The sequence below is a fragment of the Punica granatum genome, chromosome 7, assembly GCF_007655135.1.
Source record: "Punica granatum isolate Tunisia-2019 chromosome 7, ASM765513v2, whole genome shotgun sequence".
Taxonomy (NCBI): Eukaryota; Viridiplantae; Streptophyta; class Magnoliopsida; order Myrtales; family Lythraceae; genus Punica; species Punica granatum.
Genome location: NC_045133.1, coordinates 12,336,616 through 12,408,704, shown reverse-complemented (window position 1 = coordinate 12,408,704; position 72,089 = coordinate 12,336,616). Strand labels below are relative to the sequence as shown.

General features: G+C 40.0%; 2 protein-coding genes across 3 annotated transcripts; one reads left to right on the top strand and one right to left on the bottom strand.

The window, feature by feature from the left end:
- The first annotated feature begins 21,201 nt into the window (after positions 1–21,201).
- LOC116214655 (probable pectate lyase 1) lies at positions 21,202–26,842 on the top strand. Its single transcript, XM_031550061.1, has 7 exons — positions 21,202–21,422; positions 21,875–21,934; positions 22,739–22,810; positions 24,317–24,959; positions 25,179–25,282; positions 25,592–25,730; positions 25,872–26,842. The coding sequence occupies exons 1-7, from the start codon at positions 21,319–21,321 to the stop codon at positions 26,091–26,093; spliced, it is 1,344 nt and encodes a 447-aa protein (XP_031405921.1). The 5' UTR covers positions 21,202–21,318; the 3' UTR covers positions 26,094–26,842.
- An 8,892-nt stretch (positions 26,843–35,734) lies between these two features.
- On the bottom strand, positions 35,735–50,365 carry LOC116213901 (protein GRIP). 2 transcript variants are annotated; one of them, XM_031549032.1, is made up of 22 exons: positions 50,144–50,365; positions 48,851–49,314; positions 47,434–47,549; positions 47,074–47,243; positions 46,269–46,362; positions 45,271–45,357; positions 45,085–45,165; positions 44,256–44,381; positions 43,778–43,886; positions 43,623–43,702; positions 42,352–42,480; positions 42,107–42,207; positions 40,292–40,425; positions 40,100–40,197; positions 39,896–40,015; positions 39,758–39,782; positions 39,556–39,614; positions 39,114–39,185; positions 38,987–39,034; positions 38,199–38,304; positions 38,035–38,093; positions 35,735–36,106 (listed from the first exon to the last, which is right to left on the bottom strand). In XM_031549032.1, the coding sequence occupies exons 2-22, from the start codon at positions 49,275–49,277 to the stop codon at positions 35,996–35,998; spliced, it is 2,352 nt and encodes a 783-aa protein (XP_031404892.1). In that variant the 5' UTR covers positions 49,278–49,314; positions 50,144–50,365; the 3' UTR covers positions 35,735–35,995. The 2 variants fall into 2 exon arrangements, with proteins under 2 accessions (XP_031404892.1, XP_031404894.1); XM_031549034.1 differs by having other exon boundaries at positions 48,851–49,309.
- Between the last annotated feature and the right edge of the window lie 21,724 nt (positions 50,366–72,089).

Genomic DNA, 72,089 nt, shown 5'->3' with positions numbered 1-72,089 from the left:
TTCTGTATTGCCAAAGAACAATATACTTTTTTTCAACAGAATACATAACCATAACCACTGTTCTGTATTGCCAAAGAACAAAATGCTTTTTTTTTCAACAGAATACATAATTACAACCACTGTTCTGTATTGCCAAAGAACAAAATGCCATTTTTGACAGAATACGGAACAAAATGCATTTTTTCGACATAATACATAACCATAACCATAACCACTGTTCTGTATTGCCAAAGAACAAAATGTATTTTTTCTACAGAATACAGAATAAAATGCATTTTTTCGACAGAATACATAACAAAATGCATTTTTTCAACAGAATACATAACCACAACTACTGTTCTGTATTGCCAAATGTACGGACCCGAATGTGGACTCTTGTCGGGGCCCGGATGCGAGCTTTTGGATCGCGTAGCTTGGGAGTGTCCACCTTCCCGGGGATGCGTAACGGACACGCATGAGAAAGAGTCACCACTTATCATTTTACGATCCGAAAGTCGAGGGCCGATAAGTTACCCGAGTTTAGGAGTATAAAACACTTAGTTTTGCTAAGGCATTGATCTGTGCGGAACCGAAAAGTCCAAGTTCGAGGGTTCATGTTACGTGCGGGCCTATATCCCGCACGCCCTTTCGGTACTCTGTATTGCTAGGGTTGCAAGTTTTAATTATTTATCGCGTGAATTAGGTTGTGCTCGACTCGTACGTTTTGACATCGTAAATTCGGTGAATTAAACGATATCGATTGAGTAGCCGAGAGAGAAGTAAAATCCGCATATCGAAGAATTGGTTCACAATCTCGCGTTACAGTTCATCAAACCATGACGGTTGAGTCCCTGCGTGAACTAGAATCGCGAGATCTTGGGTTTACTTTCCTTTGGGCAAACATTAAACCGATTCGAATGATTCAACTATCGGACCGTTTGCTTGCCAACTGAGATTATTACAAAGTGAATATACAAGATAAAATCCTTACAATGCGCTCTTGAAAATAATATAACAAAACATAATTACAAATGTTTGAATCTCAGTCAATTTGCATTCGGTTATTATTCCGCTCTAATTCACCGTGAGTTTAGGGAAAAAAACCGAAAAAACTGAAATTCGAATACACGCAACATGTGAATAACAGACAAGATGTTTATTATTGTCGAGCATACGTGTTTTAACAAGTTGTTAATTTGAGGTACTTTAGCATGTAAATCCTACCCTAGACAAACAAGCGCGTGCTAACATTTTAGCATTCGGTTTTGGTTTGAGAACCTGACATATCGGGTGTCCGTAGTCAAGTCTCGTGTGCGTGGATTTCTTTTACAGTGATTTGGTATTGTGATACTGAAATTACACTGAGTTCATCCAAACTTGTGTTTTAACTCTAGATTTGGAACCTAGAATTCCACCTAACCATTTTTATCATTTGGTTAGATCAAGTGAATGATTAGTCAGGTAATTATGTTTTGATATAGAATACACGACTAATACCCTAAACTATGCTAGGATGACAGAAATTCATTAGTGGGAATAAGAAATGGTTATGCAGATAAACCTGCACCTGAACAGATAGCTCGTTCCTATTCCGATACCGTCGTGTTTCTATCAAACTAACCCTAGGATGTCGCCAAATTACAAAATGACGCCTCTGCCCTTGACTTGAAAATTTGTTTTCAGAAAAGGGAAACAACGCAATACAGACCAATTCGGCTTGTAACCAGCGCCGACCAATTCCTTGGATTTTTCAAGGTTATGTTAGAACTCCGTAAAAGCCGAAAATTTGATCGATCTATTCGGAAGTGATCTAAAAAGAACTTCGGTATTTCGACCTGAATTACCTAAAATCAGGTAAAACTCAAGTCAAAACACACAAGTCTTTCCTAGACGTCCATGTTACATCGTATCGCGCGTCTCGGATTTTAAAGTATGGGAATTTTGAAAAGAGCATTAATATCGTTTTGTAATTCGTCAACGCGAGTTACAGATTAATTTCCAATTCGTGCAAAGTTGTTAAAGTCGAACGAATTAACCGTGTGAATGTCCCGATTAACCTGTTCGTGAAATTAATGTTTAAGGGTTATTGCCGAATGCATTAATTTGTTGAAAACGATTTGTGACTCGGCGACTAAGACGGTTCCATAAGGATCGAGGGTAATTCGGTCAAATGACAAAAACTACCCTCGGAATCAAATGGACCCGAAAGAATCATCAATACCCGAATCCATGCATATTGTTTAAAAAGACATTTTTACGCGAGGTTTGCGACATAATGAAAATTGCAATTTACATAAACTCCGAGAACGAACTTAAAACGGGAAGAGGAAACCACATTGGGACTCGAATTGCTTCAAGAGGCTCTCGGCCTCTTCCCCTAAAGGATGGCCGAGAGGTCTCTTGAATTAATTCGGGTTCTAATGAGTTTCCTTGTTCCGTTATAAATCTTTTCTCACATGATCAAACAAAAAATATCATAGATAACACGAATTTGACAAAAGTCGGTATTGCCATGATTTGATAACACATTTAAACATGCAAAGACACGCACAAACATGTTATTTAAGGAATCGATAAAACAATACCGACTTCAAGAATGCGGGAAAACACAATGAAACTCGGGAATCGAACTCGGATCGGGTCAAGAAAACCATTCTTTGCCCGAAAAGAGCAAAAGAGCATTCGGTCACCTCCCATGGAAGCAAACTCGTGAGCTCTCTTGCCTTTCCCGGGTCAAAATGTTCTTCTCAACTACGATCCAAGTGTTTCCTGACATGTTGGCACGTTATTTGATGATAAGCATGCGTAACATAATATGAAAATGCATAAAAATTAAATCTTGCAAGTGAACATGCTTGATACATCGTATAACTTCATGAACATGCAAGAAATATAAAAAGACATAACTTCTCTAAGTCGAGAATGTTATACCTAGCCTCGGGATACAAGGAAAGAGTCGGGGAAGGGTTTGAGAGTTGGGTAACTCGGTTGAACTCTTGGAAGGATGTTCGGGTGCAAGGATGTAGCGTTCGGGTAAGCTGGGTGCGTGGCAGTGCGTACGCGGGCGTGCACGGGAACAACATGGGCACAGGCGGGTGAGCGGGAGCAAGGGCAGGCGCGGGCGAGCAGGTGCACGCAAGCGGGCGCATGGATAAGCACGAGCAAGTGCTAGGGAGCGTTAGCGGACATTCGGACGTGGACGTGCATGCATGTGCATGCATGTAGGCAAGAGGGACGTCAGGGCGCATGGGCGCAGCGCGCGGGAGAGGTGACGGACGCAGGAGCAGACAAGCAGAAACAAGCATGCAGACTGGCACGCGCGAGCGTCACCGAGCGTCAGAGCGCAAGAGCTAGTAACGGGTGCACTGTTCACCCGAGAGCACGGGTTGAACCTGAAACGACGAAACCGACCCGAAATGATGAGCAAACCGCTTCAAATTAAAAATCTGAGTTCAGAAATGAACTCTTTGGATCCAAAATATGTGGGTCATGAAGTTTGAAAAATTTTGGATATAAGTCGGAATAGTGAACGTCGTGGATTCCAACTTAAACTCTAAGGGTTTTTGCTTGCTATAGGTTGCGATTTTACTGCTGAAGCTAAGAGAGAGTTGAGAACATTTTCCTAGAGGGAGAAAGCTAGTGAGAGTGTGTAAGAGCAAAAGTAATTAGTTTAATCACTCTTGAGCAATATATAGGCAAAACTAATGAGCAATTAGTGAAAATAAAGTGCAATTAGGGAGCTTCATTAGGGAGGGGCGGTTAGCTAATGAAGATGAGGATGAATGTCATCCATACAATCTTGATGAAGAAAAGCCAAAATACATTAATGCCATGGATGGAAGACTAAGGATATTTTGGTGCAAGTTGAAGCAAGAGTGCAAGAGAAGCTTGAGGTGGGTAGTTTGGGCAAGAAAGGCGGCTACCCAAGGGCAGCCCGTGGGTCCCACGGCCCATGGGAAAAATTCGGAAGAAAGCTTAGATCTCGATTGGTTGCGTATTCAGAGCTCGTGATTCGAATTGAACGCCGAATTGTCGATATACGCGAGAAAATGGATTTAATGAGCCCAAGATTGGCACTCGTGGAAAAATGCCTCGAGTTCGTACGAGGCTCGGAAGCCGATTTTGCTCGTTTCGGGTGACCAGAGCAAAGTTAACCGCTTCTGACAGCATATCTTGTATCTGCATATCACGTTGGTCATTTTGATATAAATTGTCAAACAACGTGAACAGTTGACCCTTAAGTCGGTAATGCAAATGTGGAACCGGAGACGTCCTAGGAGGCCGAAACTGGATTTCTCAGATTGTTTCCCGAGTTGCTTAGGCGCTCCGGAGACCACTATTATCTCTGTTTGTCAAGATTGGACCTCTAAGGACTTAAAAAATGCATCTGAGACTTTTAAAGCACTACTCGAGAGGCCTAGATGAGTTGTGCAATTCAGTTTGACGATTCCACATTGAGCCTGGAATGGCTAGCACTGTGTATGGTAGGCATCCGGCGTCAAGTTTCCCCAAAAAGGACATCCGGATATGGATTTCCACTAAAAATAGCCTTTTATGCTCCACTAAAAATGGTCTTTTATGCTCCTTGAAGGTTACTCGGGAAACTAAAAAGGTTTTTCCTGCCTGTTTTGCCTAATTGCGTCTGTCCGTTGGAGTTTTTAGGGCAATGCAGGGTCAACTTCGTTTGCCGTTATTTTATCAGACCAATCTCCGATTATGCATTTCCGAATAAGGGTATGCTTGTTATGTCGCTCGGAAGTCATTTGAAGCGTCAATGTGGCTTCCAAGAGACAATCTGAAGCACTGCTCATGCTCTGTATGCTTGTAGGACATGGCCGCGTCTGACATTTGAAATTAACTTTTCTCTGAGAAACAGACATTTTTGGACTTCTATTGAAAAATTGTATGTATACAGAATGTTGTTCTGTATAGAGCAGATGATCTGCGACATGCATTTGAAGACACTTTTCATCTGTTTAGCACTGATGTGGAATTTTTGGAGTCCAATATTGGCTATCTTCCAATGGTCGAGCGAACTATCAGAAAATAGGATTGTCCGTAATGTACTCTAAAAATGTCGATTTTCAATGTTGCTGAACTCTCTAATCACTCTGTTGGCTTTTAATGATCTAAGAAGTTCTTCTATTGTTCGCCCATATCATCTACTTGTTTTTGCTTACTTAAGGATGAATAGTGATTTCTCGTTCTGTCGAGTCGTTTTCTATGATAATACTCAAGTCGTGGCTTGGATCACTGCTGATATGCATTACTTGAATTCATGAGCTAAAATGGGGTGCTGACATCAAAAAACAAAATGCATTTTTTCAACAGAATACATAACTACAAACATACAACTATTGCAGGTCTCGTTGACATCTAATTAGGTGAAACTACAATTAAAACTATACAAATTGCCTATCAGGTCTACTAACTCCTCAAGATCTTCGACTAATGGTGTTTGATCCTTGTGATGAACTTGAATGAGAAGTTGACGCTAAAGCTGTTCAAGCTGGTGCAAGTACACTTAGCCTTATAGGAGAGGGTCTATAAGCATGAGTACTCAAATTGCCTCTACCCATCACTGTTGCAGGGAATCTGAATGGAAATGTGCTTGGAGTTGGAGATGGATTAAATGGTGTTGAAGGCCTCCAATTAGGACCTTGGTTTTTGGTATCCCCATTCCTGAGCTAAAAGGCCTTCGTTGAACCTATAAAAACAAGATTTTATATGTTGGCATCCCTTAATAAAAAAAATTGCAATACTCAATGTAAGTTCAATCAACCTGAGCAGAAGAATGTGAAGCTAATCGAATGGATCCCAATGAAATAGGTATGCTAGGCCCGAGGATGATAGAGTCTTGAGACCCTACAATGGGACTAAGGGACCTAAGGGGGCTTCAACCTATCAAAAGAGCAAAATAGCATTTATAAGACAAAACCAATTGAATTTATCATAGTTAACATAATAAACAATTGTCAAACCTGTGAATCAGATGCATTAAGACCCTCGATTGTTCTTCTATTTCCCCCCGCATTTGGAGCATCATTAGTGACTTCATTCGTATATCTTCTAATGTTGTGCCCAACCTCTCCACATCTAGAGCAGTGAATCTCACCATACGTTCTTGTTGCCTTGGAGGAGTTGCCAGAGTTGCTTGCCTCACCCTCAAATTGCCTTCTCCTTTGCTTAGGCCTTCCAGCTGGTCTTTTAAATGCAGGTAGTTCAATTGGTGGCAGTTCAATATGGTACCAGTCATTTTCACCAGTAATTGGTTCAATGTACGGAACATAAGTGGCTCTTCATCGTTCAGTAGAATACCATGAGTGAACATACTTCTTGGGTTCCAAATTATTGTAAGCCATGCAAGTAATAGCATGTGCACATGGTATCCCAATTAATTGCCACATTCTACAACTGCAAGTTCCAGCACCTAAATCTACTACCTTGCATTAGGGTCTTTTCCACACTTGAAATTTGTAACCCTCTACATCACCAACTCATTCAGGAGTCCAATATAAATTATCTTTTCTATACTTGTCTAGCCTACTCTGTGCTACTGGACAAATTGAACCCACAAAGCTATTTGCCCTCAATCTGTGCTTATTCATCTTCCCCATCAAATAACATCTAATCTATTCAAGCATCGTAATGATTGGTTTACCTTTGAACTTCACAATCTTCGAGTTAAACTGCTCACAAGTATTATTTAGTAGATTATCATTCTTAGGATAATCACTAAACCCAGCTTTGCTCCAAGCATCAGGATTGAATCTCTTCAGTCATGCCCATGCATCCTCATTCATTCTCTTCATTATCATCATATTATGTTCAAACTCCACCATTGTGGTACTTCTTGCACATTTCCATAGTTGCTTGGTTAGGTCCATGTTCTTGAATTTACTGTAGAAGTTCCTCCATATGTGCAATACACAATTTCTATGTGGAGCACCAGGACATAATTCCTCCAAAGCCAATTTCAAACCCTGCAAGAATCGTTATTGTCAAATAATATTCTAGTTAATTGATAGGTACCTTCTATTGATCTGATATAAAATTCCAACCATTGTCACTGGACTGTCCAATATCCCCAAGCAAATTTGTCAAAAACCAACTCCATGTATCCCTACTTTCTTGCTCAACAATAGCTACTGCAATCACATAGAAATGTTGATTGCCATCTTGAGCAACAGCAAACAGTAACTGTCCTCTATAATACCCCTTTAGAAAACATTCATCCAGCCCAATAAGGGGCTTGCATCCTTCTTTAAACCCCTGAACATTTGCATTAAAACAAATGTATATAGCCTATCAAATGTTGGTGGCAACTCTAGAGTAGGTCTATGTACTTTCAAACCAAATGTAGAATTAGGATTCCGCCTCCTAAGTTCCTCACAGTAGTCCCACAATTTTTGATATTGTAACCTCTCAGATCCCTCTACAATTTTTCTTGCCAACTTCATTGCTTTATATATCTGATAGTCATCTACATTAATACCTCTATATGTGCTGACATTGTCGGGTAAGATCTTAATTCATCAACAGGCTGAGTAGCCAACCACTTCTTATTAGCTTGTTTGTTTTTGAGCCCCTTAGCACAAGTATGTGGCTCCACGAACTTCTTTATTTTGAAAGTTTTCACCTCATTATTCCAAGAACAGAAGATCTCCCATTTGCACCCTTCCGATTTACACTTAGCCCTAACCATTTCGTTGTCATTCTTCACAAACTTGAACACCCTTCATATTGCTATATTATAATATGTCACAGCTTTCTTGAACATAGTTAAGTTTGGGAATAACATGTGTAACTGTAATTGAACCTCCCTAAACGTGGCATTCTCATCAAACTCGAGGTACTTTCTCAACTCCTCTTCACCCTTGTCATCATCAGAGATACACTTGTCCACTAACTCTTCTGAAATATAGCATTCCTCTTCATCACTAGATATAACCATATCCGTTGTTGTTGGTGATAATCTAACAATTATCTCCTCCCGATTTTCAGAATTTGTTCGATCACCAAGATGATCTTCTTCACCACCCAAATGACCTTCAGCATCGTCATTAAATATACATTCTTCATCCCAATAAACCCCTAAATCAACATGTTCAGTACCTTCATACTCAAAATGATCTTCCTGCCTATCTACATTATATCCTTCAAGATTATCCTCCTCACCAACCTCATAATCATTCTTTCATAAAACCAAACAATATAGTAAATATAAATCTAATACCAAACATAAAGCATAAATAGATATATCGAGAGAGAGAAAGAAAGAGAGAGAGAGGCAAATGAGAATCAGATTAAGTTCCATAGAAGTGGAACACACAGACAATCAATAGACTTTCGATAGCCAAGGCATCAGAACATTGCTACGGTCAGTTCCATAGAAACTAGAGATACGGCATTGTATTGAACTATATCAGGCGATTAATGGATGCTCTTATCTGGTTCTAGGGTTCTCTGGTATCTCAAAAACAGGTTAGGCGATATTTGTGTTGGGATATTTCTTTCTACATTCCCATCTCTCCATCATCTCATGTGTTGAACTGTACCTGATTCCCAGTTTTAATTTTTATGCTTTGGCTACTTCATATGCGATACAATACAGAATGCAAGCTCAAATTTTTATTCCCAGTTTTATTTTCAGTTAGAATTTTTATGCATTGGCTACAAAACGTTACATTTGTCCTAGAACAACCCAAAAACAAACCAAAATCGCCCAAACAAAAAACCATTAATCATGTTTGAACTGACCTGCTCCCCATGTGCAACAATCGGGCTTCTCACAGGAAAACAACACAGCAGAACACTCGCAAGTTCAACCACGATTTCAACTTTGGATCACAGGCGACACAATAGAACACAGCGGCCAACAGTCGGGCTTCTCAGCGAAAAACAACCACTAGAAATCTTGCAGCAGCTGGAGGAAGTTCACAATTGAATCAGAAGAAGGCAGGGTTTGCTCGATTTGGGGCAATTTGGAGCGGGAAACCGAGAAGAGGAGCAGGGCCGACCAACTGTGCGAGGCATTTTCGTCAGGGACCTGTAATCTTTCAAACGGAAGGACCAATTGGTTCAAACGTTTCAAACGATCAGACCAATTAGTACACAAAAAATCTTTCAGGAACGAACTTGCTGTGAGATGTATGTTTCAGGGATCAAATTATCAATTTTGTCCTTATTATTGTAAATAATATATTTTTTAAAGAAAATAGAATATTTTTGAACCCTGATCAACACCAGCAGCCTCTTCCCCTTCGATCCCCTTTCCCACTCACTGTTCGTCTCCGTTTCCCTCTCCATTCCCCGACCCTCCTCCTGCCGCCCGTCGATCTCCATCTCCCTATCCGTTCCTCGATTCTCCTGTCGCTCGGCGTTGCTCCCTCTCCAATCCCCTGCTTCTACGCTCTGCCGCCGCTGCTGTTGCTGCTAGTAGGTGGTCGCTGCTCGCCGCCGCCAATACAGCTGCTGCTCCCCTGCTGTACTGCCGCTTGCTGCTCCCTGGTGTACACCCCAGCCTTAGCTCTGTAAAGCAGCAAAGAGCATCTTCAACTTCAAGAGCTCACCTTCGGTCTCTCCCAATTCCCCTTTCCCCCAGATCTACGCAGAGCCCGCTGGAGTTCGAGATGGCCCCCAAAGGATCCATCATTCATGTCATCTTCGATATGGACACTCTTGCTCAATCGATACTTTCCCTCAAGCACTACACTTGTAAAGCTTCAATTTATATGTCCCTCCTTATGATAGCATATGGTTCTGTTCCTGCGCAACATTTGATACTTGGGCAAACCTTGATTTTTCCTTGCTTTACTGAGGTTGTCAGCTGGTTGTATTAGATTCACGCCGAAATGGATGAATAAATCGGGACATTAAGTAGTTCCATAGCTTGTTAACGAGGCTCACACTAATCATACATACATGAGAATAAATAAAGTCCCGTTTAGGTTTATAAGGAACAACTAATTGGCTAATGAATCAACTAAAGCTATATAAGCATAAGATGGGCTTAACATGCAGTATGGGTTACCAATCTGCTTGGCTACTACAGAGAAAAAGAACAAGGCAGGATTTGTCCTCTCTTATTTATCATTTTGTTTTTTTGTTTTTTTTTTAAATTTCAGATATACAAGGTTGTCCAATTAACCCACATGATATTCTTTTATTTGAAGTCGCACCTTCTGGACTTAATACCACTGAAAATGTTGGGATGTAAGTACAAATGTGCTTTCTATATTATTTTTCAGCTCCAATCAGTCTCATTTTCATGATAAATCATGGATATATCTTACATCAAGGTGAAATGAAAAATGCACAGATGGCGTAATTTATTTGTTGAGATTTGCATTTGGGAGATTGTCCTAAGATGGAGAGATATTCTGTCCTTGTGTAAAGTGTGGCAGCTAGAAGCTTGAGAAGCACGAAACAAGCTTTTGACTTAACTTTTTATTTATGTATGGATTTATTATCTCGAGTTTTATCGGCGAAGGCCCAATGTGGTGGCCACGTGAACAAATGAATGCTGTCATTTTCATTTGCTTTCTGAACCCTCTGGGAGCTTCAATTGGCATGGAAGAGGTCGTTTTTGAATTATGCGACTTTCATGTATGTATATAGTTTAGGCTTGATATCTTGCACATCATACATATTACTCGAACTTGAAGTACTAGTGAAGCTCTTTCTTTCTTTTTATTAGTGGTGGTAGTTTTGATGTCAGATCCCTTTTGTATTATGACTGATTATGCTTTATATGGGTTGTTTGTAATTATTTTGGATGTTATATAGAAATTAATATCTTTAGGTTTAGAAAAAATACATTACTTGTACAGTTTTGGTTGAATTATATTGTTGAACATTATTGATCCGTCCAATGTTCACTAATGAATCCATCATTAGTATACCTGGAGTTAAAATGATGAGGAACTGTTAGTGTAAGTTCCAGAAACAAGTGGATTTGGCTTGAAAAATGGCTTATACTGATGGAAAAACCGTCAGCATAACTGTAATGTACTCACTTATTACAGTTTCCAGTGACAGATACTTCCGTCGATAAAGAACCTGGATATACTGATGGTAATGACGTCAGGATAGATCCATAGCTATGAGACCTATACTGACAGTTATCTAAACTGTAGGTAAAATTCATTTTTTCATCAGTATAGGCCCAAACGTGTTTTATTGGTGGATTTTTCGGTGCGTTTAGTTTCAGAATTAAATGCATTTTTTGGATTCCGGGTTAAAAAATTTTAACTTTAACTTTAACTCAACACACTACACAACAAAAATACACATTTTCCAAGTCAAAAATTTTAACTTTAATTTAACACATTACACAATAAAAACACACATTCCCAAGTCAAATTTATAATCACATTTCATCTGTCATTTTCCACAATCAAAATCAAAATCAAAGTTACTTTAATTCTGAAACCAAAGGCATCGAAAATAACTTTGATTTTGATTTTGATTTTGATTGTGGAAAAGGACAGATGAGATGAAATTATAAATTTGACTTGGGAAACGTGTATTTTTGTCGTGTAATGTGTTGAGTTAAAAATAAAGTTAGAATTTTTTACTTAAAAAATGTGTATTTTTATTGTGTAGTGTGTTGAGTTAAAGTTAAAATTAAAGTTAAAAGTTTTTAATCCGAAATCCAAACAAGGTCTTTGGGTTTTTTACTCAGTAAATGGCAATTTGGTTGTAGTTTCGCCCTCTTCTTTTTTTGCCTTTTCTTTTCACCCTAAAAGATGAACAAATTTGCCTTAATGCACATCAGATAATCTTAGCGGGTCGAAGAAAGACTTTGATCGTGGCGACAAAATTTAACCAATAACATAAGAAAAAGGTTCATTGAGATTGATGGAATTATGTATTTTAAGGGTTAGCATGAGACAATTGGTGACAAATTCATATATTATGAAAGAAAAAAGAGATATACAATTACACGTTGTGACCTGTAGGTAAAGAGAATAAAAGATATTCACTAGGTTGAATGATTCAAGAAATTATATATTTATAAGATTGATAGTGGGAACATAAAATGCCTAATTGATATAAAATAAAATATATACTTCTAAAATCTAAAGTATTTTGTTAGTTCAATGTATAAATATTATATTTTAGGCGAAAAGTCACTTTTATCCCTCAATCTTTTCTTCTTTTTTTCTCATCGTTGTTCTAAAGCTTCTTTTTTTTACTATATATTAACACATAGCACTATCTTATTAATTCTAAAGTTGACACATGGCAAGACTTCGTTGAACATGCTTTTAGTTTCACTATTATATATTATATATTTTTTATAAAAATAATTAAAAACCATTTTTCAAAAGAAAATCTATTGATTTTGATTGAAAACTAACAGTAGGAGGAAAATCGGCACTTTCAAGAAAAGTTGAGGACTAGATGTATTTTGAAAAGAACTTCAGGACAAAGATAAAAAAAGGAAAATGGTAAAAGGATTGAAGACTAACAACGGTTTTTTTCCCCTATTTATAACTAGTCTAGCAATAATAATATCTATAATTTACGCTAAAATAATATTGACTATATTAGATAAGGAAAATTGCCAAAAAGACTGTGTGGTCTCACGTGTTTCCCTAATTATACTTTGAAAATTTGCTATAAAAATACATAGGTTCAATTTTGACCATGATCTATCACGCAATTCACGACTATTACTTTTCACCGTTAAATACTTCCTGTCAGGACAATGCCGCCATGTTATCAACGTGACAAATTGGGAAAAAAATATGAAGCCTTGTATTTTATTCAGCCGTTAATACTAACAAAAATAAAAATTTAAAAGAAAAATCTTAGGCCTAGTATCTACTGTTGATTCTTAGGTAAAATTTCAGACCCAGTTTAAAACTAATTTATAAAAATTGCAAGTTGATCTGGATCTTTCATATTTGATTCAACTCGATTGTGGTTTGAAAATTGATTTTGGGAAACAATGAGACAGTTTTGAAAAATAATTTCTAAATTAAGTATGAAAATCATTAATTTCAAGAAGGATCCTAGCTGAAATCGGAGTTGTCATTGGAAAACTAGGAGTATTTGCCAACTGAAAGTAAAGTGTGAATGTATAGTAGCTTGTCAACCACCATAATCACCCGCCGAGGGGCCTTGGATTTCTTCTGTCTTTTGGTGAAAATATGTTGTGTCCTTAGCCTATTAGTTAATATTAATTCACGATTAATGTTAATTTTGCTTTAATTTTTTTAAACTATTAGTTTCAAAAAAGCATATACTTTCATATTTTCCCTCGATTTATCATGAGCATGATTGGGCAACTCATGTGGCAGTTTGTGGGCAATTAAAGCAATTTTTCTGGGTAGAAACTTAAGGGCAAATTTTAACGAATAGATTAAGAAAAAAATGAAACCATAAAGCATTTTTAAGTATGTGATAGATTAGGAAAAAAAATTGAAATTACGTATCTTTCTTTTAAAAAATGATCATACTAAATACTAGATTAACATTTATAAAATGTAACTTAAAAGAATTTACATAGTACCGGACTTAGCTTGTATATAATTTTGCTAACTAAGATTACGCGTCTAATCTAGTATATTGAACAGATCACTGTTTAGTGTCAGTAAAAAAGTGAGGAGAAAAGAAAAGACGTAGTAGCGTGGGTGTGTGTGTAATAATAATACTGAAAGTAGTTAAAAGAGGTTGGGAGTAAAGGGGGCGTGATTGGCGCCCCCATCGAACAATGTCTACACTAACAGCCGGGGGCCCCACGGGCCCACCCCCCAAAATTGTTTATTGTACCTGAGTTCTTCAAATCACTTTTCAGTTCAACCACATAATCGGAAGTTATATTTGCTAACTCCCGTATAAATTGCCTTAATCTTATTCTCACTTCAATTTCTCCATATACTAGATGCGAATGAATTATTAAATGTACTCGACCGCATCGATATGCGGCCAGTAAAATTACAACCAACGAGGACGTGACTCTTCAATCACAGGGATTGTAAACCTTAATATTATATAACTGTGAAAGCTTAGTAGTTTTGCCTCAATCACCACATAACTATCACGTGCAGAGTACGATGGAATTGGTTTCTAGAAATTACTTTGAATAAGATATGAGCAAGTGAGAAGGATTAGTGTTCTTCTTGTTAAGAGTCATAATAACTTTAAATTTCAATTTGTTATTTTTGGGAAGTGCTACATTTTGTTGCTCATAGTATTAATTGATAAAATCTTTGGTGATGTTATCTTGCAACACAATTGGAGAAAGCACCATCAAATTGTAGAAAATAGAGGAATGAGTGTTAATTGTTAAGGATCCTATATCCTTCATCGGAGCAATAAAATAAATCCAATGAATTTATAAGAAGGTTTGGTTTCTTATACAATCAAATTGAGCTTTTAGAGATGTATCCAGGCCTAACTCTTGTTGGTCCATTAGATTTACTTTAATATTAGTAACTCGAGTAATTGTCATAATTATTTTTAATTTTTATAATCTTATTAGTTTTTTCTCATCATGTCATAGTGAGATAGGAGCATTTAAGTTTTTCTCTTATTATGGGGTTGACATTATGTATAAATTAGTTCATGAACCTTTCCAGGTTGTTAATTTTTTAATTTTATTTTGGGTTAAATTCAAATTCAAATTTTACTTTCTTTACTAAATATAAGGATTGATATAATAATAATAATAATAATTATTATTATTATTTATTACTATTACTATTATTATTTATTATTATCATTATTAATAGTTTGTTTGTTTAAAGTTGTTGCAAAAGTATAATTATTTTCTTAGATTTTACCGAACCGTCCTCGATTTCTTTCTTTTATCGGATGAAGGTAAAAATACAAGACTGAATGAGGTGTAAAATTGCTTAAAATATCAACACAAACTTCTCTTCTCTCCCTTATATTGATTTACACGTGGCACGACCTTCCACTCCCTCTCTCTCCATCACTTCCACTAGCTCATTTATTTTTCTTTTTATTATTTATGAATTATGACACAAATTTTTTTTCATTTTTTAATGAGCTCAAATTTACATGGTTGGGTAACAATAGATAAACACCGAAATAAAAATTCGGAAGTGAATTTGGTAATATCTATCTTTAAACATTGTCAATCTGTAAAACTAAAATAAAAATGAGGGGGAACATTTTAAGGTGTCCCTTTTGGTTTTAATTTCTTTCTTTTGTTTTGTGTTTTCAAATTCAATTGGGCAAGGTAACGACATAACCCGATTGACCCATTAGGTCAAATGATCCGATTATTATGATTAGACCAGTTATTTCTAAAAAATATATATTTTCTTTTTTATCTAGATTTAGCTTTTTTCCTTTTTCAACAATTATTATATATAGAAATAATGTCAATTTTGGAAGCAAATCTCTAGCGCTCACAAGTAAGTATAACATCACGTCTTTCTCCTATATATATGGTGTATGAGCATTTCTCATTTTTTTCTTGATCACTATAGGATTTGACATCATTTGTTTTATTTTATTTTCTCAAACTTTTTTTAATTTTACATTTTTTGCAATTTCTCCATTTTTCAGTGTTTTCGAATTCGACACAAATAAGACATTAGATAATCTTGTCAATCCATTAGGTCGAATAATCCAATTGTTATAGTCGGACAACTTATTTCTAAAAAATATTTTTCCACAAATTTTATTTAGAAAATTCAAAAAAAAAATCATATCATAATTAATAGATATAAAAATTAGAATATATGCAATATACTCTTTTTAAAAATTTTAGGTTGTAAATGGGGAACCTTTTCCCTCTCCCAAATGTGTTTTTTTGCTTTAATCTTTTTTTTTCCATCCATTGTTTTTAAACTCGATTTGACAACGTAGCATTGTAACTCGATTGACATGTCAATTCAATTGACCTAATCATTATGATTGGACTATATTATTTCTAAAAGATTTTTTTTCTTTTTAGCTAGATTTATCCCTATTATATGTAAGTTCTACCCCCTTCCTTTTTTACATGTACTATAAGTACAAATAATGTCATATTGGAAGCAAACATCTTACATTCACAAGTAAATATGACATCACATTTTTGCCATATGTTATGCAAGCTTTTCCCATTTTTTCCACGATAATTATAAGATTTGAGACCATACGGTTTATTATATTTTCTCTATTTATTTTACCATTTTCTAAAGAGTCATATGTATATCCTATAACATTTTTTCTTTTTACAAATTTTCATTTACAAACACGTACTTTATGCCTCTATATTGCGTGAAATATACTAATTATACTCAACTTTTTCTGAATTAAGGTAATATCTTTTTTTCATTTATCCTTGCGAAAAGACCCATGACACTCCAAATTTGATACTATAATTATTTAAAAATAAACGGATATAAGAAATAATAAGTTCTTCATATTACATTTATCTAACAAATCATTTGAGAGAATTTTTGGATACACACGAAGTGTGGCTATGTTCCCTATTATTGTAATATAATACATGGCAAATATAATACTTATCCAAAAAAATTAATGAAATTGATAATAGTCATGGACTCATGGCGCAAAATCAGCAGGAAATCGTGATGTCAGTCTCCGTGAATTCTCCGTACGGACGAAGGAATCCCCCGGTCCGGGAGTTAACGGCGTGTCTAACATGCCCGCCCACCCCCCCCCCCCCCCCCCCCCCCCCCCCCCCCCCCCCCCCCCCCCCCCCCCCCCTCCAACTCATCCGGGCCCCAGCATTAAAGCCAGCGGATTTAGATAAGGTTAAAATAACGGTAACGTCTAGGGGGATGTATAACGGTAAACTATTCTGTTACCCGGAAGGGATAAAAATGAATGGCACGTGAGTAGCCGACGCTTTCGCACGTGCGTGGTCCAATTTTCTGTTTTGCTATAAGTATTATATAAATAAATAAGCTACCCGGTTCCTTATCAAAAAAGAACAAAACTGAGGCTGGAGGACTCCTTATTTTATTTTATTTTTTCCCCTTTGGGGGGTGGGTGTGGCGCAATAAGGAAGATCATTAGACAAAGAAGATTTTCCCAAAAAAAAAAAGGAAGATTCTTAGTTTTCTCTAGAAATAAAAAAGGAAGATTATTTTCTGGTTATTTTTCTATTTGTTTTTTATTTCCTTTTCAATGATTATATGTACTAGATAGCGTGACACTCTTGTAATTATGCATGGATTTTGTAACATTATGTTGTTAAATCGATATTGAAAAAAAAAAGGTTTGCTTCCTTCTTAATCTGTTATCATCCTTTAGAATGGTGGTTATACTTGCCAGAGACAGTTTTAAAGAAAATCATTAAAAAGCTATTAAGAATTAATAGTAAAAATATAACATATAATAAATTATATTGGCGATGTCTTCTTTTCCCCCCTTTTCTGTTGAAGAACGATGTCTAGTACATAGAAAGAGGGTGGCAAAGTTGTTAATGGCAGTTAGAGAGGTTATAGACGTAGTTAAGGCAATGTTCAGAGCAACTTCCCAAGGTTGATTGACAACAATTAATAGATTGACAATTAAGCAATACTTTTAATTAATATGAGAGAATGACCTATGCTACGCACGGTATCAAACGTAATTTCATTTTATGTTTGAATTATTGTCATGTGCTCACTCTATGTCTTATACATGAAATTTGTTATTTTCTTTATAACGATTAAAAAAGTTTTGAACTAAGAGTAATTAAATTTTAGATAATAGTAATAATAAATAGGAAAAAAATTAAAGACAATATTATTTATTTTATTCAAATCCACGGCCAGGAAAGAGAGGGAAAACAGGGATAATTGTGGGAGAAATTATAGGATTTGTCTTAGCGATTAGGTTGAGTATACTTGTGATCTAGTTGGAAGTGTTATAATTGCACTTATTTATTTTTTATCATAAAAATAAATAATATGTAAATGTGAATATAACACTTTCATTTTTTATTTTTTGCAAGATCTTTTTTAAACTCTAAAGCTCGTTGAACTTAGAAAAAAGTCATTCAACATGAAACCAATAGAAGAGACATTTTCTTTGTGTAAGCAAGATAATATGAGCAATGTTTTTTTTCGCTGAACTAAAGGCTAGGTTGGGTTATTAGCCCGCTGTGGCTGCTCCAATTAAGGGAACCTAACCGCTAAGGAATGTTCCTTTCGCCATAGCTCGCTGAGACTTTAGCCCAACTTGGTCACCGCAGCCCCACCAACACACTAGTGAATTAAGTCAAGGCCCACTGGATCAAACATTATGGGTCGGACACCGCCATCCCATAATACACTCACATAGTGGCGAGCTTTACGTTCTAAGTGAGGTTCGAACTCGTGATGTTCAAGTGGAGCGCTTGATGCTTAACCACTAGACCACCGTGCTGGTGGTATAATATGAGCAATGTTATTCATATGACTTTTTTCTTTATTTTGGATCGAGATAAGTGCCACAAGAGCTTAACCCACTTTTCAAGTTGATGTGTTATTTATTTATTTATTTGAATAGAGTACCACTGTCACCCTCTACTTTTCTAATTGCCACCATTTTTGCCATATAAAAGCCCCAAACATTTCCATTATGTTTACCAATTTCCCCCATGATTGTCCTATGAACCCGTCTATCAGAGCTTGCTTTCAGTTGCCCATCCTATGTCCAACCGAACCAGCCTAAAGCGCCACGAACTTTTCAAGTTCGGGTTTGAAATACCTACTAATTTTCCTCGCATGGAATGTCTTTGGTTTTACTGGACAGACTACTAAGTAGAAGCATGGGTTTGCAGCAATAGAGGGGACAAGTAAGGCGACGGTGGTGATAGGCCACTAGGGCGAGGAGTTCGTCGAACCAGAGACGCAGTTAGGTGCTGAGCTCGACGGGGAGATGACCGGGAGGAAGGGACCCGTCAGCTAACTCGTAGTGAAAAGGCGGGTGACCACTGTGGACAAGCTCAAACTTGATCCAGTTGGATAGGAAGGAGATGGAAATCGGGCGGGCCAAGGTCGTTGTGGTGCTGGAAGCGATTGCCAGTCATCGGAAGAGGAGGGAGATCGAAGGCGGGCATGGCTGGCGGGGGAGTCCCTCCTTACCTTTCCCTCGAGCTAATCTCCTGAAAGAGATATTGGAAAAAAAGGAAATAATAATAATTTTGAAAACAATGATACGACGTCATTTCGAATTTATCTGATTAAAATATATTATTTTTAACTCCATTTACTACACATATTTGGCCACATCGGATTTTCATCAAGAGAGTCGATGGAGGGGCGAAATTGATTGACAGAATGGAAACCTTTAGGGCTTTTCGGTGGCAAAAATATTTCGGTGGCAAAAATGGTGGCAATTGAAAAAGTGGAGGGTGATAGCGATACTCTACTCATTTTTTTTTGAGTGTTGGATATGTTATTTCAATTATACTGCGTACATAACATTTTATCCAAAGTTCCAAATTCTCATCATATTTGTACAAAATATCCAAAAAAAAGATGCATCAGAAGAAAACTATCGTGTGAAAAGAAAATTTTAATATGAAATCATAATTGAGTATAATTATTGATGCCAAATGCGTCATTTTATACATTATTAACATGTTGCCTACTATATAGACGGATTCAAGATTTGGATTCAGGGGATCTTTTAACGCAGCTTGGATCACGATTTCTCGTTTCTAAACTTGAATTTAGACTCTAGGGAATATAACACGTTTAAAACCGACAATAGAACACCCATAAGGGTCATAATAGAATAGAAAGCCTCTCCAAGAAATACTATTGATACTGAGATATAAAGTTCTATCTTCCAATGATATGGCCAAACACATATATAGGCCTCAAACAACTAAGAAGACTCTAAAATAGGAAATTAACAACTAGACTCTTACTATATAACTTCCTAAAATAAAAAGTAATTGTTTCAAAATATGAAACTTAAGACTCTTGACTCAAATTAAAATAAGAAATAATATCTAATTATAAATATCTTTTTGTCTAAATAAAATATACTATCTAATGAAGATTATAATATTCCTAAAATCTATAAACTAAACATCTCATCTTTTCTTTCTATATCACGAGAACATTTCCTTGATATGTCGCAGATATGCTTCTTTGGGCTTGGGGCTTGTTGATATAGATTCGGATTGAAAATCCTCCTCGTCATTCTCAACGAGAAGGATAAGAAAAAACTTTTCCCTTAATTAAAGAAGGAGAGGGTACAAAAATAAGAACTTTTATCAAAATTTTCAAAATTTTAAGAGGACTAATTGCTTCTCACCATCCATTCATGTGTGTGTGTGTCTAACACAATCTTGAGCAGGATGGGAGAATTAATAATATAATTAAGAGATTGATGCTGACGAAAGTTATTGTTAATTCATCCAAATTGAGTTATCATAATCTAGGTTTCTTTACTTTTTCCTTTTGTAATAAATAAAGATCAACGAGCTTAGTGGGTAAGTAGAAGAAGATATATAAGAAATCTCATAGATAAAAATGAATTTAATATTTTCTTTTTTGTTGCACATCGAGAGCGAATTACGATGTATTAGACCACTCTTTGCATATTTTTTTTTTAGATTATAAAGGAGGCTTATGACCTAATACAAGAATAGAAATAACAAATCTAAATAAAGGGATACGAAAGTTTTACTGATGATAATCGAATCCAAGACCTTTTTCGCATATTATTTTGTACAATATAGTAGCAAACATTTATTTCCTAATAATTCAATCTAAGTCCACGACTTAATTCACTACTTTATCAATGTTTCTTTCTGGTAACAATTTTTAGCAAGTCGAAATTATCAACTACTTTTTCCTTCCCATTTGGAACGCCATTCCAAGGCCTAAAAATGTCTTTTTCTTGCTAATTTAAAATCAGATTATGGTAATTTGTAAAGTTAAAGAAAGAGTCGCAACATCGTGACGGACACTAATTTTTGATCTGAAATTAAGAGATTCCCAAATTCATCCCATCATCCCGTGCCGTTATCATGGCCATAATTAATGTGGAGAAAGAAAATATGGGAGGATCTCATCTCCACTATGGGTAGTCCGGAACCAAACCAAACAAGGGTTAACGATGTGGTCAAATATTAGTTAACAGTGGGTTAGGGGGCGTTTGGATTAGTTACAAAGACAATATCGGGTAAACTGCGTTAGGAGACAAGGAAAAGGTACCGGTGCACCAACGCCGTTAACTCCCGCCGTTTAAGCGCGTGTGAGCGAACGAGAGCGGACATTTCTATAAGAGGAGCCCATTTAGAGCAAACGTCCTCTGCTCCGACGCTGCATTAGTCAGTCCCATCGCACCGTACTTTTTCCCCTTCTCTTCCTCCCACAAGCGCAAAGGCAACCGGCAGAAGGGAGAGAGCAGGGCATAATGGCGGTGTTTAAGAGACGGGCGTGCGCGGCCGCTGCTGCGACGGTTCTGGTTCTTGTGGTGATCGGGGCGGTGGCCGGAGCTCTGAGCTCGTCTCGGCAGAGGTGCGTGGCTCTCTCTGCCTCATTCTGCTTTCTGCTTTCCTTGTACGCCGGAATTCGTACGGCTCGGCAAAGCATTGTGCTATGTAATTAAGCAGTCGGGGGCAGATCCGGCTCCCTCCCGCAGGAGAAACCGCGTTCTCCGTACACCACCGACCAGTAAAATAATAGCTTGAGCTTCGCTGCAGTAGGGAGAAATTTCCGGAATTCAACAATGAAATTTGATTTTCAGAGTTTCTGCTCGTTAGTCATTCCATCGCATTGTTACAACTGCGACGGCCTCTGTTGGCTCATGAACATGAAGCTCTGTTCCGTTTCTTCTGCATTTTCTTAATCTGTATATTCAACGAGAAAGGGAGGGAGGGAGGGAGGGAAGGAGGGAGGGAGAGATTAGTCATAGTCTGAGGGATTTCAGGTGATTGATCGGCCGTTCTAAACGTATTTCCAAAATGCAGGAGCTCGGGACAAGAGAAAGAGGAGATGCAGAGCTTGAGCTACTCGACAATGGCGGCGAGGTAACTCACTCAACTCGGACCGCTTCAGTCATTATTATTATTATTATTATTTTCTTTTTGTGACATTTCGGTTGGTTATTTAAGACTCGAAGCGGAGAGTCGATTCGCTTTTTAACTAACAAATCTAGACCGTTGATCTCAGCCCCCTTCATGCGAAAGGGAGCTCGTGGCCGTCAGATGAGAGTATTAACAATTTAGAGTGGATCTCGACCGTCGGATCTGGATCTCTATAGATCTGGACCGTTTGTACCGTTTTGTTAGGTTCTTTGGATTCCCGTCAGTGATAATAACTGACCCTCATTGGTCGCCGCTGCGGTTCCTCCACGCATTTTTTTTTTTTCAAATTTTCATTTCCATCATCGCCCTCGTTCGAAAGAAACGCTTTAACGGTTTCCAGCGGCTATAGTTAATTAGTTAGGGGCTGGGGTTGGGGAGGGTCTTCCTCGAGCAGTGTACTGTCCTTTTTGTTTTTATTATTTCATATATTTTTTTATTTTTTTTCCTTTTAATCGTGGATATGGGTATCTTGTCATTTTGTCGCGGGACTAATTCCCTTCGGGTGTCGATGTGATCCTTGGCTCGAATAGGACTAATGTGCGGACAGTATCCTATTTATTGATTCACTAGAATACATTGCATTTTGTGGCTACCATGTAACACACAACAAAGAATTGAAATATAAGGAAGAGGAAATGAGCATTGGATACAGGATTTTCGGCTACTGACTGACTGGTTGTTTCTGCTCAAGCGATTTTATCCGAGAAGGTTGAGCTAACATAATGAGTGTTCAAATGGTTATTGCAGCTGGGAAAGGGCTGGTCACTTGAACGAGCATGTGGTGGATGACCCGGAAGAGGTGGCTTCCATGGTTGAAATGTGAGTCTATAACGCAACCTTTTCATTAGTTAGCTTATATGCTCATTTTTATCTTTATTAGATCGTTCGATTGCGGTTTTCTCTTTGTATTATTTCTAGACGGTGTACATTTAATGGTTGGTTTGCTCCTTGGTCCAATTAAGGAGGATGCTTCAACAAGTGGGTGAGTCTAATAACTAACCCTAACCTCGCTTAATTCAATTCATTCCACACCCCAAGTGGAAGTAGTAGTCTAACTCTAGCCAACCTTTCCAAATTACTAAATATACTGTTCGGTTCCTTCCTTGACGTCCCTTTTGCAACCCCATGATAACCTGCTTCGTCTGTCTCTCCTTTTCCGGGTTGTCACTTTCCATTATTGCCTGTGTCTTTCTTTTGCATGTTTCTGTTAGAGCACATCACATGGGCATCTGAGGCATCATTATCAAACTCTCCACGTTACTCAGTCTGCCACATTCCCCATCCCAAAAACAATTACATTGCATGCTCTCTTCTCCCTTGCTCAGTTTTTTTTTTATAAGTAGTCCCTTGCTAATAAGTTAATTCTCCTGTCCTGTGCCGCCTGCCCTTGCTATGAAGAATTTCATGAACACTACTGTCACGTATCTTTCGGTCATAAATTATCAGTCTCCTTTTATTTATCCCGTAAAATACGGGCCCGGTACTCACAGAATGGATGAAGGAATTGAATTGATGGCTATGTTCGTGGCGGAAAATTTTCTTATAAAGTTCTTGTCCCTTGTCTATTGAGAATTACTATCACCCTTATAATTTCCCGGTGGATTTCCTTTCCCCCAGCTTGCATTGATAGATGGAGACTTTTGTCTCAAAAGAAAGAGTCCACTGTTCAGTCAACCGTCTTCTTCTCTCTTTCATGTGACCTTTTACAGTTCCGTTAAAATAGCATAAAAGTAACCATGTGACTGAACAATATTGATATATTATAGTTTTTTTTTTGTTAAAGGAAAAAGATTTGCCGAAGGAGCTCTCTTCTTTTTGCTCTGCAGATCGAGTTTTATTACCAAAAATGGTGGAATTAACTGTAATGAGTTGAAAGAAAGATGCCACGGGCCGATCTTGGTTGGTTTATTTGACTTTTGCTCTGATCCCGTTTCGTTTGATGATCTTTGTGGTAGAGTTTATCGTCAAAAAACAATGCATTTTCCTGCTAGTCCTATGCCCACAGGGGTGGGTAGATCGATCGATCTAACAACTTGTTTCCGAGATAGTGACAAAGTGCCTACTTTCTCCTTGTGTCCTGATCTGGTACTTGGATGTTATACGGAAACGGGAAATTACCCTCCACCGACACACAGGATGGGGATGGCCTTTCTACAGCTAATTTAATTAATTTATTTCACTATTTATTTATGCAATTTCCCCTGCCATCCCAATCGTAGAACATCTCAAAGCTGTATAGTATGGCGGAGATAGCTTGCATGCACAACATTGTAAAGACAGGTGAAGTAGTTTTTTTAATTCCGGTTTTGCTTTTTTATCTATCAGGAGCACGCGCAACAGCACCGAGAGAAGGAAATTGGGATTTTTCTCCTGTGCAACGGGGAATCCCATCGACGATTGTTGGCGGTGCGACCCCAACTGGCACAAGAACCGGAAGCGCCTTGCGGACTGTGGGATCGGCTTCGGGCGCAATGCCATTGGTGGAAGGGATGGCCGGTTCTATGTAGTGACCGACCCGAGGGATGATGACCCCGTAAACCCGAAGCCTGGGACTCTTCGCCATGCTGTCATCCAGGACCAGCCCCTGTGGATCGTGTTCAAGCGCGACATGGTGATCCAACTGAAGCAGGAGCTGATCATGAACAGCTTCAAGACCATCGATGGGCGGGGGGTCAACGTCCACATCGCCAATGGAGGATGCATCACGATCCAGTTCGTTACCAATGTTATAATCCACGGACTTCATATCCATGACTGCAAGCCCACGGGCAATGCCATGGTTAGGAGCTCCCCGAGCCACTTCGGTTGGAGGACTATGGCTGATGGAGATGCCATATCTATCTTCGGGTCGAGCCACATCTGGGTGGACCACAACTCCCTGTCCCACTGTGCTGATGGGCTGGTCGATGCTGTCATGGGCTCCACTGCCATTACCATCTCCAATAACCACTTCACACACCATAATGAGGTGATCCCCGAAATTTATTATTGCCTTGCCCTGCCTTCTCCCAGAGCCAGAAAGAATATTTTCCTTTTTTTTTTTGGTAGATAAAAAGAATATTTTCTTTTACTATCCTTTTTTTATTTGAAATTGTCTTACTCTTATCAGATTGTGACAGTGACTTCTTGAATTGGAAAAAAATAAATAAATATATATATATATATATATATATATATTGAAAAACAGGTGATGCTATTAGGTCATAGCGATTCTTATACAAGGGACAAGGGAATGCAAGTGACCATTGCTTACAACCATTTCGGAGAAGGATTGATTCAGCGGATGCCGAGGTAAAGAGCTACTAGCATTGCATATCCCCTGTTATTGTTCTGGTTTTTGTCTATGCTGTTCGGTTAATAAAAGAGCTAACATCGCCTGCCACTGAGTTATTCTGCCATCGAGAGAGAATAAAGCTAGCTCGTTCTATCCAGCTACATGACACGGGTTCTACATAGCATTGGGTGACGAAACGACCCTATTTGACCTCGCTTTAGCAGCTGATTGTCCCTCTTGCCCTGGCCCTGATGTCATTAGTCTGTCTGTGATATATATAACCGAATCCCAATATTATTCACAATCGAATAAATGCATAATTTCAGGTGCAGGCATGGTTACTTCCATGTGGTGAACAACGACTACACTCACTGGGAAATGTATGCCATCGGTGGAAGTGCGAATCCCACCATCAACAGCCAGGGCAACCGATATGCTGCTCCGACCAACCCCTTTGCTAAGGAGGTATATACACCAATGCACGAAAAGATCAAGGGGGGGAAAAAAGAAAGAGCAAAGAGTAGCATCGATCTGTATATATATCTATATATATATATATATTCATAATCTTCCAATAACTCAATCCGTATCCCCAATGGCTCGCAGGTGACAAAGCGGGTTGATACAGCGGACAACGAGTGGAAGGGCTGGAACTGGAGGTCAGAGGGTGATCTGCTGCTAAACGGTGCATACTTCACTCCGTCAGGGGCTGGGGCATCAGCAAACTATGCCCGCGCTTCGAGCTTGGGGGCCAAGTCATCCTCTATGGTCGGTGCCATCACTTCTACTGCTGGTGTTCTTCCGTGCCGCCGTGGCCATCAGTGCTAGTCCTCGTCTTCATCCCCTCCAAAACCTTTTCTTTCTTTTTCCCCCTTTTTTTTCGATATAGCACCTCCTTTAAAAAAGCATAGCCCCCCAACTTTCATTCTGCATTTTGCTTGCTTGCGTTTTCCCCCTTTCTTGATTCTTACTAATATATGTTTTACTGGCTATCCTACACCCACCATATTTCTCATATCCACATTCCCAGACCACTTCACACCCACAACATATATCTTGACAACGTGTACAAAAATTCTACACATTGTCATTGTTATCGCCCCGGTCACCCATTCCTCGTCCGTGCCATTGTGTCTTTCCAACCTCGGCCTTCTCCGATTGAAGAAAACAGTTGCCATATCCGGAGCAGGTGCGGAAGCGTTGTTGATTTCTTCCTTTATAATTTTTCACATTTCTTTTTTCCCCCAAATTTTCAGCCCTAAAGATTGTCATCTCCCTTACGGAACATCATCAGTTAAACACAGGCTGTCCATTTTTTTGTGTCTCCATTCGCAAGTGTAAGTCTTGATCGGGGGCGATCTGCATATCCTTTCGCCTTTTTGGTCCTGTCTGGAAGAGGAGGGAGGATTTGAAAGATTTTCTGTTTCTAAAGTATTATCATTATTATCTTTTTATTTTATAGTTTTATTTTAAGTTTTAGCTTTTGCCCAGACATACAAGCAAATTACTATGGGTATGGACGTCATTCACAAGAAACGAAGTTAAATGAATTAACATAAACGAAGTTAAGCTTTCAATCCAAATGAAATATGTTCTTGCATAGCAGCGATTACCAGTAATTAATCATTGAGCCGGGTTTTGTATTTTTATTTTTTGTACAAAAGATGTCTACGTACCCAGTAAAAAATATGAAAAACTGAATAAAAAAAGAAAAATTTCAATGATTGAAAATCGAATCAATAGTCTCTAAATTCTTCCGTCAGTTTTACATAATGGAAATCCCGATTCTTTTGGGTCGAAAAGTGGGGTTTGTCTGTCTGTCTGCTGGGAGTCGTTGATTTATTTATTTGAATTTTTTTTTATATTTAGGATGATGTTGTCCCTCCATTTCCGCCTGGGTTCATGTAGAAAGTGGGGAGACCCCCCCCCTCGGGTCGGGCCAGCAGTTGCGATTCTTCCATGTGCGCACGCTGCATGCCCACATGGCCGTAATCATTCCCCCAATTAACTTGGCACAACTTTAATAATTGCCTTAGATTTAATCCTCTATCTCTTTTTCACGATAGACTGGATGGCACATTCGCTTTTTAACTTTTACTAGTTAACTAGTTATCATTATTTATTTATTAATAATAATTAAAATTTGTCCCTATCTTGAGGGATAGGTCCAGTATTGTGATTTTTTTTTCAGCTACAAAGTACGTTCATGGGTTTAGTATATTAAAATATAAATTTCAATAGCTAATAAAGGCATACGGGTAGTCTCTCTAAATATCAAACCTGAAACCTCTTAATTTATTAAGCGAGATCATGCGCCACTATATTATACTCTCGAAATAAATTCGTCAATAAGCTTCTCTTTGCCCGTGAACTCTTGCATTTCATGCTTTTGATTAGGCCACAAGCCTTTTTTACTCGTACTTGTTTGCTTGCAGAGACCATTAATGACTCTATTGTATAACGACATTGAGCCTGTAGCTAGGGCCAATTCGGTTTTGTCCGTCCTCACTACACCCTTGATTAAAATAACCAAATGTATTATTGACTCAATAGATCATTGGTATAACTAAAGTTTTGAAAATTTGTATTTTTTAATGATGAATTGTTGTATCCATGCAACCTTAGTTATTAGCTGTTGGAGGGAAAGAGATGTTGGAAAAAATCGACATACCTACTTTGAATCTAGGCCATTTTTGCAACCCAAAAACTTAAAGTTAGGTTGCTGGATTTTTATCTCTTATAAACTTATAGATTTGCTCTCAACTTTTCCATGTGGATTATCTCCAATACCGACCCCTCACAATCTCCGTGATATGACGGCAACACTCTGGATACAACTAATCTCGAGCCAGGTTTTCACTTATAGACTCGGATATCACTTGTTAGGACTGTGGGTTCGTTACCTTGGGTTCTGATACCACTTGTTAGGAAAAATCTACTGACCTACTTTGTACTCGAGCCCATTCCCAACCCAAAAACTTAACTCAATAGGTCGCTAAACCACTTTCTTTTATAAACCTATTGATTTCCTCTTAACTTTTCCATACGGAATTACCTCTAACACCCGTCCTCACCATTTTCCATATAGGAGAGAAACCGTCCCAACAATTCTCCCTTTTCTCAACTCTGTGGAGGACTTCGTCGTAATCCCCATGATATAACGGCAAATAACACACTAGACACAACTAACTTTGAGCCGGGCTTCCACTTTCGGACTCAGATACCAAATGTTAGGCCCTTCACTAGCCACGAGTTCCATACACAGGCCTAATGTGGTGTGGGTTTCCACGCATATGCGTGTGTGCTTCCCTAGGATCATTACCTTGGGTTTTGACACCACTTGTCAGGAAAAATTCACATGCCTACTTCGGACTCAGGTCTATTTGCAACTCAAAAGTTTAAGCGAATAAGTTGTTGGACCCTTATCTCTTATATATCCACGGATCTCCTTTCAACTTTTTCATGTGAAATTACTTTTAACACCCGCCCTCACTATTCTCCATGTAGGAGAGAAACTGTCCCAATGATTCCCCCCTTTTCGACTATGTGGAGGACTTCGCCGTAACCCCTTTGATACGATGGACGCAACACTCTTCCATCCTGCACCACAAGCTTTGCATCATCTTCCATGCTTGGGCGAGACGAGACACAACTAACTTCGAGTCGGGCTTCCTTTTTGCTTTCACTGTTCCCATTTTGATCCCTTTTCAGAATTCCACACTCCCTTTTACAGTGTCCTGCTTTGCCACAGTGATAGAAAGTGACTCATTTTCTCATCTTCGACTTCAATCTATCCCTCGATTTGTCAATTGAGTTACTATGCTTAGAAGATGATTTTCTGCTTTGGCTTCTCCCCTGTAGTTCAGTGACTAGAGCTTCAGACTGAGTGGAAATCTCATAGCCTTTCCTCCTAGTCTTTTCATTGAATAAGTTATCTTTCACCATTGCCATCGATACCTTCCCATCAGGTGCGAAATTACTTAATGTTACCACAATCATGTCCCAATTATCTGGCAAAGTTCCCAAATGTAGACAAGCCTGCAACTCATCGGGTAGTATTATCTCCAAGTTCGTCAATTGATTAACGATGTCCTGGAAGTCAGAAGTCACTCGTGTGCTCGGCTATATTACCTCAATCGTTGTAACGAAGATGAACAAACCTCTTCACGAGAAAAGCCTTATTTTACGGTGTCTTCCTCGCATAGAGATTTGCCAACTTATAGCTTTCGCATTTCTCTCCTAAGCAACATGATGATATTGTCTATCCACTGCTGTCAAACCGATAGTCTTCTGATTAGCGCATTCCCAGTACTTGTCATCATTGTATTTCAGTTTTGCCGAATCCCCTTCAATGGAATCGTACAAGTCCTCGCAAAATAAAATATCCTCCATCCGAGACTTCCATATAGTGTAGTTGGTTGTATTCAATTTGAACATAGATTGAATGAGCCCTTGTTTCCCCTATCTCTTTTTTCGTTTGAAAATAATTTAATCAATATCCACTACCATCAAACCGATAGTCTTCCAATTAGCGCATTCCCAATACTTGTCATCATTGTCTTTCAGTTTTGCTGAATCCCCTTCAATGGGATCGTACAAGTCCTCGCAAAATAGAAGATCCTCCATCCGAGACTTCCATATAGTGTAGTTGGTTGCATTCAATTTGAACATAGATCCCGAAGACTACTCCATCTCGAAAACACCGAAAAACCCCAAATTTCCCTAACACGAGACTCTGATACCAATTTTTGGGAAAAATCCACGAGTCTACTACAGATTCGAGCATATCGGCAACCTAAAAGTTTAAGTCAATAGGTCGCTGGACTCTTGTCTCTTATAAACCCATGTATTTCCTGTTAATTTTTCTATGTGGGATTATCTCCAACACCTGCTATTATTAGAGTTGGGGAAAAAAATGGTTTTTGCTAGGCAAGGTTTATAGAAAAATTTGATAAGTTTGAATGAGCCCTTGTTTCCCCTATCTCTTTTTCGTTTGAAAATAATTTAATCAATATCCATTGCCGTCAAACCGATAACCTTCCAATTAGCGCATTCCCTTACTTGTCATCATTGTCTTTCAGTTTTGCCGAATCCCCTTCAATGGGATCGTACAAGTCCTCTTAAAATAGAAGATCCTCCATTTGAGAATTCCATATAGTGTAGTTGGTTGCATTCAATTAGAATATAGATCCCGAAGACTCCATCTCAAAAACACCGAAAAACCCCAGACTTCCCTAACCAGAGACTCTGATACCACTTTTTGGGAAAAATCCACGAGTCTACTACGGATTCGAGCACATCGGCAACCCAAAAGTTTAAGTCAATAGGTTGTTGGACTCTTGTCTCTTATAAACTCATGGATTTCCTCTGAATTTTTCCATGTGGAATTATCTTCAACACTTGCCATTGTTAGAGTTGGGGAAAAAAATGGTTTTTTGCTAGGCAAGGTTTAAAGAAAAAATTGATAAGTTTGAACCCTTGTTTCCCCTATCTCTTTTTCGTTTGAAAATAATTTAATCAATATATATATATATATATATATATATAATAACAAATTCTCGAGTCGGCATATTACGCAGCCACCTCATCAATATTAAAATCGCCTTCTCTTATACTACCACGTCATCATAATTTTAAGCCCTCTCATACCACCATATCACCATCTTATATTTTTTTTTATATAAATTTTTAAGATTTTTTAATGATATATGTAGTCGAGAGATGTTTATGTGAGAATATATCTTCTACTTAACCGCATCAGCAGTTGGAAAATTAATATGCATCAATAAAAAAAATTAATTTTAAGTATCATATACACAGGGTAAGAAAATCGAATTTAAACGAAAATTAGTCTACTTAATTACCTAATTGATATTGAATTCTCTATATACAAAATTTTTTCTTCAATGAAAACATATACAAAATTATATGAGGCAAAGATGAAGTTAAATGACTAGATCAAGTGCACAAAGTTAAAAAAAAAAATCTAAATGAGCCATATTCTCTAAATCCATGGATTTGTAGCATTTTTATTCACCAATATAGAGATTTATTTGTCAATTCCCTTGCAAAGCACAAGTTTTCATCTATTATTTAATGGTTCATGTCCCTATGAGGGACATCTATCTTTTTTATAGCTTATTTGGATTGCGGATTAGGAAAGTCTATGGAGGGGTGGGTTATGAAAGGTTATTATAAAAATTTGTACTATTGTCCTCCATAATCCTCCCTAAGATACAAGTGATTGATGTTCCGTGTACTCCAAATCATCGTTTACTCCGAAGTCCAACCAAACAAATTATCTGAGTCAGAATTTGAATTATAATCTCCCACTAATTCCAATTCCTTCTCAACTCTAATTTCCTTAATTCCTATCCCGCTAACCAGAAGCCTTATAAGGGTAAAATGATCACAAGGCCCACTAGTTATAAGCCCATGGGACTTGCTCAAGTGAAAATGAGCCCAAAAGCCCCACACTAGGGACAAGGCCCGAGAAGATTACTATAAATAGTCACTTCTTCATAATTGATATGGACAATCATCACCCTTTCGTTCAACGGAAAACACAGCCGTTACCACCATTGCCACCCCAAACCACCACCACATCTCATCTCACCACCACGCATTGAGCTTCGTCCTCGCTACCCCTCTAGGCTAGAACAACTTTACATCGGATTAGGAGAATTGAAATAATACTGATATTTTGCATGCGCTACAATTATTTAATATTGTGATACTCATTCATTTAAGTATATGTCAAAAGTATATACCTATTATATAGTGTATTATCTATATGTTTGTGGCATTATTTCTATTAATCACTGAACATCTATGTGTGCATATATATATATATATATATATATATGACTAGTGAGTTGAACGCTTTCAAGTAGCTTTAACTATTGGAAACTTGATTTTATTGAACAAATTTGATGAAATAAACCCATTTTATATAAGTTTTTTTTATGACAGCATAACATAGAACATTGAAAAGGGTTCATTATTATTTTTTTTTAAAAGGACCTATTTCGCTCATTTTATCAAATTTAGCACAGATTTTTCAAAATTGTATGGAAAAAGCACTAACTATTGACTTCTTATTACATATTGAATTGAAGCCGTGTTCAAGATGTAATAAGAACTAACTATTGACGAATCAATTCGACTTTTCTTAATCGTGGCGAGTCATCTTATCGAGTGAATTTTATTGGTTCTACCCTCCACCCTTCTTTCTTACCCAGTTCTAGTTCGTGAGCCCATCATTTGGTATCAAAGCGACTTTTTTTACTCGTGACGAGTTATCTTATCGAGTGAGTTTAATTGGTTCTACCCTCCACCCTTCTTTCTTACCCAGTTTTGGTTCATGAGCCCATCATTTGGTATCAAAGCGACTTTTCTTACTCGTGGCAGTTATCTTATCGAGTGAATGTAGTTGGTTCTACCCTCCAACCTTCTTTCTTATCCCGTTCTGGTTCGTGAGCCAATCATTTTTTTTCCAAATATTTTCTTCAGAAAAAAAGTTAAAATATTTAAAACTCAAACATATAAATAAATATTACAAAATAATATATATATATATATATATTCAGTACGGGACGATTAACCACGGTTTTTGAAATTAGAAACCCTAAACATCTCTAAACTAAATGATATGAGAATCTAGGAACCGAATTTTTTCGGAAACTGAATAATGCAATTATTTTTTGGTTCGGAACAAAACGGTTATCGGAATGGTTCGGTTATTGGTTATTTTTACACAGCCATACCACCCACCCCCACCCCCTCAGTTCAAAATTTATTAAGAAAAAGAAAAAAAAAACATTTTGTTCTACTCGTTTTTTTTTTCTTTTGCCATTTTCACTACGTTTCTCCAGTTCCTCCTCTCCAATCCGTCGGTCCCCCCCCCCATTAAACTATTTTTCTATTCATTTTATTTAATTTCTCAAATCAAAGCTGAAGGTAGATTTTTTTTCTCATGCAGACTTGAAGGTAATCTTTTTTTATTTATTTTTTATGAGGCTCATAACATATTTGTTACTTCATGTGCAATTTCATTGATTGGAGTTAAAATAACTTGTTGATCGTTTCTTTTTTTTTTATTCGTAATGTTTTTCTTTGTTTATATTAAGTTTATTCATAGGGTCATTCCACCACATTAGGATTTTGTGGTTTTCCTATACTATTGCGATCTTTTCAATTGTCATGAGCACTACTTTGAGCATTCAGATAATTGCCTTGTTCCAATGTGTTGGTTTGAAGGATTTTCTATTCGATTGAGGAGTTGCAATTTTCATCCGACATATATTGTTAAAATGGCAATTTTGATTGTGCAAACTGTAAAAATTTGAGCTGAATAGAATATTGATAATAAAAAATAATGATAGTATAATATATAATTGCGGTTATTGCCTTGCATGAATGTTTATATTATATATCATTAGATGTAGTTAATTTGGTTGAACAATTTGTATTTAATATGAATCATTTGTTGTAATATATTGATATCTAAAACATATTTCATTCTATTTCAAATAAGGAATATTTATCATAACGTGTATTGATTTGATAAGATTACTTGCCACTAAAAGTTATTCAATTTTTTGCTTGTGAATTGCACAAATCTTCAACTAGTATAGTATATGTACATATATATATATATATATATATATATATTTTGTATATATGCAAGCGGAGACATGATGTGCCTGCCCTAATGAATTTAAAATGCCCGGATGACTATTTGTTTTCTCCTTTCTTTTAAATTTTAAAATTTTATAACTGTTATAGATAAATATAATTCATAAGATGTGATAATCTTCTAAATATTGTTTGAAATGAAAATTCTTCAAAAAAATATAATTCAGTAGGTTACGATCATCTATAAAGTATGTAAATTTTTCGAATTTTTAAAATTTTATTCTAAAATTTTTCATTTTGTAAATAAATATAATCGATAAGATGTGAAAATCTAGAAAATATGTTCTGAATTGTAACAAATAACGATAATCTAATAAGATGCGCGAGTTTTCTATCTATAATTTTTTCAAACTTCTTAGTTTTTCATCGATAAATTTATATAACTTAATAGTGTTAATTACTAATAGTGTACTTTTAAAATTTTATTTTTGAATAAGTACTTCTCAAGAAAATTTGGTTATGTACACAATAATTTTATAACACTTTTTGTAAATGAAATTTTAAAGATTCTTTTAACGTTCAATTTTCAAATTTTAATTTAAAATTTGAATAATATTGTGATAGATATAATATGTGTGTTGATTTTTTACTCTTTATTGTTATACATAGAAATTTGTTTTAGTTTTTATATATATATTCTTTCAATATTAGTATCTTGTATTGGGAAAATAACAATTTGATCATAATAGGATGTGATTCTTCTTGAAGAAGTTGTTACGAAAAGCTGGAGTGAACACAACACAGACCTGTAAATTATTACAGTGCGTTTGGTTTCAGAGTTAAATTATGATATCGTTTGATTTTAAATTTTTAAAAACTAAAAAATAACCCATAAATTTTTGATTTTTTAGAAAATGCCCCAAGCTCTCTCTCTCTCTCCATACTCAACTCTCTCTCTCCTACCCTTCCCATGTCCTTCCCCCCTCTAGATCTTCCGCTCTGAACGGAGGAGAAGAGACCTCCCATGGCGGCCTTGTTCCAAGATTCCAGCAGTTGAGCCCCGAGGCTGATCATTTGGGGTAGTATTCTTATGTTCTCTGTCTATCTCACTTTCTGGCCGCGGAGGACCAGATCCAACAATTGAGGATCGGTGAAGCTGGTTGAGGACCAGATCGAGAAGCTCCGCGAGATCTTCTACTCCTTCGATAAGAACGGAGACGACAACCTCACCAGCTCTCGACTTGCTCCTCCGGTCGGTCGGGCTCAAGCCCAACCTCGAGCAGCTCGAGGCACTCACCCAGAGGCCCGACACTAACAACGGCCTCGTGGAGTTCTCCGAGTTCGTGGCCCTCGTCGTACCCTCGCTCCTCCCCAGCCCCTACAAGTCTCCCTACTCGGAGGAGTAGCTGAGGCAAATCTTCAAGCTGTTCGATCGAGATCGGGAAGGGACGATGAATAGTGTGGCTTGAGGAGGAACACGATGAATAGTGTTCTGGATGGGAGAGAGGGTGGAGCAAAATTGAAAAATTTTAAAAAGTGAAGGTCGTTTTGAAATTTTAAAAAATTTAGAGTTGAGTTAAAATATGATTTTAAAATCATATCAATGAATTATCAAATTTATGAGATATTAAACATTTCTATAATATTAGTCAATGAATTTCTAATTTTTAATGTTAAGGAAATATGATTATTTACAGGGCATGTTCCGAATATTTCAACCTTTCGTGATCATACACATATTTCGAGTTTGTCAGGTTTCCCATAAATATATATATATATATATATATATGTTAATTTCCAATAAATATCTGCGTAATTCAGCACATCGCCCAGACTCCACATGCAGTTTTCAATATAAGAAACGTAAATTGACAAACAAAGAAAAGGAACAGCATTGTTTCTCTTACATCTAATATACATCTCAACTCCCACTGTTTACTTTACAGCATCAAAAACTTTATTGTAATAAAGAATTAAATGTAGAACAAAGAGATAAACCATGCGAGCCCGTCAGATAAAACTGGGCGCTCACAGCTTAGCATCTCAGGATGCCGTAGTCATTTTTGGACACTAATCATAGATAGTTTATGAAGCTAGGAAAATGAGAATCTTGAAAAGAGTGAGCGCGAAGATGCAGAAGAATCAGTTGTCAGGCTTGCTGGGACATCTGCGTAGGCACGGTATGCTTGCTGACATTTCTGCAACTGCATATAGCATATAAAATTTAAAATTTCCAGGTGTATTAGGCTAACAGTGATCAGCTGCAAAGAAAAGGAATACAGAGATGCTTTTCATGCTTCAAGAAAATTGGTTACCCACGCATGGTATACGCATGTTAACCTAAACTTATGACCATGCGGTGTCTGCTGTTTGAAACTACTGCCATTGTCTGTGTGGACAACAGTATAGTTTTTCATAGGATCCATTCTGATCCCATGCTATCACCGAAACACCCCGCCTCTATTTTTCCCACTTCAAAAGGCCACCACCACATGCTCTGCGAACACAAGGGCATGGGATTGCTCGACTCATCAACCCCAACCACCTGAAGAAGACTGCACTCATTAGCCCTAACAAGCAGCCCCACCCAGCCTGTACCACGGGTCATTAAGGACCCCAAGTTGAAGCTTGGAACCTTATCTTTTTGATGGACAACCCAGGTTCAGCTCTTGGATTATGATATGAATGCTCTCTTTATCATAACACGCAAATTGCTGAGATAAGCATGTCAGCATTTTGAGCCAATAGCTGCCTCATGCAAATTTTCAATACAGACAACCGCTTTTTGCCCAAAACCACCATTCCGGGCCAACCCCAACTCCATTGTTTAAAGCAACCTATAGAGCTTGCAATTTCAACTTCAATAGCAGATCTTTTGTAACGATAATCAAAGGAAAAAAAAAGGCAACTAGGGATTTTCTTAATAAAGCACTTATGAAAGAAGTAAATGGTTCAAGCGATCATTAAGGAAACACTACAATGGATTAGCCAATCCACATATTTGAGGGAACCAAAAAACCTTCAATCTGATGGTGAGAAGGCTAATCGCTCATCAAAGAACGTTCAGCCATTTCAAAAGAATATATAAATGGATAGAACATTTTAGGTTTCCAACATTAGGAATAAGCGATGAAGTCTCTATAATCCTGTTTGGTTAAAGATCATCCTGAATCAGAACTGAGGTACTGGATGGATGTGGGCAAAATTAAAGATAATTAGGTTGGACATGTGCTAGGAATTTAAAGCAGGGAACATATGGCAAAGCTGTGCATTCACAGCAAACCTGGGCACCTCGGCCACGAAAAACTGAAAAAAAAAAATAAAATCCTAGGAGCAATAGATCGGACACAGTAGATCGGAAAAACACAATCAACACAAGCTTCTACTTTCGAATTCTTGCTACAAACTATTGTATTGCCTCCATTCGACGTGGGTCTCACCTATGCTGCATTGGGTACTGAAATAAAGACAAAATAACACACCAAATTGCTCCAATATCACTATTCTCTAAAAAGCAAGCCACTTCAAAGTCCTAATCAGGTTCGCTTTTCGGTTTTCAAAGTACAGACCAACAGGGCTCCAGTCCGACCCAAAAATATAACTATACATAAAAATTCCCCCTCTTAATCCAATGAATTCCCTCCCTCCCTCCCTCCCCCTTCTCCTCTCTCTCCCTCTCTAAACCTTTTCTGTCATTCCATCATTGTAATTCTTTCTTCCTTTTATCTTTCCCTCTCAATTCCTTTCCACTATGCTCCAGGAGAAATGAGAGTGAAGTTCTTGATGAATGTTTTTTGTTCGGTCATAGGTTGGTCAAAAGAAAATCCTGAGACAGATCGGATTTTGTAAACGCTTCTCCGATGGAATGTGAACCTCATCCAGATTAGGCTAGCCCAGGAATGATGTGCTAAACAGGAATTTTATCAGATAATGTTTCTTGTTGATGAATTGTGGATGGAGCTGGGAATTACCAGGACTTTATGGTCCTGGAGACGGGAGCCAAGTGCCACTGGGCACAAGGCATATCACTAGACAGTATTCAGTAAATGATATTTGACTGGCCATAAATTTGTTTACTTTCCATATATGATAAAGTAACAAGGCAAATCCATAGGGGAAATGAGAATTTTACCTCTTCTGGACTGAATTGCAGCAGCATGGCAACCACAGGTAGAAGGGCTTCAACCTCACCTGCTTACAAGAACATCAAGGTAATATATAAAATATCCCAACCATGCAATATCTGAAATCAATGGAGCTATTTCTTTCATAATAAAGCATGCTGCATGTGACTACCTGTTTCGAGAAGCTTCAAAATTACATTTTTTAAATATGTCATATCCACCCCCTCCCTCCTTTGTGTCCTTTCCATGTTCCGAAGCTCAGCCTTCAACATGGCTTCCTGCACGTGTGACATTTGAATATTGCTTTAAAAGAAATTTAATAGCTTCTTCTACTTTTAACAATTTTTGCAGTATTCCTGATGGAAGGTGAGCAAAAGATTTTCAAGCAATCAATTTGCAATTTTTAAGACTTTGAAGCATTCTGAATCCCAAAAATACATCTCCTCCTCAATTTTAACAGTAAGTTTCATTTCTAATTTCATGTTTCCTGTTGCCATAGAGAGAAATATACCTTTCAAGTAAATTAAATTGATGGGATTGATTTAAATTCACCTACCACCCAATCCCTCTTATTTAATTTCCTATGCTTTCTATAGTTACTGATCGACTTTTTTGATCCACTTCTGTTTTTTATTTGGCTGTAATCTTTTAGTTCATGTTAATCCCCCTACCTGACCACAGTTAGCACCCTAATGGAAGGTATATTTATGCTCATAAAATATGGATTTGCTTCGATCATCAATGTGTGACTTGTTCATTCATGATGCAAAAAGCAAACCTACTTCCTATGTGGAATATATTTCCTTATGCACCAGAAAGCCTCTCCAAATGTGCCACTGCTACCTGTCTCAGTAAGATTTTCATGGTAATGGAAACAAGATTTAAAGCAGACAAATAGTCTTATAACTAGAACCTAGACATATTTTCTCGCAAGTACACAGAAAACGCCAGAGTTTTCACCTGCTGTGCGTGCAGACGATTTTCACGTTCAAGCTCCTCGATCTCTTCCTGGAACAGCATGCAAGCTTCAGACAAATATAATTGGCATCAATGAGAAGTATTAAGGTCTAGAAACAACAATGCATACTTGAAGTGCTAAAATATGGCGCTGAGACTGAGCTAGCTCTTCCTCTCTCTGAGCTTGTTGCCTTGCCAAAAGCTGAATATCAATTCACATCAATTAACATGCATCGGAAAGTGACATTCTCTTTAAGGATGGAACACTGACTATCAAGATTTAAATAGGATGCACTCCACAAAGTTTCAAAATCAGGAAATGAACGTTTGCTTATATTCCTTATAACTCACTTTCTTTCAATAAAAGATACATTTAAAAGTTACTAAAATTAATTGCCTGAAGCACCAAAAACACAGAACAAAGTGACTGAAATGAAACTTATCATAGTGAATTCCCTTCTTTTCTTTTCTTTTTTTAAGAAAAATATTTTTGCGATTGAAATGAGCATAATTTAACAGGAGACCATTCTTTTGTATCATGTGGCTAGTCCTTGGTGGAATAATTACTGTACCAGAATTTGCTGTTCAGCGGCAGAGGTGCCTGAAATTGATGGATCCTGCTTCTGCAAAGCTGAGGATAAATTTGGTAAATTTTGGCATAAAATGGTCTCTATACAATCCATAGGAGTAATATTTCACTGCAAACAGAATTAGTTTCTGAATATAAAGCAAATTGGGGGGGGGGGGGGGGGGGGGGGGGGGGACATCACTTACCTGTGCTGACACCATTCTGGTCACCCTGGAAGCATTTGCTGTGTGTCAGTAGCTAAATAAGGAGAACGTGTAGAGAAAAACAGTATTAAAAATGTTGCAGCCCATGGTTCTATCTGAAGACAGCAGGGAAAGACATACTGGTAGTCTCAATTCAAGAGATCGCTGAAGATTGCTGTTATCATCAAAAAGTCGAGAGATTTCTTTGTCCTTCTCCTCAATCATCCTATCAGCAATATCTCGAAATGAATCATGTTCCGCCTAAAAGATTCAACAGCAGTTAAACAAACAAAAAGACAAGGAATGAAACCAAGAAAATTGACAAATGACAAGTGTATGAGTTACCTTCAATCTCTTGTATCGGAGCTTAAGTTCTTCTAATTCCTTCTTTAGATCTTGACCAGAAGCTGTTCCTATTTCAGCCTTGATTGCATTGCATCTGACTGTGATATTGAAAGATGAGCAAAATTAATTTGCCTTAAAAAGTCCAGAAAAATTGCAAGGTCAAATTAAATGTGAACTGATAATTGAAGTTACTGCGCCATGTATCTTCCAGGTTGTGCATATCTGATTCCCATGCTTCCTTCTCCTTCTGCTGGCTGTTTATGACAGCGTCTAGTTTCATTTCAATGCTGTTGATCTGCTGCTTGGCATTGAGAAGGGCTGCATCTCTGAAATTAATAAAGAAGAATTTTGTTTAGACATGAGATATAGCAAGTTCTAACAACGCAAAGATGCATCCCACCAAGGCAAAATACTAGGATTCTCTTCTCTGATAATGTGCCAAAAGCAGAAAAGAAGCAGCATTAACTCATTGAGCAGGTCCCTCACGACTTGGCTTAACAGAAACTCAAAATTTCAGATATATAACGTAGAGGTGCTCGAAGGGATTGAATTCTGTAACTAAGCTTCAGGTTTGGGAATATCCAGACCATCAATAATTTGAGAGAGATCCTTTCACTACAGACAGGTGTTATTATGCAAGCATCCTGAGAGACCAGCATTCAGTATAATGCTTCAATATTTGGGATCATTTTCCATGCTGCAAACATGAGGTAGTTGTGGTTGTTGCTAATGATGGTACTGGACTTATTCAAATGTTGAAGGAGGGCAAGATTTGAGTTGACTGGAGGAGACATTGCAAACTGTCCATCTGCAGTCCTATTTGGTACTCTTAACAAGATGACTTTAGCTTTTGACTTTTCCCTTTGTTTTGAACCTTTTTTTTCCCCTTCTGCTGCACAATAATGTGTACTTTTTCATATTATTAGCAGTAATAAGTTTGAGGAAAAAAGTGTAAGAACCAATTAACTGAATAGAGCACCTATGCAAGTTTGACATCACAAAAAAATGGCCCTCACAGACTTCATCCTTCCTCCTATTAATGGCTCTTCTATCCAAGCCAAACAGTCATCTGATCCGTTCCATATTCTCTGGTAATATATTCAGGTTAGAAGTGGGATAAATGAGATATTCCTGAAGGGCTAAGGGAGCAGGGGCATGTTTCAAGTATTTCCTATCTTATGAGAAAAACTTTATACATACATACATACATATATATATATATATATGTTCTTTTTTCCCATTTTAACTTGATGACTGACTTAGGCATGTCAATATCAGAGCCCAACAGCACCTTGATGGAGGCTAACACCAAACTCCTACCAGACCTAGGTAAACTTACAGAGATGTGGAAAAGTACAGGTTGGTTGAATCAACAGAAAGTTCCATACCTTACATATATTGCATGTAGTGCTCTTTCAATTTTAATTTTGCCATGGACTGCCCATTGTTATATATTTTACTTTATAGTACCTCAAAAGGCCTAATCAAGGTCTATTTTATCAGGATGTTGTGCAGGCAACCATCCAGAGTCATGTGAATGCTGACTTGCTGATTCTCGAGCAAATAAACAAGCAGCTTTCAAATGTTATATTTTTTGTCCAACTACGGTATCTTGTTTAAAGTAGAAAGCAGCAAGGATAGAGTCATTTTTCATAGAACTTGCGAGCCGACGCTGTGGAAGAAGGTGCAAAAGAAGCTATAGAATCTTGTGACTGCACAACTATCTATATGCATCCACTTCTACACACTAACACTTTTACACTCAGTGAGAGAACAAAAAACATAACAGACTCTTGGTCATTTCTTTAGTAAGATTTTCTAGAGAGCATTATTAAGTCTATGCGTGTCACATATACAAATGATCAATCGAATTTGTTCTCTTGGCATACTTTCGTATATTTAATTAAATCAGAGATAACAGAATGCGAAGCTATGATAGAAGCAGCCTTCAATTATAATCACACTACCATGTGGAGGCAGCTGGAAGTTCTATATCATGAATAGTACCTTTCTGCAAGTTCTTTATCATGATTAGATAAAGCAGCTTGAAGATCTTGAAGGGCTTTGTCTCTCGTTAAGCATGCTTCTGATGCTTCTTTTTCCAACTCCTATTTGATTAATAGGAAAACAGCAAGCAGAAATATATTACTGCTCAAAATTAGAACGTCATTTAAAGTGTCAGCCTGCTCAAGTGCTTTAGTTTGTCTCTTCAGAGCCTCTTACTCAGAACAAAAAGCAATAAAAGAGTGTACCTTCAGAGCCTCCTCAAGTGCCTTAATTTGTTCGGAATTGTTTGCGACAGCGAGCTCTGCTTCTTTTTTTTGGAGAAGTGCATGAGCACGACTTTTGTACGATGAGAATTCAGTTTGTAGGTGAACAATCTACAATTAACGTAAAAAGATTGAATCTTAGTATAACAAGCAACTGAAGCAAATATATTACACGAAACATAGCATCATTAAACTAAGCAATACTATTATTGTGAAAAGAAATTGCATAGAAGATTGAAGTAATCCGACAGCCCACAAAAAGCAATTGGATCACTATTAAGAAAAACCAGCTAGCCCATTCAACATTAACAAATGCCTCCAAAGACTAAGTACCAGAAAAAAAGTGTATAATACACCCGAAAGATCATCTGTGACGAGAAAACCAATAATCCTATCCTCCACATTAAGGCATCGAGTGAAGTTTATCATGAAAAACTTCAAGTGACGATTATTAAGCCCATTTCCACAACCCATTATACCTAGGTGGTGCTTGTTTCAACTTAATTTAAATGCTGAAAATTAAAGAGTTTAATAAACTAAGTGCTTGTATATTAATTTAATCTTATTTGTTTGGGGAATAAGTGTAGAAAATTTTACATTATTTGAGATCCTATTCACATAATGCCGCACAACTTTCATTTTTTCAACTTTAGACCCAATCAAATCAAATTTTATATTATTTTAAGTTTTCAGAATACAAATTAAAAATTAATAAAATTAATAAAAATTTTAAAAAAAGAAGAAGAAGGAGAAGGAGAAGGAGATGGAGATGGAGATCGAACGATGTGAGAAGGGGAGGGGGACAGTGGTTATCAGTATCGAGGCCGCTACCACCTAGAATTGTTTCCCTCTCAAGAGAAACGAGGAGATCGATACAGCAAGATTTCATCGCCTGCCATCATCACCCCTAGTGAGGTTATAGGCAACCCTAGAAGCTGCCAACAACCCTAGGAAAGTAGAAGCCGATGGCGAGAACTAAAATATGGTACAGGGGCACCATTGGAAAATTTCAGGATAGCTCATTGGTTGAGTGATTTACCCAAAATAAATAAGCAGATTTCTATTTACTGAATCATTAACAGGTTTTTCCTTATTAAATCGAGTCAATTTACTGAGTTTATCAAATAAGTTACATTTAGTGCTGAAAAATTAATTTAAGCACCTGTTTTAGGTAATCTAGCACACCTTGTCTCAAGTAACAAATTATTATCCAACTCACATAAAATTAATGGACAAAGTGAGACGGCAGTTACCTCCTTCTTGGCAGCTGCTAGTTCAGCATCTTTAGCATTTAACATCTGAGCTTGCGAAGACATCTCTATTTCCAGCTGACCTACCAATTGTCGGACAATTAGAGTTTATTTCCCAGGTTTAAAACTCAAAAGCAATTGAGCCTCAAGAATAGTACTTTTTAGCTTGGCTACTTCAACTTCAGCATGTACGCAGTTACTCTCAGCAATTTCAAGTTTCACCTTAAGTGCTTGATACATAGCTTCCCAGCTTTCCTTCTCTTTTGCCTGAACAGAACAGAAAACCACTGAATGAATAACAGAAATAAAAGGTTTTAGCAAGGTTGATCTTTCTTGTGCTTTGCAAATATAGCTACTTTTTCGGTGAAAAGAAGCATTAGCATGTTGAAATCAACTATATTTATGACAGATAATTCCTTGTGAAAAATCTTAAACAAGAAAGAACGACGAAACAAACAATATTAGAAGTGGATTAAATTACGGACTGACTAATGAAGAAATACAATGATCTAATAGTTCAAGATTGGAAGGATAATGGGAATGGGAAAGAAAATATATCAAGAACAAGAAGTTTTTCTTTTGAAGATCAATGATATAATTGGAGATTTACTTTCACTAATAAAATCTGGCTCGTACATGCTCACTTTTCAAATGGGAAACCTCTCCCTTGACTGTATCCAGAGCAGCTTTTAGTCTCGCTGCTTCTCCGCTAGAAGCTGCATCAATCTCCGCAATTTTAGATTCCTTTTCTGCAACTAGTGCCTGTAAGACATAATACTTGACTTAAATAATTTTCGATTGTAGCTACACTGAACTGTGTAACAGTGGTACAGAGAAGAACATACAGAAAGAGTTACATGTGCTAAGCAAAACTTTAAGTTATGCTGTGTACAAAGAGAAGGTACACCAAGGAAAAACCAATAAGTTGGCTCAGTGGTCAAACGATGCTCCCTTGGTGAACCCGCTATTGGAACGATCACATGGCCTTTGTGACCGGACATACTGTCCCATAGTTGCAGGGAGTTCGTGCGGACCATGGAGATTAGTCCAATTAAGCTTGGATACAGCTAGTTAACGCCAAAAGAAAAAATGAAGGGGTGCACCAAGGAAGTTGTTAATGAATATAATGGCATTGCCCCATAAATCAACTTGAGCAATCAAAAAGGGTTGACTGTAGTTCTTATCACAGTCACAGCCTTGTTAAAGTTTCAACAACCATATTTTGCTTCTCATTACTCGATCCACACATGATTGTCCTAACTTGTGAGTCAGGATGTCAACAATATATATATATATATATATATATATATATTTCAAAAAAACATGTATCCATTTAATCTGCAGATGCGTTGATATGGCTATAAATAAAACCCCTGCAACTTGTGCTCATACTACCTGAAAAGCATGACGATGAAGCACAGCAATAATAGGAAAAGTTGCTTACTGAAAAAGAAAAAAAAAATACCTGCAAGGAAGATATAACAGCTGTGGCTTTGCTTCTGTCAGATGTTGCATCGGCAAGTTGGATTTCTAAACTTTCTATATTCTGATGATGAGAAAGAAATGTAGAAGACCAAGGTGAATATCTTTCGATAAATCAAGAGAATTAAGAAGCATTAAACTAACTTTTAGGAAGCGCTGGATGCATTACCTTTTGATGCTTGGCAGACAACTCAGCTAGTGCAGTTTGCCTCTTCTCATCCGCAGCTCTTAGCAACCCGTGGAGGTCTTCCAGAATCTAAATTTAAGCAACTTATAACACATAAATAAACCTTATGCTGATGTTATTATAAAGAATACAGAAATTCACAATGACATTTGAATTACCAAACTGATACAATGGTGTTTTCATGGTATTATGGCGATTTTAGTCAGTTTTATAGCTAAATGTGGCAACCATCTAATTCCATCCACCAACATTTACTCTAGATCATCACATTTGGCCCCTCTTCAAACCGTTATACATCCAAGACTGAAATAGACTTTTCAATCTTCCATCTGATCATCTTCAGTGAGGAAAGCGTTATCACTAGTGTGACCATAAAAAACTATAATCTTCCAAATAGACTGCTACTTAAGCAGGTACAGATATCAGAAATGATCTGTTTTAGGAGAAGTCAACTAGTTCGTCTTACTGTAGAATATTATTGATTAAGAGTGGCAAACTCACACATCCAATTGCCTCTATGAGAGAAGAATTATAAATATCAGCTGCTTCAGTATATATGGCAATGAAGGTTTTCTCTTTTAGCAATCCATCCTCATTAGTCAATATACCCTATTTGTTTTCTTCTTGGGTCAGGTCCTCTAAAACATGACCGGCAAAAATCACAGGCGAAGATAACCAAACTAAATTCCCTACGCAATATATAATTATCCCAGGCAGTTTTCACCAGGCTGGACCATTGTGTGATTAGTTATGTCTTCCATGTGGGCATCCTAAACAGGAAAGAGCCCCAAAAGCACAAATAAGAAGTATACAACTGAGCTTATGGCAACTTAGTTATCACACATGACAATACAAAATATTAGTAGTATTTGATAGATGACAATGATTGCAAGAACCATGATTTCAATCAGATAGCCAGGCTCAAAAATGGTATCATCAGAAGAATACTGAAAGTCCTGAAAGTAGAAGTATATGAATACCTGCTCCTTCTCCATAAGTGATTGTTGCAATGACTCAAGGGCAAGCTCTTTATGTTGCAAAGAACGGCGTATTTCTTCGCTGTCATCTCGAAGTCTGTATATTAACATTAATACTTTAGAGATGATGAATTAGGAAACCTGATTGACTATTGCAAAGGCAATCACACAAAAAAATATTAGGAGACAAAAACCAACAGACATCGTTTACTTGAAGATCTATGAGTGGTGGCTGCTTCCAGGGGTATGAGATTCATGACAATCTAGTGTCCAATAATACAGAATGACTTTCTTAAAATGTCAATTATGTCAAAAGTCACTTGAATTGTGTCTTCTATCATACCTAATAACTAAACAACCTTAAGAATTAGTCCATTGGGAAACAACATCTATATTTTTGGTATTGCAGGGATACATCAACAAGAATGGTGAGGTTGACAACCACACAGAACATCACGACAAGAATATCTAAAAGGTTTATCAAGAAGTATGATACCAGGAACAGTACGAGATTCTCCAAATAAGGGGAGCCCCAACCCGACATCCTAGTAGTTTTTTTATGTTGAAAATTGCCTTAGACCTAAAAGAATGCAAACTGCATTTAAAGTACGCGTTCAAGCTAAACGCTGAGGGGTGGGGATGGCAGGGTCACACCCTGCCCATGAATTGTTTAGAGCAAATTTTCCTCCTGCAGAAGTTGGTTTTTTCCTCCATTCCCCAAAAAGAAATTTAAAGAGAAACCAATGTATTGCTAAGAATTGGAAACATTTTAACTACATAAGTTCAAATAATTCTACAAGAATCTTACTTATTGCAGGTGCTTCTTAATTGTTGTCTTTCAGCATCCATTGCTTTTAATGCTTCATTTGCTTGGTGACGAGTCCGTTCAACCTCTTGCTGCAAAGCTAAATGTTGCAATGATGCTTGCTCTGCTGTCACATTTACTTCACGAAATCGAGCCTCAAGGTCATCTTTTTCCTGAAATAATAACCTCCAAATGAATTCCAAGGTTAAAAACTGAGAAAAGATGGCCACAGATCAGTTGAACCAGGCATGGTATTACATTTTATGCAGTCAGATTCACATTGTAAAATACTAATTAATCATAAAATGAGAACTAAGGTGACAAAGTAAAGCTAAAGCCAAACAATTCAGCGACAGGATCTACCTTTTGAACCTCTTGAATGCGCTGCTTTGCTCTTTTATGGAGTCTGCTAAATTTGGAATCTAGTTCTGAGTACTTCTCATCACGCTCTTTGATTTCCCGATCCATCTTTTGCTGGGCTACATAAGATAATCAATTTTTTCTTTAATAAAGAGAAACAGCAAAACTATTCATAGTATAATGAAAAAATATCTAAATCTTTACAAGTTTGTCTAGTCGCTGAAGAAGCGAAGGGAAAAGCTGTTCATTGCTTTTCAAGTTTTTTAGCATCACAGTAAAATGAACTGAAAAACAGTTTGTTGCTTTTCTTTATCAACATTAACAAACCCATTACCTAAACCAAAGGTTTATTTTTATAAAAGGCCAAAGGTTTAATGATTTCTTGAAAATGTGATAAAGGCTTTCAAGCCTGAAGAAAAGTCTCATGGATAATGTAATTCTCAAGATACATTAAGGTTTTACTTATTTAGTTTACTCTTCTTTATAAAACCTTTTCACGTTGTCATGAAAAGGCTTAGTTTGCATTAAGGCTTTCTTGATTATGTGTTAAAGGCTTTCAACTCAGGAACCATTCCTATAATGTAATTACTTTCCTGAAAATGTGAAAAGGTTTTATAAAGAAGGATATTTGAGCCTTGGGAAAAGCCTCATAAAATATTGCAACTCTAGAAGATTTATGCAGGTCTTATGCAAGGACTTTACTTGTTTACGTCTGAATATCACTCAATCAACAAAGCAAAATCAATTTGGGAAACCAACAAACACTTGACAATTATTAATGCAATATTTTGTCTATTCCTCAGAAGATATAATTTCTGTATAAATTTTTTCTTAAATTTGCATTATAACCCTCCATAATCCACCCCTGCATAACCCTCCTTAACCCACCATCCAAACAAGTGGTTAGATCCGCGTTCTTTTTCTCAATTAATATATATATCCATCTAATAAATACTATGTAGCATCTGGCTACTACAGTGGAACTCAATAACTCATATGCTTCAATCACTTCGCTATATATGAAGTTACCTTGCTGTTTTCCCATCACATCTCCACTTTCCACTGAAGGCTCTAACAGGAGACTAATATATAGCGCTTCTAGAATTATAGTCACTCAATGTAACAAATCACCATCATATAATTATATATTTAACATAATGTTTGCGGGAATTTCACCGAAAACGAGTACATTTATGTTAAATTTTAAAAAGGAAGAAGAAGCTCTTGCACAGAGTATTGAGATAATCATCTAGTTTGAATAATGGGAGGCAAATGAGATATGAGATATCGCATCTAGGTAATGGTAGAAGGCCAATTCCAACAAGGCAACAACACTAAGCTTAAACTGAAAAAAAAAAAAAAGGTCTTGGATTGTCTTTATTATTTAAACAAGTTAAAAATATCCAGGTTACAGTCTGACCTTCAGCTAGCTTGGTGGAGAGCTCCTGGGATCGTGCATCTGCCTCTGAGTACACAGTCCTCAGATGCTTCAGAGCCTCCTCTGCCGCAGCCCTTGTCTGCTTTTCCTCCAACAGTTCCTTATTCAGTGAGTCTAGCCTTTCAAGGAGCTGTTTCACATCTTCGCCATCCTGCCGGTCGATTTCAGTTTGCTGGCTGCATCCAGCATCCTTCTGTTGGAGATTCTTCAAGCCTTCAAACTGAGATTTCAAGAACTCATTTTCTAGCCTAAGTTGAGTGACCATTTGGAAGAGCTCATCGTGAGAGTCAGCTGAACCGTTCTCCTGTACAACCGGTCCACTGCTTCTAGGTTCAATGTCTTCTGTAGCTGTAGAGCTTTCAGCCTGACTTTTCACCGCAGAAGCTGCCTCTTCTCCTTCTGTTGCCATCCTGACACTCTTGCGATCAGTGTGCTCCTTCTCTTCACTATCATCAACAATTGCAGGCGCATTAGCTTATTGAAAGAGCTCGCTCACCAAAACGAATTTTGCAAGCTCAGGCTAACTTCACCAGAAGGTACAGAATGGAAGATTCACATGAACTCAAAACTGAGAACCGATGAATCAGAAATTGGAAGCGAGTCACCTTATGCAATGCTATTACTCCCTGCAACAGCTCAGCTCATATTTCTTTCTATTTTATTTTGTTCAAGCAATTCAAAAGCTTTTTCACCAATATACATATAGAAAGAACCCTCAAGCCGGGAAACAGGTGAAAAAAATGGATAGACCATCATAAAATAGACCGAATGTTCAAAGGAGGCGGGGCAACAACCCACACACCATGCATCATCTCTCATCTCATTGGTAAAAAGTAAAACAAGCTTGAACAACTGAGACAAGTAAAAAGCTTTGAGGTGAAGCTACGTGAATGGGGGCATATTGCGAGGCAGGACTGGAACCCTGTCCTATGATTAAAAGGCAAGATGAAAGAATTACAGCAAATGCATCCTTGGCCATACAAACAAACCAAGAGAGCGGAGAAAGCGCTCAGCCTCTACCACTGAGCAGCATCTGATCTCAAGTGTTAAAGCGGCAAGAGATATGCATCCAATCGGCAGATCAACAATTTAAGAGGACGCAGCCCCACAGGGGGACTAGATCTCTCCAATCAGCGTCATAATCAGCAGGCTAGCATCAAACCACAGCTTTCCGGTCATAGAAATTATAGTCAATCATTTACATGAAGGAACAATCGAACATCTTCCGAATTCCGTGGCCATGAATGGAGCTCGTCATCGACGATCTTACATTACCTTGGTTCACTGTTACATGGAAATATTCGTCCAGCTCCAAGGCAGAGCAGAGCAGCTTCGTCTCGTGAATCCGATCGTCGCGGGTGCTCTACCTGAGCCGAGCGACGAGCTCCGCTCTCATTCCAAGCAACCCAAGCTGCCGACCGGCTGATCTGTGATCGGCTCGGCTGGAGAAGAGAAGAGAACAGGAGACCAACTGGGCTGGTTGGAGTGGGTCAGGATTTGATCTTTTAAGCCCTTTAACTTTGTTTTTATGGATAAATTACGCTATATATTCCAATATTTACGTGTTGCCTTAATTTTATCCCAATGATACTTTTTCTTTAAAGTATCCTAACATTAATGGTTTAGTATCAAATTTATCCCGTCATAAACATTCACGGAAATCCTGACTTGGTGTCAACTCTATCCAAACCTTTTAATATTTTTTCAATTTTATCCCAACCTTTTTATTTTTCTTAATTTTATCTCAATCTTTTCATAATTTCTCAAATTTATCCCAACCTGTTGGGATAATATTTAGAAAACAGTAAAATATTGGAATAAAATTGAAAAACTACCGAAATATTGGGATAAAATTGAAAAAGCATCAAAAGGTTAGGATAAAATTGAGAAATAACAAAATGATTGTGATATATGGGGGAAAATTACTTGAATGATACAAAACCTTTTAAGTTGTAACGCGGACGGTACAAAATCTTTTTTTTTGTAACAATTTGATACAAAACGTATCAAATTGTTTCAATCAAGTACAATCCATCAATTTCCGTCGACGCCGTTAATAATTTTTGACGTGGCACGTGACGTGACAAGCCTTATGACACGTGATTGGATGCCGTTAAGAATATCTGACGTGGCAAGTCTTATAACACGTGATTGAAAACTTTTAGCACAGAACCTTATTAAGATTTAACAAATTAGTACAAAACTTTATTAAGATGTAACAAATTGGTAAAAAAACTTTATTAAGATATAACGAAATGGTATAAAACGTTTTGTATGATGTAGCAAATTGATACAAATAGCGAAACAAATGGCAACTACACCTAATTAAAATAATAAAAGGGGAGATCCGTATTGAATGATGTTGCGGGATCTATGCATATCCAACGATGGGAATACCCGTATTACGATAATATGGAGTCATATTACCATGAGCAAAAAAAATATTTGATAGTATGAATTTGCATCATAAATTTTGGTCCCTCTGGATTTCGTCGTTACGTGCCACGTCAGAAATTTTTGGAATGAAAGATCTTCCCTTTATTTTCCTTTCCAATATTTCCTTTCGAACTTATGTACTTCTCTAGAAATCTAGAGGGACCAAAATTTATGATGCAAATTCATACTATCAAATATTTTTTTTGCTCATGGTAATATGACTCCATATTATCGTAATACGGGTATTCCCATCGTTGGATATGCATAAATCCCGCAACATCATTCAATACGGATCTCCCTTTTATTATTTTAATTAGGTGTAGTTGCCATTTGTTTCGCTATTTGTATCAATTTGTTACATCATACAAAACGTTTTATACCATTTCGTTATATCTTAATAAATTTTTATACCAATTTGTTACATCTTAATAAAGTTTTGTACTAATTTGTTACATCTTAATAAGGTTTTGTACCCATTTGTTATATTATGCTAAAAATTTTCAGCCACGTGTCATAAAAACTTGCCACGTCACGTGCCACGTCAGAAATTCTTAACGGCGTCAACGGAAATTGACAGATTGTACTTGATTGAAACAATTTGATACGTTTTGTATCAAATTGCCACAAAAAAAAGATTTTATATCGTCTGCATTACAACTTAAAAGGTTTTGTATCATTCAAGTAATTTTCTCGATATATGGTGTAAATTTTTGTCTTACATCGGGAATTCTATCGACAATTTTGTCAAAAAATGGACGAAACTTTTACGTCGAGATAAATTTGAAACAAAATCATTAACGTTAGGATATCTCGTTAAAAAATTGACGTTGGGATAAAACTAAGATAACATGTAAATGTTGGGATACATGACGTTATTTTCACAAGTTTTATTGAACTGATTAAAAGTAGAGTACATAGGATTGGATGTTTGAAGAGACATTCCAAGATAGAGAGATGCATGAAAGGCATTCCGAGATAGAAATGGCTGAAAAGGCATCAATAGTTACCTAAAGAGGACGACCATGGGATCGATGGTAGAGTCGTCCATTATTGAAAGCAAATACACAACAAACTTCACACTAAACAAAACGAAACGAAATTCCAAGCGTCGATCGCAAATAAGCCAAATGCAAGACTAAATATACACAATATATGAAAACCAAGGACCACCAATACTTCCATCAAAGGGAGTAGTAAGTCGAATACAAAAGGTTCTCCAGGCTACGTCGATAATACATTGACAATGACAGTTCGAGCAAGCCAAGGTTTTTGGTGTGGGGAATGGAAATGATGGCAGTGTGAGAGTCAATCCCCAATCTTCAACAGTCCGTGTTGAGAGGTTCTGAGACTGGTTCAAGTCAAGGTCAATTGGCAAGGAGGTCCTACGAACATATCCGATCTAGTCGGATTTGTTCTTATTCGACCAGCCAAAAATGGCCAAATCTGTGTGGATCCGACCTGGGTCTAGACAGTAGAGTCAGAATCTTCCCCGATCAAGGCAGAGCAGGCGGAGGTTCGGTTAAGGGCGGGGAGCAGCGACAGTGGATTGGCAATGATGGAGCGGCGTTGGTGGAGCTGTGTTGGTGGAGTTTCCACTAATTGCACTGAGTTTCCACTAACCAAGCTATTAAGCCTTCCTTTATAAGCCCTAAGCTTCATCAACTTAATCACAACTCCCCTTGCACTCTCTCTCTAGCTTTCTCACTCAAAAACTCTCTCAAATTCCTCTCAAACTCCAACATTTCGTTCAGCACAAACACATCCTGGTTTCAGGCAAAAATTGCTGGAAAACTAAACTGTTTTCCGACGACCGCCACCCAACCTGAACCAAACTTGACCAAACTTAATATTCCACATGTTTTCGACCTCTCGAGTCCATTCACGGTGTTAGTTTTTCCATTTGAAGTCATCTAGGTCCCGTTTGAGCCTAATCCAGATTCGGGTCCCTAGGGAATTTCCCTGTTTCTAGGCGAGTTCTTCCTTCCCGACTTATCCGAGCCTCAAACAAACTACATATCCCACATGTATTTGAGCTCCTGAGTCCATTTCCGGTGTTAGTTTTTCGATTCGAAGCTTCTAGTAGTCCGAACCAACTCTGTTCAGAACCGGATTCCATAGGCATTTTCACGGCTTCCAAGGCTTCCTCGACATTTCCACTACCTCACAACTATAGTGAGTCGTGCCATCACTTCCTAAGGGTTCCTCATGACCCTCACTCTCCCTCGTGACAAGGTGGTCATGTGCCGAGAGCCATTCAACCATGCACCACCGCCATTTCTCTCATTTCTCCCTTTTCGGATTTTTTTTTCTAGTTTTTACCAGTTTTCTTTGCATCTTTCAGAAAATTCTACATGTCCAATCCTCACGAAACCATCGTAGGCATGATCCTCAGTCATTTAGGAGTCCAATGCCACCGACCTTGCAGCAAAATACCATCGGGAGCCTCTGGACAGCCATTTCTTTCCGACTTGCCCAGTCGGGTCAGTTCCGCCCAGTCGATTCTGTTTTCTACTAGCTAACCCGACTTTGTTTTTTATTTTCAGAAAAATATACATGTCCAATCCTCACAAAACCACCGCAGGCATGATCCTCAGTCAGTTAGGAGTCCAATGCCGGCAACCTTGCAACAAAATATCATCGGGAGCCTCCGGGACAACCATTTCTTTCTGACTTGTCCAATCGGGTCAGTTACGCCCAGTCGGTTCTGTTTTCTGCTAGCTAACCCGTTGTTTTTTATTTCCAGAAAATCTACATGTGCTCTCCTCCCGAAACAACCGCAGTCGTGATCCTTAGTCTCTTGGGAGTCCAACGCAACTGACCTTGCGCAAAAAGGCCACCCCGATCAACCGGTACAGCCCCAACAAGCAGGACTGCTAGTCGGGTCTGCCAGTCGACCCGACTGCACCGATTCGGGTCTGTTCGTTTCAGCTGGGTCTCCCGACTCCCTTTGCCACTTCTTCGACTCTTTCCTCGTGTTCTGCGGCTAGGTATAACCTCCCTACAACTTAGAGGGGTTAGGTCTTCGATCCTTGGTTGTTGTAGGGTGATAAGGTGATTAATAATCGTATTGCATGCAAGCTTGGATTTTTATTCGTTTTTATGCATGTTCAGATCGCTCATTACGTTCATACATCATTATATTATGTCCATCATGACAGGAAATGTTTAGAGTCGCGTAGGAAGAGGCCATCATGATTCAGTCATGCCACAAAGTCTCACGGTTAGGTCCTACGGGAAGGGACCATGAGGTTTCACGGCTCACCCGTGAACTAAGTGGTCTCTTCTTCCCCGAATACATTCACTTCCCGTATCCTTATAGTGTTTGCTGTCATGATACGATAACATGGTGGAAACAGACTCGAATCTTAGTCGAAGAGACCATGATGGCGCGGGAGAACCAAGGGCACCCTTTGGTCATACCCTACGGGGTGAACCGAGAGGTCCTCATGATCCTTTCGAGCCACCCCTGGTCTCTTTGTCTCGATTTAGGATGGATTCCACGTTTTATTTTAGCTTATCATTATCACATGAGTTGGTGTCGCTTTATCGATTCCTTTTAAATACGATATTTGCGTTCGCATCACGTGCTTGTTTGCGCACCCAAGATCATGGCGGCATTGGCTTTATAGAATGTGTGTTATTATCATGTTTGACGTTTTATGCATACAAGAAACGATTAGAACCGATATGAGAGACCATATGGAATTCAAATTGAGTCAAGGAAATATTCGGTCATCCCCATTATGGAATGACTGAATTCCTCTTGACCCTCTTTGAGTTTAATTTGGCCTCTTTTGTCGCTTCGAAATCGGCTCTTGGAATTGAGTGTAATTTCTTTTTTCGTTTAATCGTTGATTACGCGTTAGCTCCCATGTTAGGCGCGTTAGTTTTTGACGATCGCCCATTGAATCCATAACATTCGTGACTCGAAGACATAATCACTAAATAATCCCACAAACAGGGAAATGAGACGTGTCATTTGACTAATTAAACCATTCGACTTAAATAATTGGACAAACCGAATATCAATTTGTAAACGAAATGGTGGAAATGCCCTTTTCAAAATCCATAATTTCATAACATCGAGACGCATAACACGAATAAAATCAGTGTCTAGGGAGTACTCGCGTACTACGACTCGAGTCCGGGCCCAATTTGAGGCGGCTCAAGTCGAAATACGTGAGTTCCCTTTGGATCTCTTCGTGTCACGCGATCTCCATTTTACATGTGTGCTTCACACATTTTACCGCCCAAGGGCATAACCGTCATTTTGTGATCCGCCGATGTGCGCACCCGAATTTCATCTCGTCGGGGCACGCATGCGCGAAGCCTATGCAATGCGGCTTGGAAGTATCCACCTTCTCGTGGAGATGCACGGCGGACGCGCGTGAGAAGGAGTCACCACTTACTATTTACGACCCGTAGGTCGAGAGCCATTGAGTCACCCGGGTTTAGGGGTACGGGGTACACCTAAATGCTAAGGCAATGGTCGTGCGGAACCGAAAATTTCGAATTCGGGGGTTCTGTTACGTGCGAGTCTATATCCCGCACGCCCTTTCGATACTCTGGCTTGCTAGGCTTGCCGTTTTATTTATTTACCGCGTAATTTAGGGTTGCGCTTGACTCGCCCGTTTTGACACCGTAAAGGTGATGAATTGATCAAATTGGGCCAAGAATCCGAAAGATGAGTAAACTTGTGCGTAGAGGAATCGGTTCACTATCTTCGCGTTACAGTTCGTCGGACCGTGATGGTCGATTTCCTGCGCGAACCGAGACCACGAGTATTCGGGCTTACTCCTCTCTTGGTAATAATAGACCAATTTGACCGATTCGACACTCGGACCTCTCGCTCACCGATCGGGAATCCTTACAAATGAATGAATGAATGTACAAACAAATCCTCGCAATATTCTCTCGAGTAATTACAAAATACAACTGAATAAGTGAATGGATCCCGATCGGTTTGCATTGGGCCAATATTCCGCTCCGGCTCACCGTGTGTTTTTAATAACCGATAAATAAATTAAGGCAACGCAGGCTCAAGGAGCCGGAGTCGGGTCCGATCGAACCAATGGTCTGCAGAAGAACCGGTTGATTCCCACTGTAACTGTTGGACCAATCGAGCTCCCTGGTGATATCTAAATACGTTTCACACATCCAATCCAAATTGCCTTCCACATAGGCCATACTTGGAGTGTGATGGTGACTCGAGGCTAGATCCCATTCCGCACTCAAGTTGCACGCGCTCAGTGAGTTAGGAGGCGTTGGACCTCGTGTTCGGTGATTTGGGGTGTTATATCCCGTGTATTACGTAACCTATGGGTTTGGACCTGAGTTGCAACAGATCAGTAAAATCAAATGGAAAACAGAAGAAAACTGATAAAACTGATGAAAAACAGACAAAAACTGATAAATGCAAATAAATACAGACAAGTTGTATATTAGGCCGAATGTACGTGATTTAATCAGTTATTAACCGGGGTTGATTAGCAAACAATGTATCTAACCTAGGCAAACAAAGAGGTGGGCTGGGATGTGGTTCTAGGCCAATTACATGTGTGAATTTGTTTTAGAACTCTATTCAGTGAGGTGTCACTGCGGTTTCACCGAATTTACCAAAACTTGTATTTTGACTCTAGATTGGAATCTAGCATTCCGCCTATCCGTTATCTAATGTTTAATTAAGTCAAATGCATGATTAATCCGGTTTTTCGTATTTTGCAACAGAAATGAACAACATTAACTACCGAAGCTACAATAAGAAGATAGAAACACCGAAAAGTGAATGAAATGGGTCATGCGAATGCAACTCACACCCAAACGGGCCACCCTTTTCCATCCATAGATCAAGGTGTTTCGGTCTCCTTAATGCCTAGGGTATCGGCGAATCACGAAATGACGGTTATGCCCTTGGATGGTAAGGTATGTGAGATGCACGAGTAAAATTGAGACTACATGACACGAAGAGCTCTAAAGAGGACTCGCGTGTTTCGACTTGAGCCACCTCAAATTGGGCCCGGACTCGAGTCATAGCACACGAGTACTCCATGGACACTGATTCTATTCGTGTCCCGTATCTCAATGCTTTGAAATTAGGGATTTTAGAAAAGGGCATTTCCACTATTTCGTGATCCGTCGATGCGTTTACAAATTAATATTCAATTTGTCCAATTATTTAAGCCGAATGATTTCATTAACCAAATGACACGTCCCATTTCCCGTTCGTGGAATAGTTTAATGATTGAGACCTCGAACCTCAATTGTTATGGATCAATGAAATGATTGTTCGATATTAACGTACCTAGCATACGAATTAACATGAAACCAACGATTAAATGAAAATTGTGATTACAATCAATTCCAAGAATCGGTTTTGACCGTTTCTTGCATGCATAAAACATCAAACACAATGACAACGTACATTTTTACATAGCCGGTGCCGCCATGATCTGAGGAACGCACTCAAACATACAAACAAGCACAAATACGATATTTAGAGGAATCGATAAAACGACACCGACTCATGGGAAGCAAAAAATGTAAAAACTCAGGAAACGACTTGAGTCGGGGAAAGGAGGCCATCCATGGCCCGAGGAAGCCAAAAGGGGCTCTCAGTCACCTCCCTTGGGGTGAGGCCGAGAGGTTCCTTTGGCTTGCTCGAGCCAACAAGGTCTCCTCGACTCCGATTCAAGCTATTTCCCGACATGCTAGCACTGTATACGATGAAGACATGCATAATACGATGTAAAAACACATAAAAACACAAACTTGCATGCGAATCGGTCATGGACCGCCTTATCGCCCCACAAACGCAAAGAAAACGTAAGAGTCTTAACTTCTCTGAGTCGGGAATGATTATACCTAGCCCTGGGATGCGGGAAAAGTCGAGGAAAGTCAGAAAAACGGCTTCGGGAAGTCGATTCTGCCCCTGGAACGAACAGACCCGAATAAGTGAAGTCGGGTCAGCGGCAGACCCGACTGGCAGTCCGGCTTGTCGGGGCTGTACCGGTTGATCAGGGTGGAATTTTTGCGCGGGGCTAGTTGCGTTGGATTCCCAAGGGACTAAGGATCGCGTCTACGGTGGTTTCGGGAGGAGAGCACGCATAGATTTTCCGGAAATCAAAAACAAAGTAGGGGTCAGTAAAAAGAGACGGGCCCAGTCGGGGCAAAGCAGACCCGACTGACACCCGATGAAGAAACGACTCTACGGGAGGCTCCCGGTGGTCTTTTGGCATAAAGTGGGTGGCATTGAACTCCTAACTGAGTGAGGATCACGGTGATAAGTGGCTCGTAGCGAGATTCAACCCGAGCTGACCAGTATGTTCCTGCAATGTTCGGGTCAGAATAGAAAACCAGAGGAACAGACCCGATTGGCACCCGATGAAGAAACGACTCTACGGGAGGTTTCCGGTGGTCTTTTGATGCAAGGTTGGTGGCATTGAACTCCTAACTGAGTTAGGATCACGGTGATATGTGGCTCGTAGCGAGATTCAACCCGAGCCGACCTGTATGTTCCTGCAAAGTTCGGGTCAGAATAGAAAACCAGAGGCACAGACCCGACTGGCACCCGATGAAGAAACGACTCTACGGGAGGCTTCTGGTGGTCTTTTGATGTAGGATCGGTGGCATTGGACTCCTAACTGACGGAGGATCATGCCTGCAGTGGTTTCGTGAAGATTGGACATGTCAATTTTCCTGAGAGATGAAAAGAAAACCGGTAAAAACTGGAAAAAATCTATGAATGGAGAAAAGAGAGAAATGGTGGTGGTGCACGGTTGAGCGGCTCTCGGCACTCGACCACCTTGTCACGGGGAAGAGTGAGGGTCATGAGGAACCCCTAGGAAGTGATGGCACTACTCGCCATAGTCGTGAGGTAGTGGAAATGTTCAGGAAACCCAGGAAGCCATGAAAACACCTATGAAACACGGTTCTGGACAGAGCTGGTTCGGGCTGCTGGGATCTTCAAATCGCAAAACTAACACCGAAATGGACTCGGGAGGTTGAATACATGTGGGATATGTAGTTTGTTTGAGGCTCGGATAAGTCGGGAAGGAAGAACTCGCCTAGAAACCGGGAAACTCCCTAGGGACCCGGATCTGGATTGGGCTGAAACGGGACCTAGATGACTTCAAATGGCAAAACTAACACCGTAAATGGACTCGGAAGGTCGAATATATGTGGGATAGGAAGTTTGGTCAAGTTTGGATCGGGTTGGATGGCGGTCGTCGGAAAACGGTTGAGTTTTCGGGCAAACCAGGCTTGTATCCGGGCTGTTATGGGGCTGAGCGAAATCTGAAAAATGAGGGGAGTTTGGAGAGTTTTCTTGAGTGAGAAAGCTAGAGAAAGGTTGTAAGAAGAGTTGTGATTAAGTTAATGACCCAATGGACTTATAAATGCAAGCCTAATGACAAGATTGAGTGAAGTTAAGTGTAATTAAATGGTGCTTAAGGCATCCGAATTTTTGGAGGGAAGATTAGGGCGGGGAAGTTGTCTTGAAAGGTGATGGGAGGTGATGGATGGGAGAAGGGAAATGATGGGTGTAAGAAGATATTTTGAAAATGTGTGGTGGAGGCTCATTTGGCTTGCTTCTAGAGAAGAGCCATGGCTTGCGGCTTGGCTTGGCTAGCTCAAGGGTCCTACTTGACTAGGAGAAAAGCCGAAAGAAGCTCGAGGCTCGATTGGTCGCACGTTCGATTTTCATGGTTCACTTGAACGACGAATTATCAATGTGCTCGCGAATATGGTTTTAATGAGCCTAATATTGACATGTTTCTTGAAAGCGATTGCTTGGGTGACTCGGGGACTCAAAAGCCGGTTTTGCTCCGTTTGGATTATCGGAGCGAAGTTGTCCGCTTCTGATGCCTATTTGCACTTCTGCGTGTTGTAAGGCTCACACCGTTGTATTTTTCGCATTGAGCGGAACGGTTTACTCGCCGGCCTCGAGCGAAGATCGGTAACCGGAGACGTCCTAAGAATCCTCGAACGGATCTTTCTCAATGCTTCCCAAATGTTTTAACGTGTTCGGAAACCACTGCGATCTCTGTTTGTCAAAAACGAGTCCCAAAAGCTTGCCGGGAGGCGTTTATGACCATTAAAACGTCACTCGGGAGCTCAGTATGATTTGCTTGGTTCGAGCCGAAATGATTTCCTAGCCCCTGGGGGTTGTTGGGAATGGGTAGTGCAAAGCTCGGACGTCAACATTTTCTCGAATGAGCTCTAAGCGCAAGATTCCGCTTGAAATGGGCCCTTTTGTTGCCGGAATGGTACTCGGGAAACCTAAATGAATTGTGCAATGCGATCAGGATTCGTTTTCCCAGGCCTTGAGGTCCTCGGGATTGGTTGGCGCGGATTTCGTGCACTAACGGTTCATTAAAAGGGTCTCTGGCCACGTTTCTGTGCAAAAAGAGGCCCTTTCTCCAAGTCGAGATCCACTCGAAAGACTAAGACGAACTCCGAAAGGCAGTCTAAAACTTGTTCCTTGGTCCTGGTGGTCCTTGGGTGTGTGCAGGCCTGTTTCCGGGTGCCGTTTATAATCGGGCCTCTCGGGGGCCCCATCAGGAAGGCGTTTGTGAATGTTCGGGAGTGCCCCGGCTTAAGCAGGGTACTTCTGAAGTGTGCCCGGATGTGCCATTGGTCATTTTGGTACCAAGAGGGATTTTTAGAATCTCATATTGGATACCTTCTGACGCTCCGTTAATCCGGTAATGAATAGTGCCATAGTGCTTGGCCTCTGCTGTTTTCGGGGTTTGCTGTTCGTTCATTCTCCCGATTGCCCTTCTGTGCTTCTCTAGCGATTCCTGCTTCTCTTTCGTAGTCCGTGCCCCCATGTCCGTTCGTTCGCCTCCGATTGCCGGGTCACGAATAGTAACCTGAGCTTCGGTCGGGAGTCCTTGTGTCGAGAGTCGATGGGCTAAAATGGGGTGCTGACAGCCGATATCCCAGGCGTTAAGGAGACCGAAACACCAAGATCTATGGATAGAAAGGAGCAGCCCGTTTGGGTGCGAGTTTCATTCGCATGGCCCATTTCATCCACTTTCGGTGTTTCTATCATCTTACCGTAGATTCGGTGGTTAGCATTATTATTTCTGTCACAAAACATATAAAATCGGATTAATCATGCACTTGACTCAATCAAACATTAGATAATGGCTAGGCGGAATACTAGGTTCCAAATCTAGAGTCAAAATACAAGTTTGGCATATTCAGTGAAGCCGCAGTGACATTCACGAAATAAAATCTTAAAACAAACTCTCACATGTAATTGGCCTAAAACCATATCCTAACCCACCTCTTTGGTTGCCTAAGTTAGATACATTGTTTGATAATCAACATCGGTTAACAACTGATTAAATCACGTACATTCAGCCTAATACATAACTCGTCTGTAGTTGTCTGTTTTTATCTGTTTTCATCAGTTTTATCAGTTTTCTTCTATTTTCCATTTGCTTTTGCTGATTTGTCACGGCCCGAGTCCGAACCCATAGGTTACGTAATACACAGGGTCTAACACCCCAAATCACCGAACACGAGGTCCAATGCCTCCTAACTCACTGAGCGCGTGCAACCCGAGTGCGGAATGGGATCTAGCCTCGAGTCACCATCACGCTCCAAGTATGGCCTATGTGGAAGGCAATTTTGATTGGATGTGTGAAACGTGTTTAGATATCACCCGGGAGCTCGATCGATCCAACGGTGACAGTGGGAATCAATCGGTTCTCCTGCCGACCGTTGGTTCGATCGGACCCGACCCCCAGCTCTTTGAGCCTGCGTTGCCTTAATTTATTTATCGGTCATTCAAAACACACAGTGAGCCGGAGCGGAATATTGGCCTAATGCAAACCGATCGGGATCCATTTACTTTTTTCAGTTGTATTTTGTAATTATTCGAGTGTACATTGCGAGGATCTTATTTGTACATCTATTCATTCATTTGTAAGGATCCTCGATCGACAAGCGAGAGGTCTGAGTGTCGAACCGGTCAAGTTGGTCTATTAATACCTAGAGACAAGTAAGCCCGAATACTTGCGGTTTCGGTTCACGCAGGGAGTCGACTGCCGTGGTTTGACGAACTGTAAATGTTAGGATAGTGAACCGATTCCTCGACACACAAGCCTACTCATCTTTCGGGTTCTTGGCCCAACTTGATCAATTCATCGACTTTACGGTATCAAAACGGGCGAGTCAAGTGCAACTCTAAATCACGTGGTAAATAAACAAAATGGCAAGCTTAGCAAACTAGAGTACCGAAAGAGCGTGCGGGATATAGGCCCGCACGTACTAGAACCCCCGAATTCGGAATTTCCGTTTCCGTATGACCATTGTCTTAGCATTTAGATGTACCTCGTACCCCTAGACCCAGGCGACTCAATGGCCCTCGATCTACGGGTCATAAACAGTAAGTGGCGACTCCTTCTCACGCACGTCCGTCGTGCGTCCCCGGGAAGGTGGACACTCCCAAGCCGCGTTGCATAGGCTTTGCACATGCGTGCCCCGACGAGATTAAATTCGGGTGCGCACAGCTTGGCGACTCCACTGGGGACATACTTAGTGGGTTCGGGCTCAAATCCGTTTGCTTGCTTGCATGTTTATTTATCGCTTTCCGTACATTTATGTTAAGCACATTTATTCCACGCACATTTATTTTATGCACTTGCATCGCATCATTCTAGCGGGTTTCTAAATACCTCATCCGAAATCCCACGGGCGCCAAAATAGGAAGCTAGGTTAGTCAGAGGTTCCAAGTAAGGGAACGGATCGAGTCGGCTATGCCACCGAACCGGCCCCCAAAGATCCTCGCTCGATTTCAAGGAATTCACACCCTTGAGTCGGAAGCCCCCATCCATAGATAGCACAATACCTGTAGCACCAAACCATGCATCGTGTTATGTCTCCATGCAAGCCTTCAACCCGACTCCGACAACAGTCCATCTAGTCGGCTTGCTAGCCATTTGAGTCTTTTTCACTTCAAGAGCGATGTACATGTAATTTCTATTAAGCCGTGGGCATTTACTTTCTTCACACACATGCATCATGCAATTTTCAAAAATTAGGATGTCATTCATGTTGGCGAGTCCTAAGCGGATTTTCCTGTCGTCTTGGTAAGGGACGCTTTGCTCGGCCTCCTGCTCGCGCCTCGACAGAGTCCGCCAACACACGAGGACCTCACCGACCCGCCATAGAATGCGAATGGTGTATATTCCGGGACAACATGATCGACCTCATCAACACTAGGTTCGATCGCCGAGAGGTCGCTGAGAGATAAGGGAGCTCTCCAAAACCCGTGCCAAGATGCAGAGATGCAGTCAGGAGCTCGCTTGAGCTAACGCCGCCCTGGAGAGGTCTAGGAAGAGGGCTCGAGGAGGCCCACACATGCACTCTAGGATAAATATCTCGGCAAGGCCCTCGCCTAGAACCAGTGCTTTCCAAGGCTGCGGTCGCTCAAACTCCGAGTGTGATGGAAGATCGGCTTAGGACTTTATTTTACAAAATTTACATTGCACTTTGAACCTTTCGAGTCAATGTAAATGACAACATTAGCTTTTTAAAATACACGCACTTCATGCATCCTATTCATTTACTGTTTTGCATAACGGCTAACACTTCCATTCGCAGTCTTCACATTTTCACGGCAATGCGTGCTGTGATCAAAGGTCGAATCTATCCCATCCACCCACCCCGTACTACAAGTGAGCTAAGACCTCCTTCGCGGGTAGACCACCTGCGATCTTCACCTTCCCTCCACGGCAAGGCGAGTTGTGGCCCGATGATCGACCCACCTCCTCAGGCGAAGCGATCTCCCCACTAATCCCACATAATCGAGCACGTCATCGCATGACCGAGTATACGTCCCTTCATGCTACCAAGTGCTTCCATCAGCACGATTGAGTGGGCCCTTTCTCGTTGTGCGAGCCCGCCCTTACCTTGCCCATGCACACACCCTCGGCGCGCTCACACGACGCCTACCAGGCTAGTTCGATCCCCTGCGCCCTTACGCTGAAATTGCAAACATAGTTTGCTCCTTCATTGTTCCCCTTTTCCCATTGCAGGAAATAACTGACAAGAAAGAAATATATGAATCCCAAACAACCACAATCAGGGCAATGAACACTCCCCGTCCAGTTCCTTGGAACTTCAACACCGAGTCCCAACCCTCCCTTCGCAAAAGATCACAAGCGACAAGCTTCGACGAATAGAGCACGGCCCTGCCCACCCGCCGTGAAAGTCATTAGCATGGTCACACCTCCGACCGAAGGATGGTCCCAACCCGCCCCCCACTATGGCTACTAATCAGTCACCGGGGCAACACATACTCTTCCTTAAACTCCATTTCGCTTTCATTTAAATGCATTCTCAACTGGACTCCCGACTAGAACGAACCACTCAAGTGAGCATTAGAACAATCCCAAAGATGCCCTATTAGTTCTTTCGGGCCTGTTTCGACTCGCCTGTCCTCATGGGACCCGGCTCCCCGAGCTTTCCCTAGAACGGCTGCGCATGCCAACCCGCAATCGAGGAAAGTACGCCTATGCGGCCCCCAATCACAGTCTAACCACTCCAGGGTGGTGATGACTAAATTTCCGGAATTGAGTGTCCCCCACGCGCGACACCCCATGGGTCGCTCGCTGGACGAAAAGGAAAATTCCCATGGGTCCGCCTTACATTTCTTACTACATATTCCACCACATAATCACCTTATGCATCATCCTCTTTGTCATCCTTCACAGGGACACGCCGGTCGCGGGCGAAGAGCGATGCGCGGGTTCACACCTCCCCGAGAACTCCTATCGAGTCTTTCTTCATATACTTTAGCAGGGAAGGGCCCGACAAGGAGGTACCCCCTATGAAGCCGAAAACGGAAGCGTCCGAATGAGCCGCATACCTTCAGCGCAACCGTCTCAATCGACAAATAAGCATGCCTATTGGCTTCGAGAGCACACCTCTCTAATGTACAACTAATGATGGAGCAACAAGCGCGATCGGGGATGATGATTGCATAAGGAGCCCACCACCGATCACATTAACAATGAAGACCGGGGCATTCACGTTCATCTTTCACACTGAGACCACCTCGAGCATCTTCTGGCCACGATGAGCATTTCCAAGCGACGTACACTGGGGCATCCCTGGTTGAAGCTCGCGACAACACGGCCTCGGCAAGCGACGTACACTGGGGCATCCCTGGTTAAAGTTCGCCCTGAGGTCGCCATAGTGGGTCACTCCAACAAACGACACTAGAACGCTCCTAGTCATCCGCATCAAGAATGGGCATCTTCCACAGCAAGCATCAGGACAACCTCGGTCACACACTCCCTAGGGCAATTTTGCATTTTCTTTCACTAGACAACAGGGGAAAACGCTTGTAAAGATTGCAAGGTCAAAGAACACGTAGTTCGGCTTCTGAATGCATGAAGAACAAACACCAAGTCTCCGCGAGGCAAAGCGCATCAAAGCACCTGAAACAACGAAAAACTCGGGAAAAATAAAACAAAGACACGGGGCATAAAACAAACCCCAGCTGCAAGAAAAGAACTAAGCGAAAATAAGCGGAAAAAACCCGCCAATGAAGAGAGAGAGAAAAGAAGCGGGAAAAACTCGCTAACAGAAGGGGCAACGCCGAGGTTCACCAAAAGAACCGGCGCCCGTAATCCCAAAGAAATCCACAAACCCCGACAAAAAGGGGGGCAGCAGTCGCAACTCCTTGACGGAGACAGCATACCACGCACTCGGAGGTCGAATCTTTCGAACCATTCGCCCTTGCAAACTCGAGAGACAAAAAAATTGAGCCCGCTAGGTCGAAAACCCCCTTTGGGGGCGGCCTAGGCAAAAACTAAGGCAAAAGAGAGGCACGGTCGGAAACCTCTTGTGGGCGGCCATGGCAAAAGAGAGCTCATCCCCTTTAGGTTGAGAGGTACGGCCCCGAGGCGGGTAACCGTAGCAAAAGGAGAGTAAAATGATAGATAAACGAAACAGTCACCCTAGGCCCTCGCACATTGCGCGGACCAGGAATCCCCAAGGGAAATGGCCAGGTTATCTACTCCAACATGATCCCCGATCTGCTCTCCTACCGAACTCAACCGTCCAAGGCAGATTCTTCTTTAAGCACAGCGGGTGACCAAGCACGCAATCCAAACAGTTCAAGACTGCTAACACCCACCGAAGGATGGAAGAGAAGGGGGGGTACATCTCACGGCAGGCATGAACCCGTGTATCCTTTCAGCCATGGGCAACGTGCTTCCCAAGCTTTCTCTTTTCTCTTTGTCATTGTACAACTCCAAAATGAGTCACAACCACCATTCAATCGGCTACCACAAAGCCAAAATCCTAGACATTTCTTTCCGGGAGTCTAGTCATAATACTCTGGAAATGATTAGACCGAGGTCTGACCAAATTTGAACAAAAAATTCCCCATGCGGGTTACAAATGCAGCCGCCCTACGGCACCCTGATGAGAAGGGTCCTAAGCTCACGGGAGCATCGAACAACCGATAGAGCCGCTTGGGCACCTTTGAGAACGTCTCGATATGCCCATGCAAGGCCAACGGGAGCCCCGGAGGCCTCGCATCGAGGCCTCTGAAAGCGAGACCCCCATTCGCGTCACCAAAGTAAAAACTCTCCACGGGTCGCCCAGGCAACCCGAAACTGAAGAGCATGCGTCGCAAACACTTCCTTTTACCTATGCTTACAAATCGCTAGTAATTCCATGACTTACTAATGATGTCAGGATCACAGGTACAACAAATGCGAGAACTACGGCAGACTCTGATTCCCGATCCCTTGGGGTACGTAGACGCTCCACCCTAGAGCTCGAGTCCCAAATCACAAGACTGGGGCATCCCCAACAAACAAGCAACCGCCCCAATAGCGAGACCAGTCTCCGGCAAATCAATGCCTTCACGGCTGCATACCTGATGCCATTGTCCAACAAATTCTTAATTGTGCGACAAATGGAGATCGACGCCAACCACCACGTCCCCACGGCATAACACCCACAATATTTACTGCTTTCCGGACTTCGTGTCCAGTACTTTGAGTCCATCTTTACTGCTTTTCGGACTTCGCGTCCACATTTACTGCTTTCTGGACTCCGCGTCCATGGACTTCGCGTCCACATTTACTGCTTTCTGGACTCCGCGTCCACATTTACTACTTTCCACGGGTTTCGGCCTAGTAATTTACTACTTTCCACGGGCTTCGGCCTAGTATTTTACTGCTTTCCACGGGCTTCGGCCTAGTATTCTACTGCTTTCCACGGGTTTCGGCCTAGTATTCTACTACTTTTCACGGGCTTCGGCCTAGTATTTTACTGATTTCCATGGGCTTCGGCCTAGTATTTTACTGTTTTTCACGGTATTTGGCCTAGTATTCTGCTACTTTTCATGGTCTTCGGCCTAGTATTCTACTACTTTTCATGGGCTTCGGCCTAGTATTCTACTGCTTTCCACGGGCTTCGGCCTAGTATTCTACTGCTTTTCACGGGCTTCGGCCTAGTATTCTTCTACTTTTCACGGGCTTCGGCCTAGTATTCTACTGCTTTCCACGGGTTTCGGCCTAGTATTCTACTACTTTTCACGAGCTTCGGCCTAGTATTTTACTGTTTTCCACGGACTTTCGCTTAGTAATTTACTGCTTTCCATAGGCTTCGGCCTAGTATTCTACTGCTTTCTACGGGCTTCGGCCTAGTATTGTACTGCTTTCCATGGGCTTTGGCCTAGTAATTTACTGCTTTCCACGGGCTTCGGCCTAGTATTCTACTGCTTTCCACGGGTTTCGGCCTAGTAATGTACTGCTTTCCACGGGCTTCGGTCTAGTATTCTACTGCTTTCCACGGCTTCGGCCTAGTATTTTACTGCTTTCCACAGGCTTCGGTCTAGTATTCTACTGCTTTCCACGGGCTTCGGCCTAGTATTTTACTGCTTTTCACAGGCTTCGGCCTAGTATTCTATTGCTTTCCACGGGCTTCGGCCTAATAATGTACTGCTTTCCACGGGCTTCAGCCTAGTATTCTACTGCTTTCCACAGGCTTCGGCCTAGTATTCTACTGCTTTCCACAGGCTTCGGCCTAGTATTTTACTGCTTTCCACAGGTTTCGGCCTAGTATTTTACTTCTTTCCACGAGCTTCGGCTTAGTGATTTACTGCTTTCCACGGGTTTCGGCCTAGTAATTTACTGCTTTTCACAAGCTTCCGCCTAGTATTCTACCGCTTTCCAAGGGTTTCGGCCTAGTATTCTACTACTTTTCACGGGCTTCGGTCTAGTATTTTACTGTTTTCCATGGACTTTGGCCTAGTAATTTACTGCTTTCCATAGGCTTCGGCCTAGTATTCTACTGCTTTCTACGGGTTTCGGCCTAGTAATTTACTGCTTTCCACGGGCTTCGGTCTAATATTCTACTGCTTTCCACGGGCTTCGGCCTAGTATTCTACTGCTTTCCACAGGCTTCGGCCTAGTATTCTACTGCTTTCCACGGGCTTCGGCCTAATAATGTACTGCTTTCCACGGGCTTCGGCCTAGTATTCTACTGCTTTCCACAGGCTTCGGCCTAGTATTTTACTGCTTTCCATGGGTTTCGGCCTAGTATTTTACTTCTTTCCACGAGTTTCGGCCTAGTGATTGACTGCTTTCCACGGGCTTCGGCCTAGTAATTTACTGCTTTTCACGAGCTTCCGCCCAGTATTCTACCGCTTTCCAAGGGTTTCGGCCTAGTATCTTACTGCTTTCCACGGGCTTAGGCCTAGTAATTTACTGCTTTTCACGAGCTTCCGCCTAGTATTCTACCGCTTTCCAAGGGTTTCGGCCTAGTATCTTACTGCTTTCTGTTGGGAATTGTTGTATGCCCTAGAGGCAATCTGTCATCAATTTTGTAATATGACATATATTTCATTATAATACGAGGCATTTATGTTATTGTGTAGGTTGGGCTGATTATTAATTTTACACAATAACGTCATTGGAATAGTAGGTTCAATAGGCATCAAGTGTGACTTGATTGTGAGATCTTATAATGACTGAACATTATTCCTAAATGTCCCAAGTCAAAGTATTATCGTTAATTAGGACAACGATAATGCGGTTAGACTAGTGTGGGTGTAGATTGATGACCAAGTCTCACAGGTCATGGATGTAGAGACATCGAGTCACACCGCAGGTATACATTAGGAGTAATGTGTACTGGACTGACCCGTCATGAGACTGCTACATGGGTCGTTACGTGACTGTCATTAGCAGATCTCATAGTGACTATGGTGCAGTGGTCCTTTGACTTGAGGTCACCATAGTTTCCTACATATAATGTCGTATACTTTGATACTGTCAAACGCCACCGTAACAGGCTGGTTATAAAGACAGTTATTGGGTATACCACAGAGCATGGAGAGAAATGTGAGTGACCAAGATAGGATTTGTCCCTCCTACGTAATGGGATTGATATCTCACGGCCGCTTGGTGGGCAGAGTTTATAAGTGTATGCATACCCAAATGAGTCGATATAGGGATATCGATCTTATTTGTTCTGATAGACTTACCCAGTAAACCAAGAAAGAGGGACTGAGCCATACAAGGATGACAACGACCATGCCTTGGGCTCAATAGAGATATAGAGGACAAAGGGATTATACTGCACGGTAACATAGGTTACAAGGTTCGTCGAGAAATTGACTCTCCGATTACTTGAGTAGCAGTGATGCATTGCTAGATGCCGCTCACTGTTTGTAATATTGAAATAGAGATTTCGATATTACTGTCAACGTAACCGAGAACCTACAGGGTCACACACTACGACCAAATCGACGAGATGGTTTTGAAACACTAAATCTGTCTAATAGAGATTAGACGAGTTACGGTGCGATTAGTTAATCGGATATTTAATGAGATTAAATTTACCGATTATTTAGACCCCGATTTATTAGATTTAATGGACTCAATTCGATGCACGACACAGAGACACACGGGACCCGAATTGGGAGCCACGTGGCACACACATGCCAAGAGACACATGTCATTTGCATGGATGCCAAGTGCATTCCATGTGGCCTCATTTTGCATGAAAGTCATGCAAAATCAATGCATTGTCGAATGCATATATATAGCCATCAGAAATGGGATGGATATATATATATATATATATATATAGATGACATATGTGTGTGCATGTATGTTTTGTATATATGAGTGTATGGGTGTACGAGAGTTTGGATCGAATTGTTCAATTTGAAGACATCCATTAGTCTTATTGTTATCGGAGTCACACCGGTGTTTCCTTCGAGCATTGGCCGCTAGCACCGCTGATCGCGAAGACTCGTCGACGAAGGCGGTGTGGATACCGATAGAGGCGTCACGCGCAGGACGCTCGATCGACGATTTAAAAGATTTCAGGTACACTTTATCTATTCCCATTCTACTAGTAGGTCTTGGGATCTAGTTTCACGGGTAGGAAATTTTGAATTTCTATTCCTTTCACGCTTCCGTAGGCCCCGTGAAACTAGCACTTTCCACGAGACTCGGCCTAGTATCTTATTGCTTTCCACGGGCTTCGACCCTGCATATACCGCTTTGCGGGCTCAAGCCCCTCATCCACCGTTTCATAATCTACACCTCTTAACCATGTTGCTATCTCGTGACAGGCTCGTGCACTTGCACGTTCTCCCCCTATACATCCAACGCATAGGAGCGAGCGACTACAGGGAGTGACACCAGGACGGTCGCCAGGACTAAAAGAGGACCAAAAGGGGTGCTTCTCATGATCTTTGGTTACATCCTCTAATCGAGCACTCAACTAAAGAGGGGCAAGCTATCAGCACTCCATTTTGGCCCACCGGCTCCCGACACAAGGACTCCCGGCCGAAGCTTAGGTTACTATTCGTGACCCGGCAATCGGAAGTGAACGAACGGACATGGGGGCCCCGACTACGAAAGAGAAGCAAGGTCCACTAGAGAAAGCACAGGAGCGCGGTTAGAAGAAAAGCCGAACAACGAACCCTGAAAGCAGCAGAGGCTAATACTATGGTACTATTCATCGCCGGATCACCGGAGCGTCAGAAGATATCCAATATGGGACTCTAAAAATCCCTCTTGGTACCAGAATGACCAATGGCACCTCCGAGAGCATTTCAGAAGTCTCCTGCTTAAGTCGGGGCACTCCTGAATATTTGCAGACGCCTTCCTAACGAGGCTCCCAGGACCCCCGATCCACGGACAAGTAAACGGCACCCGGAAACAGGCCTGCACACACCCAAAGACCACCAGGACCATGGAACAAGTTTCAGACTGCCTTTCGGAGTTCACTTGGTCTCCCGAGTGAGTTCCAACCCGGAAAAAGAGGTCATTTCTATACAAAAACATAGCCAGAGACCCTTTTGATAATTCGTTAGTGCACGAAATCTATGCCAATCAATCCTAGGGACCTCAAGGGCTGGGGAGATAAACCCCGATCACATTGCATAATCCATTTAGGTTTCTCGAGTACTATTCCAGCAGCAAAAGGGCCCCTTTCACCCGGAATCTTGCGCTCATAGCTCATTCAGGGAAATGTTGACGTCCGAGATTTGCACCATCTACTCCCAGCAAACCCTAGGGCCCAGGAAATCATATTGGCTCGGACCAAGCAACGCATACCGATTTCCCGAGTGACATTTTAATGGTCCCAAACGCCTTCCGGCAAACCTTCGGGATTCGTTTTGGAAAAACGGAGATCGCAGTGGTCTCCAAATACATCAAAACACTTGGGAAACACTAAGAGAGCCCCGTTCGCGGATTCCTATGACGTCTCCGATTATCGATCTCTAGCCGGG

Excerpts from the sequence above, each read along its gene's own strand:
- LOC116214655 (XM_031550061.1), top strand. The coding sequence starts at position 21,319 with ATGGCGGTGTTTAAGAGACGGGCGTGCGCGGCCGCTGCTGCGACGGTT. Across the intron at positions 21,423-21,874 it reads CTGAGCTCGTCTCGGCAGAG|GAGCTCGGGACAAGAGAAAG; the intron begins GTGCGTGGCTCT and ends TCCAAAATGCAG. Across the intron at positions 24,960-25,178 it reads ACTTCACACACCATAATGAG|GTGATGCTATTAGGTCATAG; the intron begins GTGATCCCCGAA and ends ATTGAAAAACAG.
- LOC116213901 (XM_031549032.1), bottom strand. The coding sequence starts at position 49,277 with ATGGCAACAGAAGGAGAAGAGGCAGCTTCTGCGGTGAAAAGTCAGGCT. Across the intron at positions 39,783-39,895 it reads CTCTTGAATTGAGACTACCA|GGTGACCAGAATGGTGTCAG; the intron begins GTATGTCTTTCC and ends AAATGCTTCCAG. Across the intron at positions 38,094-38,198 it reads TTTGAAGCTTCTCGAAACAG|GTGAGGTTGAAGCCCTTCTA; the intron begins GTAGTCACATGC and ends TCTTGTAAGCAG.